Genomic DNA, 72,089 nt, shown 5'->3' with positions numbered 1-72,089 from the left:
AGACCTGCGAGCATCAACTTTGTCTGGCAGCTCATCGGTTGCCAAATGAATATTTTTAGGAAATCTTTTCTTGGCCTCTTTGTACATCACATCACCTTTATCCAAGACCAGATTAAGGTCAGCTGTAGTCATGTTTTCATTCTCATGAAGGAAAGCAAGAAATGTGAGTGAGTTACATGTGCACTGCTTGTTTCTGGAGTCTCCATATTTAGGATGAGCCTGGCTGCGAGATGCACAGACATGTATAACAGAGGGCTGGTTTTCAAGGTTCAGTCTTTCTGCATGAGATGGTCCTGCCACATCACTGTGACAGCCTCTTTTCAAAAAATCAGCATAACCCACCTGTGGGTCACATGACACCTCATGTTGTTCATTAAATTCATGCTGCAGTCCACTCTTTACAGCATCAGCATAAGATACCTGTTGTACATGTGCAGGAACATGTTGACCTGCCTGTTTGACACTGTCAGAATTGGTCTTTGTAGACACACTGTCTTCTGCAGAGCTCTGAGGAAAATCAAACTCAGCTTGTTCACATGTTGGTACTTTGTGAAACTCAAACTTTTTCCAGCGTTGTTTTGCAGCTTGTGACTTTGTCTGCTTCCTTGGCATTTTCACACACTGCAAGTGTTTCTTAGTCTTTAGAAAATATGTTCACAAGATAAGAGTGGCACACACCAGGAGATGTTGTCTTTGTTTTTATATTTCAGTTTTTATTTGTCTTAAACAGTTGTCTTTCGTTTGACAGTTTGTTCTTCAGTTGAGAGAATATTATGCACTCTCTTTATTGGCTTGGCACAACTTAGCAGCAAGCCAAGAGTGAAAAACAGGTAGAGAGAAAATTTAGAAGAGAGAACAGGCAGAGCAGGAGAGACACGGCTGGGAAATCACAATCAAACCGTGAATTAGTTTTCTTTGTTTGTTCAGTTTGTTCTCAGGTAGAGGCAATATATGCACTCTTTATTGCTTTAATGGCTTGGCGTTTTTCAGCAGCAAGCCAAGAGTGAAAAACAGGTAGAGAGAAAATTTAGCAGTGAGAACAGGCAGAGCAGGAGAGACACGGCTTTAAATCAAACCGCAGATTTTTCTTTGTTTGTTCAGTTTGTTCATAGGTTGAGGCAAAATATGCACTCTTTATTGCTTTGTTGGCTTGGCGTTTTTCAGCAGCAAGCCAAGAGTGAAAAACAGGTAGAGAGAAAATTTAGCAGAGAGAACAGACAGAGCAGGAGAGACACGGCTTTAAATCAAACCGCAATAAGATTCTTGGTTTGGCAAAATTTCTCACAAACCACAGAGTGAAATACAGATGGAAAGAAGGCAGAGACAACAGGTGGAGCAGGACAGAGGATAGAGGGGTTGGGGGGTTGGGATGTGAGAGAGAAGACTGGAGATCTGGTCCTTGTTCTTCTTCTGCACACTGTGAACAAAAAACAAGAAAAAAATTATTTTATTAAAATTATATCACATGGTAATTGTATGAACTAATTGTGACTACTGAAAAAGGACAAAACAAATATTCAAGCTAAACTGTTGTCGGCTGCCATGTGCAAAAAGTTGCATAATTGGGCACTTTTTAAAAGAATAAATATTTAATTAAATTCAGCAATAATATTTTTAAATACAAATATGATTGAGTGAATCATTAACTAATCACATGTAGTGTGACTACAAAAATGTACGAAAAAAAATATTTTAGCCCAATTGTTAAGCTGCACTTGTGTGTATTTGTTATAAAATTGTGTTTAAAAGGTCTAGCACAAAGTTTGAACCCATCACTTTACATCTTATATTAGTCAGATTATTTTATTATTTTGGTCTACTTCTCTTACAGTATGTGCACACCTACCAGGCAAAGCACAGTGTCAGTCAGGTTCCTGAAAGTGTAACACGAGAAATAATACGTTAGTTGTCTGTACAGTGTTATCAGACTAACAGAAATACAAAGCCCACACGACATGATACACTGAACTTATAGTCAGCAGGGTAATTATAGAGTAATATAGCACACCAACTGATACAGCAGCCATTTTACAATTCAAACTAATTAACTGAAGTATTGCCACTTATGTAAGGCTACTGTTAGACTGTTACTAGCCTTAGCATTGCTGCTAGCGCTAGCATTCCGGCTAGCATTAGCACTTCAGTTAGTGTTAGCAATGCAGCTAGCGTTAGCATTGCAGCTAGCGTTAGCAATGCTGCTAGCGCTAGCACTCTTACTGTTAAAACTGAGCCACAATGGCAATAATAAAGCTAATTTCTTACTTTTGTCTCACTGACCGGCAAGAAATATCACAGGAATATTATTTTTGTCAGTTAACAAGTGCTAAGGCTAGTGTTAGCACTATAGCTAGCGTTAGCATTGTTGCTAGCATTAGCATTGTTGCTAGCATTAGCATTGTTGCTAGCATTAGCATCGAAGCTAGCGTTAGCACTGCTGCTAACAGCAAAACATCATAAACGTATATAAATGATAGCGAAGGTTATTCTTTTTTCTTTCTTCTTTGAATTCTTTTTAACTCTGTTGGACTTGATATGTGAGTTTAAATGTCAAACATGTATTTTTTCCATCATAAAAATAAAACACTGCAGTACTGAGTGTACTGTACTTACCACAGCAGAGAGCAAAGCGGAATGACGACAGTTGGTCCAGTGATAGGTTAAAAACAGATGAGGCGTTCAGGTGGTGCTTGGAAATTTGACCATCAGTTTGAACAGCAATAATGAGCATATACATGTCTGTGTGTTGGTCTCTGTGTGTGACAGACATAGAGAGATAGAGGGAAAAAAATACACTATACTAGTGTACAAATTGGTACTTTTTGCCCAAGTATAAGCGAATGAGTGACATACAGAAAAACAGGGCAACTGGCATTAAATGAGCAAATAAAAAGTATTAAATCTTGAACTGTTTTGTGGGTTTTATTTTAAGACTACTTTGAGTGTATTCGTGGGGAGATAAACTATACAGACTATAAACAGAAACATTAAATGAAATTAGATTAGTTAAACGTTAGTTAAAAGGTGGGGAAATTAACTACAGACCAATAGATGCTGAGAGCTTTAATTATCCAGTCAGAAAGGATGATTTTGAAGTCATCAACTGACTCCAACTGCCCAGATCTGAAAAACCTTTGTGCCAATCACAATGCTCTACTTAGTTGGCATATACTAACTAGTGACAAACTATTAATCTGTGGCAAAACCCTGTCAAATCTGTCTTATTGTACTATTGAAAAAGTTAATCTTACTACAATCTAACATTTTTAGGTTTAACCTTGGCAGAGTGAGAGAGAGCTCGTTAAGCAGGCAGGTGTGAGCCTGGTTGCTATAGTAACTGCACCCAATGGCTCCATACACACGACACAGACATGCGCCTCACTTTTGCTGCTTAAAATGAACAGAAAAGTCAGGCCGAAACAAATTCTTCCCAAATGAAAAGTACATGTCGTGTTGACAAAATTCTTTCACCGTGAGCGACAGCAATGTCTAGTCTACTGAATTCTCAGTTTTCATGTCTGTGGAGTTTATTATATGGACGTGGTGACAGTGGAAAGACACCATGCTCTTCTGATTTTCAAACGAACCTTCTGAGCCATTTTAACATTAGAGTCTATGGAAGAGTTGGAGGGAGGAGGCTGTGCATTGGTGACATTTATGAAAGAACCATAACACCTAGTACAATAGTAAACACATTGGATGAAAGAGGACAGCCATGGCTACGTTTTGAGGGTAAAATCATACCTGTAGAGCAAACGCTGTGGACACAGCAGCAGTTTTAAAAAAGATTTTAAGATTAATTTTTTTTGCTCCTCTCACTCTAGCAGTTGAGCTGCCTCACTCTAGCCCCAACATTCCGTCCCATACACACCCATTATAAACTCTGAAACGGGTGAAAAAACATCATGAAACTTAAACTGGAACTGAAGACAAAGCATAATAGATATTGAAAAGATAAATACAAGTTGAATAGTTGAATGTCTTGTCTTCGTTTTAAAGTTTGAATGGTGGCTTTATGTCAATGTATGTGGAAGTAGTAAGAGTTTGAAAATGAGTAAGTTGAATGAGGATTTGAAGGGTATCCCCATTGAAATACATGGGAAATTTTTGTTGAATAAAGTTGAATAAAATTAAAAATATAAATGTTAAAAATGAGAAAAATAGAAGCAATCATGTCCAAAAGAATAGGAATCTAATGGTGTTTGAATGGTTTTTCTAAGTTGAATGGTTTTGAAGGAGTAGGCTTTCAAAAAACGTACGGAATAGATAATAATAAAATAGAATATTAAAGATTAGAAGAACAATACTGTGAATGCTTTTCAAGCATTCACACTAATAATGGATACTTTATTGATCCCCATGGGGAAATTACTTGTTTTTCTCTGCATTTGACCCATTCACTCAGTGAAGCAGTGGGCAGCCCACTAAGCAGGCGCCCGGGGAGCAGTGTGTAGGGACGGTACCTTGCTCAGGGGTACCTCAGGGTAGCCGTTAAGTGGATTCAAACCGCCGACCTTCCGATCATGGGGCGACCACTTTACCTACTGAGCTATCCCTGCCCCATAAATAAAATAAAGCAACAAAACAACCTGAAGAGCCGGTTCGGAGCCGAAAGAGCCGGCTCTTTTTAGTGAGCCGAACCGAAAGAGCCGGTTCTCTAAAAAGAGCCGGAAATCCCATCACTAATATTGAGCCATTCTTTCTCTGTTATTTTTATGGTCAGTTCAACTTCCCATTTCTTTTTAATATGTTGAATCTTGTCTATTTTCTTCTAATGACCTATAGACGGTGGAAATAGTTTTAAATTGTTTATGTTCATAGCAATCTTTTACTTTTCCGACAACCCCCAGTGGTTTCCTAAGCCAGTCAGATTTTATTTGTTTTGCGCAGTAGTCCCTAACTTGCAAATATCTAAAGAAATCTCTATTTTCCAATTTGTATTTGTTTTTTAGTTGTTGGAAACTCATTAGTCTTCCGTTTTTCATAAGGGTACAAACTGCTGTAATCCCTTTTAGTTCCCACTGTTTGAATGTTTGGTCCAATTGTCCTGGCTTGAAATTTTTATCATGTCTAAACCATCTGAGTATAAATAATTGTTCTTTTAACTGACATTTTTCTATTACTGTGTGCTATATGTCTAATGTAAATTTCACAATTTGATTCATTCCACTTTTATTCTTTGTCATTAAATGTTTGTCAGAGATAAAAATTTGAATGTTGTTTCCCTCGATTTCTTTCTCAATTTCCTTCCATCTTGCCTCATATTCTGGTCTACACCAACCAACAAGTGGTCTGAATTGGGCTGCATAGAAGTATTCCCTTAGTTTCGGCAAGGCCATCCCTCCCTTGCGCTTCGGGAGTTGCAGTGTTGTTAGTCTTATTCTGGGCTTCTTCCCACCCCAAATAAACCTTGATATCATCTTGTCCCATATTTTGAATTTTTTTTGTGATATAGGAAGTGGGAGTGACTGAAACATGTATAACAGTCTTGGGAGAACATTCATCTTTATTATTTGGATTCTTGAGTAAAAGTTTGTAGGTGTTGCCGACCACCGTTCTAGATCTTTTCTAATGTTGCCCTTGTCGAGGAGGGAAATTATTTTACTGCTATTGTTAAATAATTGTCATTGCATTAATAATATAATTTGCAGCATGGATATTGCATTCCAAGGTTTAAACAGTGTCTCTTTCAGAAAGACTGAGTTGCAGGCTGACAGGAAGTTGTATGCAGAAGTGAAACCAGGAAGTTATTTTGAGCCGCAGGCTAAGACGAGACTTTAACAATGTAACAGATAGCTTTAAGAAGGCCTTAAGATCAGATCATTTTATATTAAGGTTTTAGTAGAGGTTCTTGATTAAAACATTTATTTAGTAGAAGACATACACATAGTCTCAGTGAGCTTCTGGTCTGGTAAAAGGTCAGAAGTGCAACAGGTGAATTGAGAAAGAGCATGTGAGGTCAACACACACACACACACACACTTTAAATTAGATTTATTTAGAGGAAGAGGTTAGTTATGTTTGGTTGTAACTACAAAATTGTCTCGGTAAAAGAGGAACCGTTTCTTGTTGTCTCGACAAGAAAGAGGAACAATTCATTTTAAGATAAGAACGGAAAGTACCAAGCCATGAAAATAGGAGATGATTTTCTGGGTGAAAAGTCATGATGATGTTGATCTGATCTATGTATAAAATGTGTCTGTGACGTATGAAGGGGCGTCAGTAAACAAACCCTGATGCTATAAAATATCTGTTCATGCTTTGATTAAGTTGAAGACTACTGGCTGTCTGCGTACAGAGTGTCTTCCCACGCGTGTATTCATTAAAATCATCGTTTGACTTCACCCGGCCGGATTGGTGTGGTTATTCTTCGATCACCTCTTGTACCCTTCCTCAATAATGAATCTTAACATTTGGGGGCTTCGTCCGGTTATTGGGGAAGGAGAGTTGGAGGTTTGGACGGAGAAATCCGGGGTCTTAGGTGGTCTGACGGGCAGACATGAATTCCAGTGGTCTAAGTGAGTGGGCATAAGCCGGCTTATCCAAAAGGTAAGGCACTACCTGTTGAATTATTTCCAAAGTGTGCCAAATTGGACATGATAAAATTTAAGTCTACTCACTGAAGTTACTGGTGGATGTCTGTTTTGATTTTGATGAAAATCTCATGAGTTGAAGCAGTTAGAGTTCTGCTAAGAAGAAATGAAAGTAGTTAAGAGTCTGATAAGAAAAGTTTAAATAATGGGTTGAAGTCCCAAAGAAATTGAGTTAGAGTCTCAAGTAGTTGGTAGGGAATTGGTTATTGTGTTGGTTAGAGTCCAAATTTGGTCATAAGAGTGGACCTGAGCGGTCAAATTGGCCACTAGGTTGCACCTGCCTCAGTTATACACTTGTTTCGGGTGTTGATTGTTGTTTCAAAGTATTATAAATTATTCTAGAACGGCAGTTCGAGTCTGCTAGGAAGCGCAGTGCTCAGAGGTAACGCTTGCCAATGTCAAGGACGCTTAGACATTGTCCTCGAAGAGGGATAGTCAGTTGGTCACTGTGGAGTTTGGGGCACTCCAGAATAACTAGGAGTTAGAATCTCCTTACCGTTTGCAACGGTATCTGCGCTTTTTTGGCCAGCAGAAGTGGACTTCGGGCGTGTAACTTTAACCTAAAACTTCAAAAAAGTTTGGGTTGGTTGACGCTTTTAAATTGAGTTAGGGATTTTAGAAATGAGGCCAGAAACAGTTAAAGTCTTGATACTGGTTAATTGGTGGGCGGTTATTTTAAATTTGTCGAAATTGGTTAGGCGCTAAAGCTGACAGATCTGACAGTAGTTGTAAATATAAGACGTCTTTGTAATAAGAGATCTCTGTGTGAAAGGAGTCTGAGGCAATGCTGCTGCTATTTTTAGACGGTGTGTGTGAGTGAAAATGCAAATGAGTAAGCAGTGAACTGTTTAAGCCACAGTTGGTTTTACAAATACTGCTGCAAACAGTGTTGAGTGTGTGTTTAAAATGCCATTTATGTTTAGTAAAGGACTATAAATAAAGTTTTGAGTTGCCGTAGGGGATGCATAGTAACTGACTGAGTTTGGATGTAGATATATAAATATATTGAGTGCACTGTATATACTTAAGACTAACACATCACTTTCAGTAGTAACTTTTCTCCAGCATTAGTTGCTGGTGGGTTTTATTTTTTCAATTTCTTGTGTGTGCGGTGAGAATTAATGGAGGTTTCAATTTTTTGTTTGTTTGTTTTTTACTTGCTTTTTTGATTATGACAAGCATGTCTAAAATACTCTTAGGAAATTGTGTTTTGAGTTATATTCTTCAACTCTAGTCACAGTTTAAGTGTGAATGCGGTGACTAGAAGGTTTTGAATGATGAATAAAGGTGTGAGAGGTATTTCTTTGGTGATGTAAAGTAGGATGTCTTAAAGTTTGGAAGTGTTTTTAACTTGAGAGAGGCATGAGTGATGTTATAAGAGTTTGAGTTTCTTTTTCTTTCAGTTTAAAACACATAAGTACATACACTTGGTACACCGGTTTACTCTTTGACTTTATTAAAACAAACGGTGTATTTGAGTTTGAATTTCAGTAATTGTATGTTGATATGGTAATTTAGTTTTATGTTAGGTGAAGGAGATGTCTATCTCTGCGTCTTGCAGGATCGAAAGTGAAAGTTGAAGGTTGTGATGTGAATGCTGTGAGTACTCGATTTGAATGATTCTGTGTGAGGTGTACAAAATACTAAATAATAATAACACTATGAAAGTTGATAGTAGAGTGAGTGCAAGGTGATGTGTGAACAGAGGAAGTCTGAGAGAGAAGTGTGTGCGTAGGCAAAATGCAGAGTGTGTGCGTGAAATAAGGGAGTATTGTTTTTTACATCAAGGTTTAGTAGAACTAAAGTAGAACGTTACAAACAAACAGATAAATAAAGTAAAATGAAGAGAGAAAATAACTGACAATTACATTAATGAATAGAAAACACACATACACAAAGTGCCATATGTGAAATTATTCTAGGAAGGAGTCAGAATTGAGATAGCTTATTATAGAGATAGTTTAACATAAGATGCAATGAAGGAAGCAGCTTACATTCCTTTAATTCCCAGAGCCAGTGTGTTCCCTCCCCTGCCCACTTGGGCCCCGTATCAGGCGAGTATGGAAGGCTGGATAGCCCATGACGGGTAAGATCCCACCTCGAAACCCTGGGACAACCTAAGGCAGGCACAGTCACGAATACTCTCGGACCTGACGGGTAAGACCGCTGGGCTAGGGTGGAGGTGGAAAGTGGCAAGTGGAGCCCTACCTTCTGGCTGAGGACAAGGAATGCTGCTATTTAACGTAGGAAATCAGAATTTGGGTTAGTAAAGTTGGGGAGGAGAAAATTGACTGTTTAAAGGCAAAATTATGAAGGAGTCTGACACACTGTAAAAGCACCATGTGCAAATTCACACACACAAACAGGAAATGCATTAAACTTATAAAGACAAGACAAGCTCATGGAGTTTAATGCATAGACACTGATTAAACCTGGCTAAGAACACAAACATAGGCAATGAAGAACAGCTTGCTATTTTGTATGAATGATACAATGGTGTGAATGTTTAATAAAATACATTTGAGTTTGTAATTGAGGAATAGAATAAGCCATATGACAAAGGGAGTTATGAAAACGAAAAAGGGATTAAAGTAGTTTTAAAAAAGAGTGACTTAGGAGTGCTCTCGTACTGAGTGATCAACACTAGTGATCACTGTTGGAAGAAATAAAATGATTTAATGAGTTGGGAATGTTTAAACATATGTTTCTGTTGTTACAGCTTCTTGAGAGATGATTCAGTATGCAAATTAGCTGGAGTGTGTGGTGACGAAAGAACTTCCTGAGTGTGTGTGTGACTGTGACTTTCAGGAAGAGGAAGCATAGCAGAGACGAGAAGTGCAGATTGGGGTAGGAAATTTATAGTTTAGTGATTATATGATGTCGTAAGGGGGTTTTATGCTGAATTGAAGTATGTTATAGAGCATAAGGGGGTGATTTTTGTGTGCAAATTGAGTGGTTTTAATGAGACTTTTGGTGTATTGAGGAGGTGAAATTATGTGGTGGCAAGATTTGTGTGTTTAAGGTTGTTGTGGTGATGGGTTGATTCTGTCAGGTAGGTTGTTGTTGTTGTTTTGTTTTTAATAGAGGGAGTTTTAGGAAACATGGACATGTCTAAAAAAATTGGGCCCATTATTTTGTAACAGTGCACTTAAAGAAAACCTGTCAGGTGATTTTGTTTTGTTTTTATGAGCTAACAATCAGCTCTATTTTTCATTTCTGTTTTAAGCAGGCCTGCAACAGTGAATAACGGCGCTGAAAATTCTCGGGAGGAGCAAATATAAGGGGGCTTTCCAGATTACAATTGGCTGAGGAGAGCTACCTGTGGGGACTGATCAAGGTCGTAAGTCCCTGTAAAAAGGATTTTATGCGAGTCAATCCAGTCCAAAAGCATGAAGAAATATTTTCCTATGGAAAATAAAAATGACGGAGCTCATTTTGCTGAGGGTGGAGAATCTGACGCGGGAAGCTCCACCATTAGCAAATACATGGTGTGACTGCATGTGAGTGAATGTGAGACTGTATGTGAGTGAGGATGAATTAATGTGGACAAACAATTTGCTTTTACCAGAAAAATTTCTGTTTTGCTTTGTTGACTGGGGTTAGATTATGAGATTATAGTATATTGTTGGGAGAATGCCAAATGCTAAAAGGGAAATATTTTTTGATGTAACTCAGTTACCATTACTTGTAGAAACACATGACTGATAACTGTTCTGTTTTAAGTTTATTTTTATGACATAGATTGGATCATGAGTGGGGAAAACTGAGCAGTTTTAAGTTTTGTATAGTATCTTGACACATGAAATGTATCAAGATAAAAGGGGGTTTAGGGTTTAATAATTTAATTGTTTAATAATTTAGGATCATTTTAGGACCTTTTGGGTTTTTGATCATTTGGATATGGTAAAACTGAAACTGGTATTTTTAAGTTAAGGTTAAAGGATTAAAAGTGAACTTGTCACGGTTTGCGAGGCAAGCCGTGTGGAGTTGTAGAAAAGGACCCAAAAGGCGGCAGCTCTGGTGCAGGTGAATATTTATTTACAACGGTGGGCACAAAACAGCACTGGTGGAAAAACAAGAAACCGGAAAACTGGGTAAGCTAATAACACAAACCAGAAACAAGGATGCAGGGAGGTCCGGGGAAATACACACAGAGAACACAGGGAGATTACACACAGGTGGAGAACACAGGTGACACTGATAAACATAACGAGACAGGGCAGGAGTGAACACAACATTACGCATACTGACGAGAGACTGTCAAAGTAAAACAGGAAGTACACAGAGGTTCAGACAGGAGGAGAAAAAGCACGGGGAGAACACAGACATAACAGGCTGGGGGAAACATGGAATAAACACAAAGAGAGACGAGAGCTCATAAATACACAGAGGGGCACAAGGGGGTAAGAGTCACAAAGGGAAAAACACTTAGGGAACACCACAACAGGACACCTCAGAAAACCTGGCCTAAATAAGGAGCGAAAATACAAGGAACCAAGAATACTGGGCCAACATGGCCCAGGACCATGACAGAACTGAATCTTGTTTAGAAGATACAATGCCGGTTTTTCAAAGCTGTGAATAATTCTTAGAGGGAAAATTAGTGAGGGTTGAAGGGGTAGAACAGCTTTGATTTCTTTTTGATTTCTAGAAGTAGTGGTTATAATGTAGGCTTACACATACAGATATTACATAGGAGGTATTTTTAGGATAAAAGGGGGAGCTTATAAATAGAAATGATTTTTATACATATTGCATTTTGTGCTTTTAAAGGAGTTGTGGCTCAAATTTGTCTCTGGAGGGTCACGAGCCTTTGGCTAGCGCTATGATTAGCCAATCTACTGTGAGGATAATATGAGTTCATGAAGGATTGCACACGCTTACAGACACAGAGTTAAGAAACACACATGACAGTATTGATTCCAGGCAAAAGGCCTTAAATTCATTTAGCTTTTAACTGAACTTAAAGAAGGACCAAAGAGGAAGGAAAGCATATATTTTGGTTAAGTCTGATAAACTAGAATTAGGAGGTATTGTTACATTAAAAGGAGCAAAATGAAATAAAAAGGCTATACCGAAACAGGTGATAACATAGGAAATGTGAGGTTTTAAAATGAAGTTAGTGTTAACACATAGGAGTTGTTTCAAGGCAGCATTTAGTTATGATGAAATGTATACAGGAGTAATTGCTTATATGCTTGAACTTAATTGATTAAAGTGGTTGTTTTCTTTTGGAGTAGATTAACTTGCAGCAGCGACAATTTGTGCACAGGATGTTGATGATCAGATAAGGGAAAATAGAGCGAGCAACCGGACGTGAAACCAGCGCTTAAAGGGATTTTAAAGTGATGAGTAACGTTGAAGAGTATACATAAATACAAGTCAATAAGTTAAGAGCATAATTAGGATCATGCTTTTAATTAAAGAGTCCCAGATAGGATAAGTTAGGGAGATGCAAGAAAAGGTGTTTTGTTTCCTTTGCAGAAGACTGATCTCGGCGACCACAGGAGGGGCGAGGATCCTGGAGATCTCGAGGTTCGAGACCACCAGAGAAGGGTCTGCGTGAGGACACAATGTATTGTGACCTCTGGTGTTCCAGAGGTCAAAAGGGGGAGTGTCGAGGAGGGAAATTATTTTACTGCTATTGTTAAATAATTGTCATTGCATTAATAATATAATTTGCAGCATGGATATTGCATTCCAAGGTTTAAACAGTGTCTCTTTCAGAAAGACTGAGTTGCAGGCTGACAGGAAGTTGTATGCAGAAGTGAAACCAGGAAGTTATTTTGAGCCGCAGGCTAAGACGAGACTTTAACAATGTAACAGATAGCTTTAAGAAGGCCTTAAGATCAGATCATTTTATATTAAGGTTTTAGTAGAGGTTCTTGATTAAAACATTTATTTAGTAGAAGACATACACATAGTCTCAGTGAGCTTCTGGTCTGGTAAAAGGTCAGAAGTGCAACAGGTGAATTGAGAAAGAGCATGTGAGGTCAACACACACACACACACACACTTTAAATTAGATTTATTTAGAGGAAGAGGTTAGTTATGTTTGGTTGTAACTACAAAATTGTCTCGGTAAAAGAGGAACCGTTTCTTGTTGTCTCGACAAGAAAGAGGAACAATTCATTTTAAGATAAGAACGGAAAGTACCAAGCCATGAAAATAGGAGATGATTTTCTGGGTGAAAAGTCATGATGATGTTGATCTGATCTATGTATAAAATGTGTCTGTGACGTATGAAGGGGCGTCAGTAAACAAACCCTGATGCTATAAAATATCTGTTCATGCTTTGATTAAGTTGAAGACTACTGGCTGTCTGCGTACAGAGTGTCTTCCCACGCGTGTATTCATTAAAATCATCGTTTGACTTCACCCGGCCGGATTGGTGTGGTTATTCTTCGATCACCTCTTGTACCCTTCCTCAATAATGAATCTTAACACCCTCCACCTGATTATAGTTTATGTCCGCCATATCTGATAATGATTTTGTCAAGGTTACGCCCAAATATTTCATGTTGTTCGAGTGCCAATTTAATTTGTATTCGTCTCTGATCTTTTGGGAGGGTATATAATTGAATGATAGAATTTGTGTTTTGGATACATTAATTTTATAGCCTGATAAGTAGTCAAAGGTATGGAATAATTGCATCAAAATTGGGAAGCACTTGTCAGGGTAACGTAAATAATAACGTCATCAGCAAACAATCCAATAAGGTGTTTTTGTCCAGCAAGGGATACCCCCTCCAACTTTGAATGTTGTCGCACTGCTTGTGCTAGTGGCTCAACGTATAAGGCAAAAAGAATTGGTGACAAGACACAGCCCTGTTTTGTACCTCTATATAGCCGAATTCTATCTGTCAGACTACCATTCAACTTGATTCTAGCTGTAGGTTGATTATAGATTGTCCTTATACATTGTATTGAGCTGTCCTTAAACCCGAATTTTTCCAATACTCCAAATAGGAAGAGCCAGCTTACGCTATCAAATGCCTTTTCTTGATCTAAGCTAATTAACACAGTACCGATATTAGTTTTTTCTGCATTGTCAATAATGTGAAAGACTCTCCTTATATTGTCCTGTGCCTGACGTCCCTTGATGAATCCAGTTTGATCCACTTCTATCAGATCTGGTACAAATTTTTGAAGTCTTTTGCTAATGATCGAAGCGTACAATTTATAGTCGTTATTTAGGAGGGAAATGGGTCTATAATTCTTGCAATATTCTTTGTTTTTTCCTTCTTTGGGTAAAATTATTATAATAGCTTCTCCCCATGATGGTGGAGCTATTCCCTGATTCAGAGTCCAGTTGAAGCAAGATAGAAGAAGTGGCTTGAGTTCTTCTTTGAAAACTTTGTAAAATTCAGCCTGAAAGCCATCGCTTCCTGGGGCTTTATTTGTTTTCTGTTCAGCAATAACTGTATCTAGTTCCTTATCTGTAATCTGTGAAATCAGTAACTTGTTTTGGGTATCTCCTATGGAGATTTTTAATTGTCTCAAGGTCTGCGGCTGCCGGTTGTGAATACAGTCTCGTGTAATATTTTTTAAATTCATTTTCTATCTCATTGGGCATATAATGTAATTTGTTACTATCCAAGTTTCTTACTTTATCAATAATCCTTAATGCCTGCTTTTTACGCAGTCTACTGGCAAGTATTTTAGTTGCTTTGGGTCCTGATTCATAATAGGTTTGTTGCATATACCTAACCTTTTTTTCTACTTCTTCTTTTAGTAATTCATCAATTTGGTTTCTGATGTCTGATATTTCTTCTAGAATTTCTGGATTTTTAAGTAGTTTATGTTCCCTCTCCAGATGTTTAAGTTTTTCTGTCAAATTTTTATATAGGGCCAGTTGCGCTTTTTTTTGTGCTGCTGTTAGGGCTATGAGTTTTCCCCTTAAGACTGCCTTTAATGCATCCCAAAGTATAGTTGGGCTCACATCTCCGGTATCATTGTCTTCTATATACATTTTTATATCTTCTTTAATTTTCTTAACATGTTCATCCCTATTTAAAATACCCAAATTAAGTCTCCATGCTGTATGTATTTTCCTATTATCGAGACTGATTTCTAGACTAATCAAACTATGGTCTGAGACATCTGCCACACCTATTTTACAATCTGTAACATTATGAAGTTCTTCAATATTAATTAGAAAATAATCAATTCTCGAATATGTGGCATTAGGTGCAGAGTAGTTGGTGTAGTCCCTGGTTTGAGGATTACGTGTTCTCCATACATCAATCAGTCCCACCTCTTGTAATATTGTATTCATAAAATTAGACAAACGATGTTTACATGTTGCAGCACTGGTAGTGTCAATATCCCGATTTAGCACAATATTGTAATCCCCTGCACATATCACCAGACCTTCAGATTCTTGTGTCACTAAATTGAATAAATCTTTATAATCACTTTTCTTACTTCCTGGTGGGGCGTAGATATTAACCAGGGTAACTAGTTTATTTTCCAATTTCCCCTTAATTAGTAAGTATCTACCCTCTTTATCAGACACTTCTTTGTGGCATTCAAATTGTACAGAGTTTGCTATTAAAATAGCTACTCCTCTTTTCTGACTTTGTCTGTAGGAATTGTAATAGGTGTTTTTATAACCAAATCTTTTCAATTTTTCATGTTCCTGTTGGGGCAGGTGAGTCTCCTGCAAAAATATTACCTGTGCCTTTTCTTTTTTGAGTTTTGTTACCACTTTACTTCTTTTGATTGGGTTATTCAGACCATTCACATTCAGTGACACCAGTTTTATATTATTAAAAGGCATATAATCCACACGATTGTAGATCGTAATTCTCCAGACAACAAAAAATTGTGGCCTTGACATTTGGCCAACCACCATATACCATTACAACAGTGCAAAATAAGTAAAAGAAAAAACAAACAAACCCTATAACACCCGACTTCCACGTTGGGGTGAACGCTTCCCACCCCGAATCCCCGTTGGAAGGCTGAGGAGAAAGTCTCTTCACAGAGGGCCCCTCCTTGGCGGTGATACATAATGTTTCACACATCCAAAAGTCCAACGATCTCTGGCAGCGATATTTAGAGTCACAGCGAAGTCTATTTTGTATTTAACTATTCAGTAAGGTGCTCTTTTTTGATTGTTGTTCTCACACTTAGGAATAGATTGTCACTCTCGGAAGAGGAAGGAAAAAAAAAAAGTTAAACTCCTGGATGTTAAACTCAATTGTTACACCTGGTAGAGCAGAACGCTGATCATTTTATTAAAGATGAAAGACTTTAGACAGTTTTTCAACTCTCAGTAATGCCATAGTGATCGTTTGATATATGGACCTGCAGCGGAGTTTAGGTCCAGACACGGCTAGTGATGTCAGACTGAACAGCTGGATAGCTGTCCTCAATGTTTGAAATGGTTACTTTCTGGTAATGCAATCAGACTACAATTCTCCGGTAGGAATGACAGTCCAGTGTCATTGCTGGTTGCTGCATTCAACAACAGAAGCTTGGCATGTTGTAACATCTATAAGGACAATTTGTTTGTCAGTCCAGGCATGATTTAGGTGATCCAAATGCAATTACCTGAACAAAGTCTTTAATGTTGTCCTAACTTCTTTTAAGTACAGTAGCAGTGGATGTGGGTTGGAGTTGCAATGACCTTCAACCTGCAGGTGACCACACCATTTGTGACGGAGAACTCATCTCCATTTGTCATGCAAGGAAACAATCATATTCTTTAAAGCACAGTTATATATTTGCTCTACTTAAAAAAAAAAAAAATGTCTGCTCTCGCAGAACAGAAAAGATTGACAGGGGAAGTTTATTTCTGCTGCTTGTATCCGTGATCTCATTCTTTCAATCTTTAAATCAAGCTTATGACCATAGGTGAAGATAAGGACGTAGCTCAGACAGTAAATTGAGATCTTTGCTTTTACACTCAGCTCTGTCTTCACTTCAAACTGGGAGTTTAAGATCTTCTGAACCAGGGCCTCTGTCAGATGTCTCCAGTTCAGCTCCTCTCCTCACCTGAGTGTCCAGACCATACAGCCGCAGATCCTCAAGCTGTTTGAGGTCAGTATCTCTCAACCCAAGACACTAACTCAGGCTCCCTCCCCAGTGTCCCGAGAGGTGACATTTCATGTCCCACTCATCAGCCACTGATAACTCTGACCACTGTCCGACAAACAAGAATGTCATGAGAGCATATTTTAATAAAGGGCTTTGCAAATGTAGCTAATAACTTTTCAACAGTCCCGCCAGGCACACGACCTGGCCACCCGTGTATCCGGCAGGGAAAGTACCTCCAGGACACTCAGGCCCACCCGAGCCCAGGCTTCTCGTTGAGAAGAGGGTGTCTATTGCATTCAGGGAACAGATGATGATCAAATTCATTATTGATGAGATAGCAGAGTAAAGTTACAGCAAATGGATAGTGCTCTGTACAAAACCTGGAGCTGTACTCAACTACAATACTTTAGACTTTTTTTTTCAAAAGGCATCAACAGCACAGACACAGTGGATATCATTCACAGAACAATGTTTTCAACCAGGATGTAAACATTTTTATTTCTGCTGTTAGGTTGTTATAATTGGACATTTTCACATGCTTTAAATGAGACAAAATGTTCACACTTCAGATGTTTTGTTAAATCCAATTGTTTATTTGATTGGTTGATCGTAGTTTTTCATGGGTAAGATGTTCCTGTAAAATAGTCAGATGTCTATTCATATTAATGTACAGAATTCACCTGCTTGCTGCTACTACTGCACATTCACCCAGTGTATATACTATATGTATGTATATATATATATATATAATGTTCTTCCTCTACACCCCCCCCCCCCCCCCCCCCCCCCCCCCCCCCCAATTTTTGCACATGTCGAGGAGCGTGTCAGGCTACATTTCACTGTGTGTTATACTTGTATAACTATGCATGTGACAAATAAAGAACCTTGAACCTTGTTATAATACCCTGGTTCACTCAGTGATTACGCTGTCTCCTAAAAATCTTCTTTAATTCAGTTCAATTCAATCCAACAGTATTTACATACAAATGAACTGAATTGAACTGAACTAAAGAAAAAACCCAACAATCCCCTATGAGCAAGCACTTGGTGACAGTGGGGAGGAAAAACTACCTTTCAAAAGGTAGAAACCTCCGGCAGAACCAGGCTCAGGGAGGGGTGGCCATCTGCCGCGACCGGTTGGGGGGTGTAGCCGTTGACAAAGTTATACACAACTAAATATTAAAGCAAATATGCTTTGAAATGGTTGTTTTGGCACTGGAAGTGACTGATAATATTTAGTTGTATATTACTGTGATTTTATAGGAGACGGAGTGGAAGTCACTTAAGTGAATAGTCTCCAAAACCAGTTGCGCTTCTTTTTCTTTTTTGGTTTTTCTTTTGGCACTTGGTCATCTCGGGCCTCTGGACTTTCTGGTTTGGTAGCGCTGGCCTCCTCTTTTTCTGGCTGTTTCTCCTGGAGTGTCTCGTTTCGGGCTGGAGAATTTTCAGGATTGGCTACGTTGGACTGGTCTTCTTGCTTTTTTTTCTTGTCTCTTGCAGAGACAGCAAAGACTCCTGAAATGAGATCTTTTCTTACTCTGTTTGCCTGAGTTGGTTTCGGACTGTTGTGTTCTCCTGGTTTTGCTTCTCCATGATTTTCTGGTGGGAAGCTTTGGTTTTCTCCAGCTCTTCTTTTAAGTTTTGCGCCTTCAAATCATTTTTTTCACAAAGAGCCTCACTGGTGCTGAGTTTGTCTTTCAGCTCAGTGAGCTCACAGTTGGCTCTTTGTTCCTGATCTTTGCGCTTTGCAACTTCCTCTTCAAGATTCTTTTGAGTTTTGAGGAGCTGCTCATGGAGTTGTTCGATCTCTTTTTACTGTTTTTTGCACTGGACCTCCAACTCAGCTTCTCGAACAGTTTTTACATCTGTAGAGTCTGTGTGTGGAGCTTCTGCAGTTCGTGTTGAAGCGTCCACACTCAGCTCTGCAGCTGTGTTGCTGTCTTCAACAGGAGTCTCACTCTCCTCAGGGGTGAAGTTCTCCTCGGGTGTCTTTCTACGAGCCTCTTCCAGCTGTTTTTGGAGCTCAAGGATGGTTTTTTGAGCGTTTTGGCTACAGCACTGTAGCTGCAGGCAAACCCAATCATTCTGAGTTTTAGCTGCAGCAGCTTTGTGGTTTGCAGCTGTCATTTTATAAAGATTGGTTTCGCACATGTGCTGAGCCTCCTGCAGGTGGAATCTCAGCGCACACAGTTCATCAGTCTCATTGTATGGACGACTGCCATCATTTGGTGTTAAGTGAGGCTGTGGCTGAGGTGGCCCAGGTGGTTTTATGGTCAGGATGGGGCTGATGTGGCACAGGCCCTCGTTTTGGCAAAAACTGTGGATTTTGCCAATGTTGCCCAGGCCCATTATTGGGTTTAAAGTGGGCATTGGGCTGATGTGGCACAGGCCCTCGATTGGGTCCAGGGTTTCTGGCTCTGGGGTTTGGGTTTGCATTTTTCTGCATCTTCTTCTTGTTTGCACCCTTTGGTTTGGCAGCATCAGATGGAGTCCCCTCATTTGGTGTCTTGTTTTTCCCTCTTGGGTTTGGGTTTTGCTGCTTAGGGTGAACAGCGGCCGATGAGGTCCCTTCCTGGGGATCAAGGTTTTGCTGCATATGTTGCATTTTTCTTGTCTTTTGTCTTACAATGTCGAATGATATTTTCTCTATTCGATTGGGGTTTGGGTTTGTTTCATACACTTAACGTGTCAAATCTTTGACTAAAGGTTGGCTCGTGGTGTGTTCCTATACAGTTGCACAGTTCTGAGACATACTGAGAGCACGCTGGTGTCCTACTTAATGTTATTGCTCAATTTCCCTTTGATCCTTTGATCTGGAGTGTCATGTCAGGGAGTGCAAATGGAGTGTGATGTCATCCACTTAGAATGCAAAATGTGATTTCATCAACTTAGCAGAGAGTCTTGCTTTTCTTTGAAATAGAATTCTACCAAACTTAAATAAAAGTCTTTAACTTTGTACAAGATGGTAAATTCCCAATCGAAAGGCCAAATCTACCTGAGAACTTCAGGAGAAGATTACACAAATAGCTCAGAAGCTTCAATAAATGCTTCAGGATCAACATGTTTTCTATATATACCTTTAGGATGTTTTATCTTCAAAAAATAAAAATGAAATGACTGAGCCTCACACAGGAATATTGCTGCTACTTGTTTACTGAACCTTCTCTTAGCCACATGTTCATAACATCAGTGTCCGTTCACTGCCTCCTGCAGGACGCTCTCTTCTTCCACTTTCTTACAGAACCGATACTGCCTCTCCTGGCATTACCAGTGTAACAACACTATGTCCTTTATCACAGAATCTTCTCTTCTTTTTTCTTGTATTGCTGGTAAGTAACTTTCTTGCACTGAGGTCTGTTTGTTGCAAATATCTTTGCCTCTTTTTTATGTCTTATAATGTTTATGTCTGTATGTATGTCTTCAATTGCTGTTAAGTAACTTTCTTGCACTGAGGTCTGTTTGTTGCAAATATCTTTGACTTGTTTTTATGTCTTTTAATGTTTATGTCTGTATGTATGTCTTCCAATTGTCTTAAGTAACTTTCTTGCACTGAGGTCTGCTTGTTGCAAATAGTCTTTGACCTTTTTATGTCTTTTAAATGTTTAGTGTGTATGTATGTCTTCAATTGCTGGTAAGTAACTTTCTTGCACTGAGGTCTGTTTGTTGCAAATATCTTTGACTTGTTTTTTATGTCTTATAATGTCTATGTGTGTATTTATGTCTTGTATTGCTGGTAAGTAACTTTCTTGCACTGAGGTCTGTTTGTTGCAAATATCTTTGATTTGTTTTTATGTCTTATAATGTTTTATGTCTGTATGTATGTCTTCAATTGCTGTTAAGTAACTTTCTTGCACTGAGGTCTGTTTGTTGCAAATATCTTTGACCTTTTTTTATGTCTTTTAATGTTTATGTGTGTATGTATGTCTTCAATTGCTGGTAAGTAACTTTCTTGCACTGAGGTCTGTTTGTTGCAAATATCTTTGACTTGTTTTTATGTCTTATAATGTTTATGTGTGTATTTATGTCTTGTATTGCTGGTAAGTAACTTTCTTGCACTGAGGTCTTGTTGTTGCAAATATCTTTGACTTGTTTTTATGTCTTATAATGTTTATGTGTGTATTTATGTCTTGTATTGCTGGTAAGTAACTTTCTTGCACTGAGGTCTGTTTGTTGCAAATATCTTTGACTTGTTTTTATGTCTTATAATGTTTATGTGTGTATTTATGTCTTGTATTGCTGGTAAGTAACTTTCTTGCACTGAGGTCTGTTTGTTGCAAATATCTTTGATTTGTTTTTATGTCTTATAATGTTTATGTCTGTATGTATGTCTTCAATTGCTGTTAAGTAACTTTCTTGCACTGAGGTCTGTTTATTGCAAATATCTTTGACCTGTTTTTATGTCTTTTAATGTTTATGTGTGTATGTATGTCTTCAATTGCTGGTAAGTAACTTTCTTGCACTGAGGTCTGTTTGTTGCAAATATCTTTGACTTGTTTTTATGTCTTATAATGTTTATGTGTGTATTTATGTCTTGTATTGCTGGTAAGTAACTTTCTTGCACTGAGGTCTGTTTGTTGCAAATATCTTTGACCTGTTTTTATGTCTTATAATGTTTATATTTGTATTTATGTCTTGTATTGCTGGTAAGTAACTTTCTTGCACTGAGGTCTGTTTGTTGCAAATATCTTTGACTTGTTTTTATGTCTTGTAATGTTTATGTGTGTATTTATGTCTTGTATTGCTGGTAAGTAACTTTCTTGCACTGAGGTCTGTTTGTTGCAAATATCTTTGACCTGTTTTTATGTCTTATAATGTTTATATTTGTACTTATGTCTTGTATTGCTGGTAAGTAACTTTCTTGCACTGAGGTCTGTTTATTGCAAATATCTTTGACCTGTTTTTATGTCTTATAATGTTTATATTTGTATTTATGTCTTATATTGCTGGTAAGTAACTTTCTTGCACTGAGGTCTGTTTGTTGCAAATATCTTTGACCTGTTTTTATGTCTTATAATGTTTATATTTGTATTTATGTCTTATATTGCTGGTAAGTAACTTTCTTGCACTGAGGTCTGTTTATTGCAAATATCTTTGACTTGTTTTTATGTCTTATAATGTTTATGTCTGTATGTATGTCTTCAATTGCTGTTAAGTAACTTTCTTGCACTGAGGTCTGTTTGTTGCAAATATCTTTGACCTGTTTTTATGTCTTATAATGTTTATATTTGTATTTATGTCTTGTATTGCTGCTAAGTAACTTTCTTGCACTGAGGTCTGTTTATTGCAAATATCTTTGACCTGTTTTTATGTCTTATAATGTTTATATTTGTACTTATGTGTTGCATTGCTGGTAAGTAACTTTCTTGCACTGAGGTCTGTTTGTTGCAAATATCTTTGACTTGTTTTTATGTCTTGTAATGTTTATGTGTGTATTTATGTCTTGTATCTGGTAAGTAACTTTCTTGCACTGAGGTCTGTTTATTGCAAATATCTTTGACCTGTTTTTATGTCTTGTAATGTTTATGTGTGTATTTATGTCTTATATTGCTGGTAAGTAACTTTCTTGCACTGAGGTCTGTTTATTGCAAATATCTTTGACTTGTTTTTATGTCTTATAATGTTTATGTCTGTATGTATGTCTTCAATTGCTGTTAAGTAACTTTCTTGCACTGAGGTCTGTTTATTGCAAATATCTTTGAGTTGTTTTTATGTCTTATAATGTTTATGTGTGTATGTATGTCTTCAATTGCTGTTAAGTAACTTTCTTGCACTGAGGTCTGTTTGTTGCAAATATCTTTGACCTGTTTTTATGTCTTATAATGTTTATATTTGTACTTATGTGTTGCATTGCTGGTAAGTAACTTTCTTGCACTGAGGTCTGTTTGTTGCAAATATCTTTGACTTGTTTTTATGTCTTATAATGTTTATGTGTGTATGTATGTCTTCAATTGCTGTTAAGTAACTTTCTTGCACTGAGGTCTGTTTGTTGCAAATATCTTTGACCTGTTTTTATGTCTTGTAATTTTTTATCTGTGTATTTATGTCTTGTATTGCTGGTAAGTAACTTTCTTGCACTGAGGTCTGTTTGTTGCAAATATCTTTGACTTTTTTTTATGTCTTGTAATGTTTATGGGTGTGTATATTTTTGTCTTATATTGCTGGTAAGTAACTTTCTTGAACTGAGGTCTGTTCATTGCAAATATCTTTGACCTGTTTTTATGTCTTATAATGTTTATATTTGTACTTATGTGTTGCATTGCTGGTAAGTAACTTTCTTGCACTGAGGTCTGTTTGTTGCAAATATCTTTGACTTGTTTTTATGTCTTGTAATGTTTATGTGTGTATGTATGTCTTCAATTGCTGTTAAGTAACTTTCTTGCACTGAGGTCTGTTTGTTGCAAATATCTTTGACCTGTTTTTATGTCTTATAATGTTTATATTTGTACTTATGTGTTGCATTGCTGGTAAGTAACTTTCTTGCACTGAGGTCTGTTTGTTGCAAATATCTTTGACCTGTTTTTATGTCTTATAATGTTTATATTTGTACTTATGTGTTGCATTGCTGGTAAGTAACTTTCTTGCACTGAGGTCTGTTTGTTGCAAATATCTTTGACTTGTTTTTATGTCTTTTAATGTTTATGTGTGTATGTATGTCTTCAATTGCTGTTAAGTAACTTTCTTGCACTGAGGTCTGTTTGTTGCAAATATCTTTGACCTGTTTTTATTTCTTATAATGTTTATATTTGTACTTATGTGTTGCATTGCTGGTAAGTAACTTTCTTGCACTGAGGTCTGTTTATTGCAAATATCTTTGACCTGTTTTTATGTCTTGTAATTTTTTATCTGTGTATTTATGTCTTCAATTGCTGGTAAGTAACTTTCTTGCACTTAGGTCTGTTTGTTGCAAATATCTTTGACCTGTTTTTATGTCTTATAATGTTTATATTTGTACTTATGTGTTGCATTGCTGGTAAGTAACTTTCTTGCACTGAGGTCTGTTTGTTGCAAATATCTTTGACTTGCTTTTATGTTTTATAATGTTTATGTGTGTATTTATGTCTTGTATTGCTGGTAAGTAACTTTCTTGCACTGAGGTCTGTTTATTGCAAATATCTTTGACTTGTTTTTATGTCTTATAATGTTTATGTCTGTATGTATGTCTTCAATTGCTGTTAAGTAACTTTCTTGCACTGAGGTCTGTTTATTGCAAATATCTTTGACCTGTTTTTATGTCTTATAATGTTTATATTTGTACTTATGTCTTGTATTGCTGGTAAGTAACTTTCTTGCACTGAGGTCTGTTTGTTGCAAATATCTTTGACTTGTTTTTATGTCTTGTAATGTTTATGTGTGTATTTATGTCTTGTATTGCTGGTAAGTAACTTTCTTGCACTGAGGTCTGTTTGTTGCAAATATCTTTGACTTGTTTTTATGTCTTGTAATGTTTATGTGTGTATTTATGTCTTGTATTGCTGGTAAGTAACTTTCTTGCACTGAGGTCTGTTTGTTGCAAATATCTTTGACTTGTTTTTATGTCTTGTAATGTTTATGTGTGTATTTATGTCTTGTATTGCTGGTAAGTAACTTTCTTGCACTGAGTTTTTTTTGTTGCAAATATCTTTGATTTGTTTTTATGTCTTATCATGTTTATATGTGTATTTATGTCTTGTATTGCTGGTAAGTAACTTTATTGCACTGAGTTTTGTTTGTTGCAAATATCTTTGACTTGTTTTTATGTCTTGTAATGTTTATGTGTGTATTTATGTCTTGTATTGCTGGTAAGTAACTTTCTTGCACTGAGTTTTTTTTGTTGCAAATATCTTTGATTTGTTTTTATGTCTTATCATGTTTATATGTGTATTTATGTCTTGTATTGCTGGTAAGTAACTTTATTGCACTGAGTTTTGTTTGTTGCAAATATCTTTGACTTGTTTTTACGTCTTGTAATGTTTATGTGTGTATGTATGTCTTGTATTGCTAATTGTTAGGAACCCTAACTTTATTTATTTTTTTAATAGTAGGATGTATGTATGTATGTGTGTGTGTGTGTGTGTGTGTGTGTGTGTGTGTGTGTGTGTGTGTGTGTGTGTGTGTGTGTATATATGTGTGTGTGTGTGTGTGTGTGTGTGTGTGTGTGTGTGTGTGTGTGTGTGTGTGTGTGTGTGTGTGTGTGTGTGTGTGTGTATATGTGTGTATATGTGTGTCTGTCTGTCTGTCTGTGTGTGTCTGTTTATTGTCCACAGATCAGGTTTGAAGTGTCTGTGTGGTGCAGCTGGTCTGGTCTGTCTCTGTACAGTCGAGGCTGCACCCACCCATAAAACGGTGGAGGCTCACCAGGACATGCACACCTCACAAGTTCCCGGCTCTCTCGGCTCGGTTGAAGACGGGTTTCTTGGAGAAGGGGAGGGCAGTGAGGCACAGTCCCCCGTCCCCCGACGCCCCTCGCGATGCCCCTCCTTCTTCGACTAACCCTCTGCAGAGGAGCCGTGAGAGCCAGGAACTTGTGAGTTTTGTATATCCACTCAGGCATCCTTCATACCTGGTCTGTAGGAAGTTCCTGTCAGAAGGAGGATGGACAGTGAACATTTTAAGCCCACTCGGCAGCGACAGATGGCCACCCCTTCCTGAGCCTGGTTCTGTCGGAGGTTTCTCCCTGTTAAAAGGGAGTTTTTCCTCCCCACCGTCGCCAAGTGCTTGCTCATAGGGGATTTTTTGGGCTTTTTTTCTTAAAACCAACCGCTGATAAGTTCACTGGCATCAAGTTTAGGACTCTGCAAATATTTAAATGGATAATTCGTCATCAAGTGAGGAATGATCCATTTAAATCATATTTGAGAGTGACATATATTTGTATATAAATATGATTTGTTGGACAATAAGGCAAATCACAGACTAATTTGGACAATTGGGAAAAATTAAATAAATAAAAAAATTGGATAAAATGCATGTGTCATTGTTTCATATTGATTTCAAATAACATACCATTTGATTTCAACATATTTTTCTTACACTTGCAGTGGTGTTATTTTGTTATGATCCTGTTCCTTTTAAATATAAATATAAACCATCTAAATAGAAATGGAAAACTAGAAAGATTAAAAATATAGCTTTACTAATCTGAAAGTTATTTGTCATTGGATCCATCATTCCCACAGTGGAAACACATTATCTCATATTATGTTCAATTCTGTAGTTAAAAGTATAAAGTTTAATAATGTCTATTTTTAGTTTACTTTGTTAATAAACACATTTTTTAGTATTTTAGAAACACTAACATCATACATATCCAAATATGAAGCAATGTTTTAACTCCCATTTACATACAGACCTGTGGCCAACTTTACAAACCATTTTGAATTTTTCCAGCTGAGGCGTTCAAAATAGATATACTTTTGATTGTCACAGTGTTATTTGGGCAGCTGCCTGCCTAATATAACATAACATCACCACAATATTTTACATTAAATGAGGAAATGTATCTTTGTTTCCTCAGCTAAGACTGCTTGGCTGCTGTAGCTTGTGTTTATGTTGAGAGTGACATCTGATTTAAAAGCAAGAAGCAAAAGCCACTGAGCACCATCAGTCAGCACAGAGGCAATGCTACAAATTTAAGGAACGAAGGTCAATTCTTTGTGTGTGTACATGCACAGAGCACATGTGCACACGGTTGTGCAGATTAACTCACAGATGTATATGACAACTCACGTTTGTGGCATTAACATTGTTTTCCAATCTTAAACAGAAACAGGAAGCTCCAACCCGGAGGGCGGTGCACTGTTGGACGGACCAATCGGAGTCTGCGCTGCGGGACTGTTTTGATCACGCGGACTGGGAAATGTTTCACGTGGCCGCCAGAGACATTGATGAATACACAGACTCAGTCTGTGGATTTATCAGGAAATGCGTGGAAGATGTCGTCCCATCCAGAACAGTCAAATCCTTCCCAAATCAAAAACCCTGGATTAACGGAGATGTTCGCGAGGCACTGGCGGCACGGAACACCGCCTTTGCCTCCGCGAACACATCGGACTACAAACACGCACATTACCAACTCCGGAAGACGATCAAAGCAGCCAAACGTGAGTACAGGGACAGGGTGGAACAACAGTTTGACAACCCTCGGAGTATGTGGCAGGGACTAAACACGATCACAGACTTTAGAGGGAAAACCAGCACACCGCAGACCACGGCCTCTCTGTGTGAGGATCTAAACGTATTCTACGCTAGATTCGACACAGCGAACACCATGAGACCGGACAGTGTGCGCACCGCGGATGACGTCAGTGCGCACACTGTGTCTGAGGAGGATGTGCGGAAGTGCTTCAGGAAGGTGAACGCACGCAAAGCTACTGGTCCGGACGGGATTCCCGGCCGCGTCCTCAGGTCATGCGCGGCTCAGCTGGCTGGAGTGTTCACGCACATCTTCAACCTTTCCCTCTCTCTGTCTGTAGTCCCAGCCTGCTTCAAAATGGCCACCATCGTCCCTGTACCCAAATCCTCCACCATCTCCTCATTGAACGACTGGCGACCTGTAGCCCTGACCCCCATCGTAAGCAAATGCTTCGAGAAGCTGGTCAGGGACTTCATCTGCTCTGCACTACCCGACTCACTGGACCCTCTACAGTTTGCATACCGCCACAACAGGTCCACTGATGATGCCATAGCCCTGACACTACACACTGCCCTGTCACACCTGGAGAAGAGAGACACGTATGTGAGGATGCTGTTTGTAGATTACAGCTCAGCATTCAATACCATCGTTCCCTCGAAGCTGGACAGGAAACTGCAGGATCTAGGACTGAGCAGCTCCCTCTGCAGCTGGATCCTTAGCTTCCTGTCTGACAGACGCCAGGTGGTCAGACTGGGCAGCATCACCTCATCCCCCATCACACTGAACACTGGTGCTCCACAGGGGTGTGTACTGAGCCCTCTCCTGTACTCACTCTACACCTACGACTGCACAGCCACTAACAACTCCAACATCATTGTGAAGTTTGCGGACGACACTACAGTGGTGGGTCTTATCACCAACGGTGATGAGACGGCTTACAGGGAGGAGGTCAGCGCCCTGACCCACTGGTGTCAAGACAACCATCTCACCCTCAACATCGCAAAGACAAAGGAGTTGATAGTGGACTTCCGGAGGTGCAGAGAAGTACACACCCCCATCACCATCAACGGCGCTGCTGTGGAGAGAGTGAGCAGCTTCCGGTTCCTTGGCGTACACCTGGCTGAGGATCTTACGTGGTCAGTACACACAAACAAAACAGTGAAGAAGGCGCAGCAGCGCCTCTTCTTTCTCAGGAGACTGAAAAGATTCGGCATGAGCCCCCGCATCCTCAGGACCTTCTATCACTGTGCCATTGAGAGCATCCTCACTGGATGCATCACCACCTGGTATGGCAACAGCACCGCCTACAACTGCAAAGCTCTCCAGCGAGTAGTGCGGTGCTCTGAACGGATAATTGGAGGTGAGCTTCCCTCCCTCCAAGACATCTACAGGAAGCGGTGCCTGAGGAAAGCGGGGAGGATCATCAAGGACTCTAGTCACCCCAGCCATAAACTGTTCAGACTGCTTCCATCAGGAAGGAGGTTCTGCAGCATCCGGTCCCGTACCAGCAGACTGAGAGACAGCTTCTTCCATCAGGCCATCAGACTGCTGAACACGTCATAGACACCTCAGCTTCACTACTGGAACTTCAACATTATGCACTCCACACTGTATATAAATGCCACTTGTTTTGCACATATTCAACTCTGTATATTTTATATATTTTATTATTATTATTATTATTATTTTATTTTATTTTTTTACTATTTAATTTGTAAAAATGTGTATACACACACACACACACACGTAGGAAAATATTTAGTATACACATCCAGAAATGCATACACTATTATATATTGTACATATATTTATTAGTTTCAGGTTGGCCATTCTTGTATTTTGCTCGTTTGTGTTGTTGTGTTTGCACATCTCTGTTGCTTGTGGGGCTCGCACACAAGAATTTCACTCGCATGTGCTGTGCCAGTGTGCCTGCACATGTGATGTGACAATAAAAAGTGATTTGATTTGATTTAAATGTAATACATACATTTCCGTCATTGGCCATAATTCTTGCAAGGAAGGGACTCAAAGGTCACAAGTTATTAAATAAAATTAATTAAACACACCATTAAAAGAAGTTCACTATTCACTCCTTAAATGTCATAGCTAGCAGCAGTTATTTATATCTATGAAAGAGAGAGCTTAATTGTTTGATTAAGCTTGATTGGAATGTCAGCTCCACACTGTGGCTGGTTGATTAAATAAGTTGGGGGAGCAAAAGTAAAATGAGCTACTTGTGGGATACTATTTAACTTGGCTTGGGTAAGCTGCTCATTTTATGCTCATTTTACTTTTCAGATGGTGTCAAGCCTGGCAGTTTGGTGTAATTGTTAGCCTTGTAATTCATAGTAATATATTTCTCACACACAACCTCAACCTCTGCCTCTCCATGTGAGCAGAGACGCAGCAGCATCTTGTTTCTACAGGAAGCCTGATTAAAATGTTAGGCATTTATACGGTGTACAAGATTAAAGAATATAAAACTGATATTACTAAACCTGATTTCCTTCCATCTATTTTCTGCTGCTTATCTGAGTCCGGTCATGATGCCCAGACGTCCCCCTCCCCAGCCACCTACTCCTGCTCTTCCTGGAGAACAGTGAGCCGCCACTCTGGTGCCTTTCGGTGTAAACGAGTAGCTTTCCAAATAACTCAGCTCTTCATCGTGTTTCTAAGGCAGAGGTCAGACATCCTTCAGAAGATGCTCATTTGTGTCAGATTTTAGTCATAGGTAAAGGTATGACTGTAGACTGACGGGTAAATCAACAGGGATCAATACCCTGCTCCTCTTTTTTCCAATACAAGTTCCTCTATCAAATCATTTTTTGACACTTGAGTCAGCAGTCCAAGCAGAGATGTCCAGAAGTTCCTTTTCCCACTTAAGTGGTATTTATGGTCACACAAATGCGTCTGACAACAGACAGGCAGCGAATACTGGGATACCACGGCGAGCCGGCCGAGATACATAATGTGTCCAGTGTGTGTTTGGTCTGCCCTTACCAGCTCGTCTAGGAGACATTCTGGAGGCCTCCTATTTCAGATGCCAGTCAAACCACCTACACTGGCTCCTTTCCTTTCTGTGAATGATCGCAGTTGAGGAGGAGAAGCTATGCTGTCCCCTGGTATGGTCTCCCCAAGGCAACTGGTTCTTGATGAGGGGCCAAACTTAAGTACAATTCAAAAGACCAAAGTTACTAGCCTGGGACCAGTACTGGGGAGGTTTCTTTGTTTTCCAGAACAGCTAATAGCTGTGCCCCATGAGTTCAGCTTAAAATATCCACACAGGTACTTCGTCCTCCCTCGGGTGGGCAGAGAGCTTTGTGGTCCAGGTTGTGGTCCAGTCCCCGGCTGCTTTAGCTGGCTTTAGAAAAAACCTGAAATTAGAATTAAAACTGTTTGTACCTTCACCTGTGTTACTTACAGTGATATGTTATGTAATTTGTTAACTGTCTCTTTAAGCTTTCAGCAGCTGGAGAGTTAAAAATAGTCTGTGTGAAAATAGGCAGGCGGTGAACTCGAGCCTGTGATACGTTTTTAATGTCAGGCTGTGACCACAAACACCAGAGTGGTCATCAGCATTCAGATCAGCTGATAGTAACCAGAAACGGCTTTATGGTCATTCTCTTAATTGTTATTGGCGTTTTCTTTTATTTGACTTGTTTAAAATAATAAAAAGCTGATTTGGGTTCATTTTATAAGCAAATCACATAACTTAATACAACAGAAATAAACTGACAGAGTAATGGAAAATAAAAAATTATAAATGTGGCCCAAAGCTACACGGATCACTGGCCACAATTCATTCAGCTGGAGGTCTTTTTTTTTTTTTCAAAGTTAATTTTAAATAGAAATAAATGTGGGCAAGAAATTAAAACTAAATAGGGAGCAAGCCTGAACCCTAAAGGCTTTACTAAGTGTTAATTATGCAGGTTTAGACATGGGCTGATTTGTAAGCTTGTGATAAACCTTAAATAAGTATATATGTATATTTTTGTCTGTTCCCTTGAAACGCATGCAGGTTCTGCAGGAGTTTCACCAGCAGCTGTTTGTGCAGAAGAACATGGCGTTCCAGCAAGCACCAGACTTCATGTTCCAGCCTGTCGACTCAGATACGGTAAATACTGATGTTTTTCTCTTTTTATTCATTATTAAATGCATAAAATATCACATGCGATTGCTTTTAGTGATTATTGGGGAAAATAAACTCATATTTATTATGCATGGAATGAAATCCCCAACCTTAAAAATTTAGAACTTAACATGATTTCTCTAAAATGTTCAAGTAAAACTTGAAGAATAATTTTTGAAACTATTAAAATCCAAATCTCAAAGTGTTTGGGTTGCTTTTAATACAAATTTTGTAGCATAAAATAAGGTTCGTGTTTGACTAATTTAGTTGGCAGGAGGTGTTAATCAGTTTACCGGAAAATCAATTTCTACAGAAAAGTGAAGTGAAATGTGGATCCTTCAGGTTTGAACTGCACAGGTTGGAAACCACAGGTAAAATGCTGTAATGAACACAGATCAGAGGAGATTGTTGAGAAGTGGAACAAAGCTCAACAGATGACAGATTAATTTGTTTAGACAACAATCAATACAAAATCAGACGAGTGGAACAAGCAGCTCACGGGCATCCTGAAAGCTGAGCTGGCCGTGGCCACAAAAGCCCGGACTGGACTCGGCTCAGGACCTTGATGCTCAAAGCGGCTTTAGGCAGAGCAGATCCACCTTTTTGGTCCAGAGTTAAACATCTCAACAATACCAGATGCAGAAAAGTTTTTTTTTTTTTTAGACATTCATGATCACTGGAGTATGAAGCTTGAGAAGCTGGGTGATGACCTTTCCTCTAAATTGATACACAAGCAGGAAAAAATGTAAAGCTTTGGGTCTCTTATGCAAAGTAAAGAGGCTGAAATAAGGTGTCCATGAGTATCAGTTTTCAACATTCAGTATTAAGAGACAAAGACTGTACGGGTTGGGCCAGTCGTCAAGTCCTGGAGCAAAGTGAGCCTGCAAATCAATAAGATGCAAATCAGTTTATACCTTTCATATAATGTTTGAATTTGTTTATTCTGAGTTTTATTGTTCAGTTAGTTTCCACAGTTCATGTGTAATTTTTCATTAGTTTCAGTGTTTGTTTGTATTTTATTCTATTCATGATGGTTGTGTTGACAGATTTGTCCAAATTTAAAGCTATAGATGTGAACTTTTGGTTCCTTTATTATTACCTGTATAATTAGTTTCAGTGTTTGTGAAGTGGGGAAGGAGGACCCAAAAGCAGGACTCGTGCGATGGACAGTGCTCTTTATTTACAGTGGAGTAAATAAGACAACACAACAATCCAGTGAGCTCCCTCGACTCCTGTGTCATGTCTTCACCCAAAACTCCGTGCTCTCTGCTCCGTGGCTGCTGTCCACCTGTGCTCCACTCTCCTCCTCCTGGGAAAAAAAACAACAGAGGCAGCCGTCAGGACACCATGCCGCCTAATCAACAAAAAAACAGTCCCAGTCTAAATAATCTAAAAGACCAACCACGGCTCCAGTGATGGCAACACACAGTTCTAGTGACCAACCCAGTGGGCGGCACTCGAGACGAAGCAGTTCAGGTGGCCTGCATACATTTAGTATCAGGCTTTACAAAAAAAAGTATCAACTATGTTAGGATCCATGTTCATCATGTGTGATGTGTGTTTACATTTGAAGGTGTTTGTGGATTTGTCACCTCTCTTCAAGGTGTGGTTTGTGTTTGATGCTGAAAGAGATAAAGACTGCTGATTGGCTGAAGTAGGGTCCAATAAAAATTGTTTGGTTGTTGTTTTGGGCACTGCTCAGGTCCACATTAAATAAACTGCTGCTCATGTGTGTTTGTAGGTTCTCAGTCATCCAGGTCATGGTTGTCTAAGGAGCCTGGAAAGAAAGCGACTTTACTTCTTTAAGGTTCTGGATGATGTTTAACTTCTGATCCAAGAAGCTTCTTCAGTTGATGTGCTTCCTTTGCTCATTTTCCACCTCTGCACAGTTTCATTTGATGACAGTGCAGTGCAGTTCTCCCAAACATACAACAGAGGGCGCTATGCACATTCACTGAAGTGCAGAAAAATACAAGTGGAGGAGGAAACAAACAGCAGCATCAAGAGAGAAAACTGAAGTGTTCAAAGCGAGTTACTTTAGTCTCTTATTGTAATATTAATCGACATCTAAACATCACGTTGATGCTTCATGTTTGACTTCCGTGTCCTTTTACTGCTCAGTTGGAAAATATTGATGCAATTTAAAAGAAGAGGAGAAGAGTAATTTCTCTGTACTACTTCAAAAGTAATTTGAAAGCACTGCCTCATATGGAAAATGAATCATGATGAAATCCTGAAACAAATAGTGTTTGCGAATATGAAGAGTTTAGTTTTCATTTTGGTCTTAGAAGTATAAAAATGCAGGACTGAAAACAAGATGGAAATGATGTGTTATGAGAAATAAAACACATATGTCGCTATGTACTATAATTTTATTTTGTTTATTTTTTGTTCTTGTAGGTTTTTTGCTTTAGTGTAAATTTTGAAAGCACTGCTTTTAGTTTGAAAATTGGATTCAGTGTTCAGAGTTCGGACAAAACAATGGACGGTTTCAAGAAATGTATTTTATCAACAAAACTTATTTTGATGGTTACTGTATTTATTTTAATTTATTTTGAAAAAAAGTTCATCTGACACCAATGAGCCAACAGCCTCCACGTAAACATTTCTTTTTTTCTTTCTTTTTTTTTTAAACAGGGTTTAATCAGCGCTGACATACAGACATTTATGCGCTGGGTATAACAGACATGCTCACCGTGTGAAAGGACCGCGGATGTCTTGGAGCAGAGAAACATGCTGTATTGTTGTTTTTCTTTATTGCATAAGCAGCGCCCGACTGTCAGAAACGCTCTGTGCGGGTAGCAAAGTCGGCTCCAACGCACCTGCAGGCATCCATTTGAAAGAAAGGTGTCGCTGCGGCTAGGCTCTCGGGATAGTCAGACTTTTATTTATATTTGCGGCATTCTGGTGCGTTAAAACTAGCAGCCTCTGTGTCCCGCTTGGATCATCATTCTGAAAATTCAGATATTTAAATAAAATGATGAATCGGCGAGTGATGAGGAGCCACGTAGATCCTAAAATCAGGTTTGATTAAATTAAACTCTTATGAACAGTGATGACGCGTTCCAAACAAACGATGCTTTCTACATGGCCAAATTGTGTGCTAACTACCTCACAGCGCTGTGTCCGGGGTCCGAAAAAAAAAGTTAAAACGATATACCTTGCGAAAGTTGTGAAGTGCTGAGGAAAATACTGTGTGTCTGATGGGGTGTTTTTATATAGGTGGACTTGGTTTCAGTTGACCTCTGACATGGAGAGATGAAAAGAGCAGTTTGTAAAGAAAAAAGGTGGAAACTATGGAACTACAGTTGGGATGTGTGTGCTGGGATGCTCTTGATAAGTATGCAGCTTTTATTGTTTTATGACTTGTTTTGCTGACTGTTGGGGCCCTACCTGTAACCCCCTCTGTCTAATCATCAAGTCTTACTGTTGCAGTGCGTTTGTGTGGCTACTAGACAATTATAGGTTGTATTAAAGCAGGGGTGTCAAACTCAAATACACAGTGGGCCAAAATTCAAAACTGGAACAAAGTCGTGGGCTAACATTAATATTTATTGAAAAAAAAATCTTCCTCCAGATATAAGAATGAATATTTTCTTATGGACTCAAATAAGTTTTGCTGGAAACCTGAATATGGAACAAGCAAAGCTTAATACTAAACAATATATATATTAGCTGTATAATACCAGTAGGCCAGCTCTAATAGTAATTTGGTATGGCTTCGCGGGCCAAATGTAATTAGGCTGCGGGCCAGAGTTTGACACCTGTGTATTAAAGGAACATTGGGGGGTCGATACAGTGCTATTGTGGCTAGTTAAGAATGTGGTTTTTAGAAGTATCACAAGAAAAGTTTATTTCTAAAGGGATACATGTTGTTTGTGGTACTCTGTTTTAAAAACTATTAGCCTCTGTGTCTTTCAGAGCACAAAAGAAAAGTGAAATGCTCCTAAACTAGTTATATTACTACTGAGGTTGAGGCAGTAACAAAGTTCTTTAAATCATCAGGCAAGAAAATCCAGAAACCTTGGGTTAGCCGTGGCTATCCGGGTCATCTGAGCCCGAATAGCCTCCTTCTCCTCCTCCTGCACAGGAAATAATCCAAAGTCCGTTAAATTCAAAAGAGTCACTGAAATAAATGTCTGCTGGGTAAAACACGGTCAGGTTAAAAGCGAGCCGTTTAATGTGGCTGATAAACGAGTACAAAAACAAAAGGCAGATGCACACAAGAAAGAACCTAACTAGAAGTAAACTGGGAAAACTAAATGCAAAGAACAAAACCTTGAACGTTGCAAAAACATAAACATGGACACTCCTGGAGACATGGAACAACAGACAACCTGACAAAGAATGAACAGAAACACACAGAATAAATACACACAAGGGTGATTAGGGGGAAGTGGAAACACATGGGGAAACAGCTGACACTACTCTGACATAAGGAGACAAAGGAAGCAAAGCTGACTACACTGAAATAGGACACAGACCTTCAAAATAAAACAGGAAACATGAGACGCAGACAAGACAATATAAACTTGATAACATAAGAGGGCAAAGGGAGACTAAAACACAGGGGTAGAAGACACAAGAGGAATCTAAATAAACAAATGAGCTTAGATAACCTGATGAACTTAAAAATAAACCATAAACATCAAAAATAAACTAAAACTTAAAACGCTGGGTCAAAAGACCCAGGATCGTGACAGTGGGAGGTTGAAGCTGCCACAGGGCAAAAGCAGGACAGGCTGCCAGTTTATCACAGGGCTAACACAATATATGTGATAGAAAATCAACTGAAATGTTTGATATTTATTTATAATAATAAGAGAATAACTACTATTTATAATAATATTATAGTTGTTATTATAAATATGTGTATATTTTTTATAACACCCAACATAAAAGGCTTCTTTCCAAACCTGAGCTGTTTCAGACGCTTCTTGAAATTCTGACTTCTCTGAACTCAAATTCAAAAACAAATTCAAAATACAAATACAAATTCAAATTTTATTTGTCACGTACACAGTCATACACAGTACGATATGTAGTGAAATGCTTGGACAACTGCTCGTGACCTAAAGAAAACAAAAAAAGGAAAAGGCTATGAATAAGATAGGAAATAAATATGAAAAATTAAAAAGGGTAAATTTAACTAGGAAGGAATAGAATATAAATTAAGGTTAAAAATGAAATAACTGTACAACACAAATTAGAATGAAGGGTAAATTTAACTGGGAAGAATAAGATAAAGATAAATATATAAATTAAAGTTGAAAATAAAATAACTGTACAACAAAATACACAATATAGAACTATATAAGAATGTATGAAGAAATCTAAATATAAATAAATATATACACAATAACAGCAGCTGTACAAGTATTAACCGGAAATGAAGAATATAGTGACCAGTGTTGTGCAAAACCAAAGTCCAGAAAGTCCAGTGTGTGTGTAAGAACTGTATGTGTGGGTCAGTACTGTGTGGTGGTGTGATTGAGAGACCGTATCGCCTGCGGGAAGAAGCTCCTCCTCAGTCTCTCTGTGTTGGTCTTCAGGGAGCGGAATCGCTTTCCTGACCTCAACAGAGAGAACAGTCTGTTGTTGGGATGGCTGAGGTCCTTCACGATCTTCCTGGCCTTGGTCCAGCACCGAACTCAGTGTAAGGTGTCTGCTCCCTCACTGTGGCTGTGCCTGGAAGTACTTCTGCTTCTTGTCTTCCCCTAATGCAGCTTTAAAGTATTAAGTATGAAGCAACAGTGCTTCTCTTTGCGCCTCTGAAATCTGTGTTCTCTCTACTGATAAACAAAAGAAACAATGTAAAATGTATTAATAAATCAGTAACAAAAATATAGCGTAGAAGGTAAGTAGAGATTTTCATACCATCTTCAAGCCTAATGCTTTTAAGTCCCACACTCAATGCAGCCTGACTCAAAACCTGATTCTAAATGGTTCAGCACAGACACAGACTCGCTGACTTTTTATAGTCACTCTATAAATGCTGTCCATTTAAATCATCACTTGTAAACACTGCCGTATCCACCGGAGATCAGTGAGAATGGATTCTGGAGTCTTCCCATCCTCCTGTTAGTGATCCTCCATCTGAATGGATGATAACAACCTTCTGAACTGACTAGCAGGTGTAGAAAGCCCGACTAGCCCATATCTATGGGACTGATCACTGCTGATAAACCCACTAAATGGATGGATAAGAGCTCTGGTCACATTTGGAGTTGGGCCACAGCTCTGCACAGTGGCTGCCAAATGGTCGTCTTCTATTGTGAAATTCAGCACAGCAGACAAGAAATAGCACATTATGACACAGTATGATGGAAAGGCAAATAAGAAAAGTGTGTAAATTAATAGATTCAACTCATGTTTTACTTTACATTTTGACAGCATGACTGCTCTTCCCTTCCATCAAGTACATTTTTCCACTTCTAGAATCCCTAGAAGCCAGAAACACAAAACAAGGCTACGTCCACACGTACACGGGTGTTTTTGAAAACGGAGATTTTCCGTTTTCGGTTTTTTTAAAAATCCCGTCCACACGTAAAAGCCAAAGACGAAGGAAAACGCTGCTAGGAACATGCCAAAGCAGCAGATGGCGCTATATTCCTATCCATGTAGAAATGTTGGCCAATCAGAAGTCAGCCTGGGTGGGAAAGAGTAAACAAAGATGGCGCATAGAAGCAGAACTGAGTCCTATGTGTGGAGGGACAGTAACTGTGTAAGCATTTAAACACTGCAGAGAGTAAAATGAACAGTAATGGTATTTTGTGTAAGTCCGCCATTGTAGAAATTCATTTCACCGAAACAATAACCTGGCGCACAGTGTGACGTCAAAAAATGCGCACACCTTTGACGCTGCGTTTTCTCCGTTTTTCTCGTCCACACGTAAACGCAAAAACTGAGTTTTCAAAAATATCCACCCTGGCTGGAGTTTTTAAAAATCTCCGTTTTCAGTGACCGAAAACACCGTTTACGTGTGGACGAAAGGTGCGAACGCATAGAAAAATCTGCGTTTTCAAAAATACCCGGGTACGTGTGGACGTAGCCCAAGATACTGCTGTTATTATTAAATAGTTTCAATTTGTTTCTTAGTTTATTTGTGATTTAAATTTTCACCTTTCATCTTTATGCTTAGTTTGTTCTGGTTACTTTGAATTTTGTAGCCTCGAGCTTATTTCTCAGACTATCTCCTTTTGTAATTTGTAAAAATAGTTCAGTGAGTTTATTTTCCTCCATTGTCCTGCGTTCTGTGTCACGTCTGTGTTTCTGTTCTTGCACACCAAGTTACTTATTGTGTTAGTCTGTTGTCTCTTGTGGTTTTTATTTTGTTTTACGTCGCTTGTCTCGTTTTCTTATTTAGGTTCAGCTGCCCTCCCAGGTGTCTCCTGTTTGTCCTGAGCTCCTTGTGTATTTACTCCCTCAGTTTGTCTTAATTGGTTGCTGTGTCCTCCCTCTCTGTATTGTTTCCTTCCTCAGTGTTTCCCTGGTTTTGCTAGTATCCAGTTTCCCTGCTGCTGCCCTGCCACTGTGTTTTTGTATTTTTTGCTACTGCATTGAAGCTGATCTTTGAGTTCATCCTTTGTCTCCTGAGTTCTGCATTTGGGTCCATATTTGAAATATATTTGAAAAACTAACTCTGTAGGTGCTCACACGCCACTGCACGCTCATGCATGTGTGGGAAAGAAAGAGAAAGAGAGAAATACTGCTACAAGCTAGTTCAGAAATCAGAAAGGGTTTTATTGCCAAATGTTGAGCAGGTTTACAACATTAGGAAATTGCTGCGGTGCTTCAGTGCAAACATACTGTTATAAATTACGTTTAAATAGACATGAAAATAAAAATAAGAGTAAGAATTAAAAGTGCTAAGTAGATAGATATATACATGATATATACATGAGTGCAGGTGGTGATCAGTGCCAAACATGGAATGATGCAGTGAACACAGCGTAGGGTCATGTGTTAGTGGTGGGAACAGTCATACGGTTATTGTTCATGTGTCCGACAGCAGAGGGGAAGAAACTGTTCTTATGGCGAGAGGTTTTGGTGCGAATGGACCGGAGCCTCCTGCCTGAGGGGAGCAGGTCAAACAGACTGTGTCCAGGGTGAGAAGGGTCAGCTGTGATCCGAGCTGCACGCCCCAGTGTCCTGGAGGTGTACAGGTCCTGCAGAGATGGGAGTCTGCAGCCAATCACCTTCTCAGCAGAGCGCACAACACGCTGCAGTCTCTGTTTGTCCCTGATAGTGGCTCCAGCGTACCACACGGTGATGGAGGAGGTGAGGATGGACTCGATGATTGCAGTGTAGAATTGCGTCATCGTCCGTGTTGGCAGGTTGAATTTCTTCAGCTGCCTCAGGAAGTACATCCTCTGCTGGGCTTTCTTAATGACGGAGGTGATGGTGGGCTCCCACTTCAGGTCCTGGGTGATGGTGGTGGTAGTTGTGATAAATGGTAGTTTAAATTGTGTCCAGGTAATGAACCATTAAATCTCCTCTTGCACCATCTGAATCTCTCTGCAATCACATCACATAGTATGCATATTTTAATTTATACAGCCAAATATCACAAATCTGACCTTAAGGTCTTTGCCACCTGGACACACACACACCAACCGCTCTGAAGAAGCTTAGAGTGGATTTGGAAATAGACACCTGAGGTGAAAGAATTCAATTGATTAAAGTTGTGCTATTATTAAAAAGGTAACAATATCAAGATATGATCCAGGATGAAGTGAAACAACTTCTTAGGTTATGTACTTATTGATTATCAATAATTAACAATGAATATGTTTATTTTACAACCATGCAAACATGACTGATTAACCTGCATGGGGAAAAACTGAATATTGAGTATTAACAACTAAGAGTGCAATAAGTGACCACTGAAAGAGGCCCACACAAAAAGTTTTAAGGCTGTAAGACAGCTGTATGTCACAGAACAATGAACTTCATTTTGAGCTTACTCATAATCAAATAGCATTTCATATCTTTGTTCACTAAGGCAGGAAAACAGCCTCAAGGTTTTGTACTGAGTGAATGAGACATTGTGGATTCGTTTCTGTCAAACATCGGTGTTCAATGTTGTCACTTATGGAAGTGCAATAACGATATGTACAAGACAAATAAAAGAAAAGAAATTGTTATATCAAGTGAGCCAATATCACATTAACTGAACAACTGATGTTTCATGCTTTTTTTATACTGCTTTTATAAAAAGTTTGAGACAGACCCTAATGAGCTACTGAAGCAAATAAATAACTGTCACTGAGCTTTGCATCTATATCACTGAAAAAGGCAAAGAGTTTGTGAAACAGAACAATTGGGACTGCGAGTATAGTTGCTGCACAATATGTTGTTCAGGTGGTAAGCCAACCATCTGTAAGTATATTACTCTTCTCTCAGGTTTCACGGTGTGCACAGAGGTGGATTTGCACAAGAGAATCTTTCACGACCATAGCTGTGAGAAAAATGATCGTCTGTATCACGTGCACATAACTCTGACCCATGGAACACATTACCATCATCTATGTGGCGGCTCTCTGATCCACAGCCAGTGGGTTCTAACTGCAGCTCACTGCTGGAAAGATCAACCTGGATGGTGAGAAATGACTGTTTCACATATTTTAAAAAAAACCAGTCCAGAGACAAAAATCATTACTGGTATTTTGTTCTTTTACCATTTCCATTGTTTAGGACTATGTCTGCATATGTAGGAATTCATCCAGGTCCAGGAAGAATGGTGACAATTATTGATCACAAAATCTTTGAGGACCAAACAGGAAAACATGACATCATGCTTCTGAAAATCGACCCACCAGAGAATAAGATTAAGCCTGTTGTCTTCCCTAAATGTCGCAAAAAGTGAGTTTTGAGTAACCTTTTAAGTGTAAAGTTTGAATTCTGGAATATGTTGACATAATATGTATTTTTCTTGTTTAGTTGGTTGGTTTTTTAAACTTCCAGGAAGAGCAAAAAAATGTAGCAACATCTGTAGTCTATGAACAAAATGACATCATGCTTTTGAAGTTACAAACCCCCATTAGTGACTGCAGAGCTTCTTTATTAACAATAATGTAACTGAGACTTGAATATTGAGCAGAGGGTTCTGGTTTTGATTTTAGGTACCTGCTTAGGAGCTACATCCATGATCTATAATAACTGACAATAAAACACGAGCATGAGGAAATGGAAGGAAATGTAATGTTTTAATAAAATGTTTGAATCTGAAAAGATTAGCTGACTTAGAGTGAACTGGAAATACTCAGCCTGCAGACATGGAGATGGAATTTTATTTATTTTTTAATTTGTAGGATGGATGTCATTCAGATTGCAGGCCATGGTGGCTATACGGTTGATGTAAACTACAACAAACGTAAGACCAGTATTGTTTTGATTATTTCACAATTTTTTAGTTTATATTATACTTTGATTTTGTCTTGTGTGCCTGTTATAGTTACTTTTTCATTTTATTTGAAAACTGTGATGACATAAAGTATTTATTTCATTTTTTTGTGGATATACTGTCAATTTCCCTCCTTTTTAAATGCTGCTCAGCTTCTTTTAAAGAACACATTTTGTTCCAGAAATGAGGCAAAGCATGTTTCTTTCAATAGCTGATTTCCTTGCATTAAACATGCAGTAGCATTTGTTATTTTCCTTTTTTCTCTAGTCCCTGATGAACTGCCTCATCTCCAGTGTGCAAAGATGCATGTTGTTGAGTGTGAGCTTAACCTCCATCCATGTAATTCAGCATTCTTATGGCCAAATGGAAACACGATGTGTTACAAAGAACCTCGAGTGGACATATGTAAGGTGAGTTACCATGCTGCCAACATTTTATCTGTATCATTATCAGATGTTTTGGTACAAAATATTTATGTTTTCTCTCTCAGGGTGATTCTGGTGGTGGAGTGATGGCCAAAAACAACAAGATTCGTGGTGTGCATGTTGGTGGTTGTGAACCTGCCTGTACCGGACCAACTATTTCTCTGAAGGTCTGCTCTTACATTGGTTGGATAAATCAAGTCATTACACGGAGTAATGGAAAATAATAAAATTAAAATAACATTCAAAATAAACAGTCCGCTCTGCAAGAAGCTGCTTCGGTGTGAATTGTTTCTACATGTGAACTTTCGATTGTTAAAATATAAATATGTCATGTGTGTTTTCAATGTAGTTTCAGGCATCAAGTAGATCATTCAGTTGTTCAGAAACTGTGAAGTTTGCATGAAGGTTGTTGGGTCCTTTTTGCCAGATGATATTAAGTACAATTACTACAGTAAAGTACAAATGTAAGGAATTTGTACTTTATTTTATTTTATTTGGTCTTTCCATCACATTTGTGGCTTCTTCTCCGCTGCTTCTAAGTGGAAATTGGTACATTTAACTTCACTACAAATATCTGACATCTTTAGTTGTTATTTTACAGATGAAGATTTGTGCTCGTGAAACACATGAAGTACAATTTTGTTTCTGTAGTTGATCAATCAGTTATTTGACTTGCATGAATTTAGCAACTATTATTATATGTTTAATCTTTAAAAGTACTTACTGTTGATATTATTTACTGTAAATTGTTCAAAATCATAAATGTGTGAGAAGCACTCAATCAGGGGCGACTCCAGCATCAAACCTTTAGGAGGGCTCAGCTCAGTCTTAATGTCATGCTTTTAGTGTTGCCTTCAAAAGAAATGTAATTTTTGGATGACCTACAGCAGTGTCTAAGAATAACAGATTTTAATATAATACATCAGCTTTACGGTGGTCACTTTAGTTTAAAACCCGATGCAATGGCACAGTCATGTTGACCAGTAAATTTCAAAAACAGTTTAAGAAAAAGCAGATCAGAGGAGAAACCTGCACGGCATTGTTTCAGTCTCTTAACCACATAGAGGCCAGTCCACCAAATCATCAAGTATTTAAAGTACCATTATACAATACAGACAGTTCAAAATCCCCCTGCGACTCCACGTACCTGCACAAGAAGCAAACTGGTAATAGAGCTGATTTTAAATGACAGCTTTTGAATTCATGCAAACCCAAACACTTTGTTGTGCAGACTCAGCACAGAGACTCGTGTACACCAATTCAGAGAGTGGAGAACAGATTTGTAGTCTGTCACATCAGTATAGTGGCATTCATCCTGTTCAAGTTTACAGTGATGTGAATGTTGCTAAATGCTATTATTCACATTAATAGCAGAGTGCTACTGAAAAGCACACAACGCATCCATTTAATGCATGTAGATGTTGTGAAAAATCCACCTGATCTCTGTTAGTTCCAGTCTCTCTGTCCGCGCTTCCTCTTTGTACTGACAATCACACACAAACATTTTATATTCAACTAAAACAATAACGAAAAATATATTCTTGTAATAATTATTTTAAGAGCATCGTTTGATAAGAGCATAGCACCCTGCTTAGTTATGAGCGATCACCATAGATGAATGTGGGCATATGTAATATCAGTTTGCTGCTGCTGGCGAGGGTGTTGCTAGGATCTTGAAGCATACAGGACTTACAACAGCCCTGAAGTCTTTTGAATTTTCACTCAATAACAGCACCTTTTAAAGTTATTTGTTTTTATTCATTTAAACATATAGTAAAATTAATATAAAGTGGTAAATGTTATGCACTACCTAAAGTGTGAAGTCACAGAATGATACTATTTAGTGCAGTTTTTAATCATTACTAGTCTTCATCTTAGAGCTTGTGCTCTTATTGTGCCATGATGTCTCCTTTTAAACTGTGTGGATGTTCACCTCTTCTTCATCCTTCCTGTTCCTTTCACCAAACTGCTCACTCTTGTTCTCCTCTGATCTCACTTCCTGTTCTGGTTATAAGAAGAATGCAGTCAGCATGTGTCAAAGACACTCCCTCCAAATATATGATTTTTGATATGATGATTAGATATTTAACATTTTATTTATCAACTATTTTATGCACTAAATCAATTATTAAACAAATATCATATTGTAGAAAAGCAAATAATAATGCACTAAGCAGTTTCATGCCACAAGAGCTAAATGGTCACTTCACTGTATTTATTTCCCACAAACTACTATACCTAGGATCTTCAGGTTTCCACTATATTTCATTAATCTGCAGCGACTGTAGAACATAAAGTATATTGACCTCTATTGTTTTCTTTATGACTTGGCCTGAATACACACACATACACATCTTTGAATAGCACAACAAATGAGGTAATTTTCCATGTGTTTTAATAGGTTTAAGTGATTTATGGGTTTTATGTATGTGTGTGTATTTTGGTCTTCGGTGTAAATTTATACAAACTGTAATTTTTTCAGATGAAAGATCCGTTATTTAATGTTGCTTAATGTTGACTCTATGGAGAATAAAGCCTTACATGAGTGTTGCTATTTTTAATTGCGGAGTGGAAGACCTACTGTACTTGTTGTTTAGTCTGTGATCTGAATGATGAATTTAACCAAACTGAAAGCAAAGGTTACAGCTGGGATATTCCACACATTTGAAAGACTCATTGTGTAACTCAGATGTTTATGAGCTTTGATCACTCCAGCATAATAATTATCATGTAACTGCAAGAAGACTTAATGAAACTGAAACAATGCACCCTAACACAGGCATTTGAACTGTACGCTATTGAGTGCATGAAGTGTACCTCTACAGCTGAAAAGAGTTTGCCTCTATAATTTCTGGATCTACTGATTTGTTTCTGATGTATCTCTTCTTTTATTTAGCCTGTATTTATATAGCGCTTTACTAGTCCCTAAGGTCCCCAAAGCGCTTTACACAACCAGTCATCCACCCATTCACACACTGGTGATGGCAAGCTACATTGTAGCCACAGCCACCCAGGGGCGCACTGACAGAGGCGAGGCTGCCGGACACTGGCGCCACCAGTAGGCAACGGGGGAAGTATCTTGCCCAAGGACACAACGACCGAGACTGTACAAGCCGGGGCTCGAACCAGCAACCTTCCAGTTACAAGGCGAACTCCCAACTCTTGAGCCACGATCACCCCATTATGTACAGAAAGATGATGAAATCCTCTTTATTTGAGAAAGTGTCCTTAAACTATTTTTCCTCCTTCTTACTGAGTTTCCGAGCTACCTCTTTGTTAAGTGAATAAACTATTTGAACAAGAAAGATATCATGGCATTTATGATGATACTCTGTGTGTGTGTGTGCGTGTGTGTGTGTGTGTGTGTGTGTGTGTGTGTGTGTGTGTGTGTGTGTGTGTGTGCGCGCGCGCTCGGCAGAGGGGAGGTCAAGGCAGGAGCTGAGTTGACCTGGTACATCAAGTTTGGATTTCCCCAGTTGTTGATAAACAAAAAAGATTTAAACTTAAAAGATTTTGAGTTCATGCACACTGGAAAAAAAAAATTCTCTTCATCCCAATCATTTGTTTAAAAATATGGCTATTTTACTGATCTATGGTTATTATTAAAGAGGAAGGAAAGAAGAAGAGGAAGCCTGAGCCCAGGTTCTGTCCATTTTCATAACAAGTGACAGCACAGACATCTGAGCTTTTTCGTCATAAAGATTGTGATGTGAAGCATCAGCAGGTAAAGTGTCGTTAAAGTGTCACTTCAATAATGCTGCTGGCAGAAAGAAGTGTTGACACATACTAGCTTTGAATAAAAGGCTTAAAACACAAACAGTCTAATCCTGGGTGTTGCTTTTAAGCTTAAAGAATATAATAAGTTCTAAGACAATTCAGTTTACTTCTTACTGTCCATGTTGTGTTGTGGTATTTACTTTATCATGAATGTACGCTACTTTGTTCTAGCGACTGTAAAAAATAATTGTATTCATGAAATAAACTAGACTTTCACAGTCTGCATCTTCCACAGTTTTCATACTTTTGTTCACTCCAAGTTTGACACAAACCCACAGACAACCAGAGTTAACTATGTGAAGCAATCACAGACACTGTAATGGCTGATTTTTCTAATAAACACAATCAGGTTAACATTAAGGTTTAACATTGAAGGAGATTTGTTCCATAGTCACAGTTATGCTTGTATTTCCTTTACTTACATCCAACACTACTATGTTCTGTTTCAGTCCAGGTGCTGGCAGTTTATCCTTTGTTGTTTGGACAAATAAGCTTAAAGCTAAACCTTCATGTTTTTGATGGGAAAGTTTGTTAAACCATTGCTCAACTTATGTCTGCACAGAGCAGATAATTATGATGTACTTGTAAAAAGACTTGATAAGCAGGTCACAGCTGAATCAAGGGGTAATAAAAGTAAGACCACGCGGTCTCAGCACGACTACACATGCAGTGGGTTATCGCACACATTTGAAAGACTCATTGTGTAACTCAGGATGTGACCCCTTATAAAGGAGACAGAGAAGTTCTGTTGTTCAGTCAAGTAAAACCTGGTGAAAGCGCAATTCTAAGACTCTGGTCGTTGCTTAAGTGTATAGATAAAAAATCTTTTTTTCATGCATTATTTTCTTACTATATTAGTATAATCACCAAATCGATCATTTCATATTTATCTCCTGAAACGATCTACATTAACTTTTCTATCCCTAGAAATGTGTTTCCAGAGTCCCAGGTTTAGTGACTTCCTGTCCACCATCACATTAGCTGAGTAGTTGTCAAATTTGAGGGGAGCAGAGAAGATCAGACACCAGTCAGCAGGTCAGAGGCCATCTCTCATTTCACAAATCAATCACTTGATTTATAAATGGAACAAACACCCCATCAGACCAGGTAATGACCCATTATGAGACAACAGCCGTCTGAGAGGAGATGTTCTGTATCACAAAACATGGGAAACAAACAAACTCTAGGCATTCTGAAATATATAAAGCTCAACAAAAAAACAAAACCATATCAGATCCTGATGTAATTCATTTTGTTGTTGTCTTTATTAGTCATTTAAAAAGGTCTAGAAAAAGTGTCCAGGAAGAGATTCTACTATTTATGCAGCACTGCCCCCGTGTGGCCACAAAGACACACAACAGCTTCATTTCTCAGCCTGTTGCCTTCTTTTTCCTTCATGATGTAAACAGTGAATGAACTGAAAGAAGTCAACCCATAAACTGTTAAACTGATACAACAGTCATGATGATTATGTAACAAGTTGTAGTTGACTTTCTGGTGGTGGTTTTGGTATACAATTTAAAAGCCATTTTCTTTTATAAATACACCATACACTTTGTTCTTGACCATTTCTTTTCCTCATATCCTTAATGGACAGTGGAGGAACACTACATCTAGCTTCTGTTTAACATTTATCCAGGCGCCCCCACACTGTACCTCTACAGAAACCAAGGGAGAGAGACAGACACACAAAGATTTCCACTTGAATCTTGATCTCAAAATAGAAAAAGTTTTATCACAAAATAATTACAAGAGCACAAATAAAAACCAAAGACAAATGAAATAAAAGGCAAGGCCCTGCGACTGAACACAGCACATCTTGCACCTTTAAAATTCACAAATTTCACTTTTCTTTGTCAGTCTGTGGTATTAAAAAAATCTCAACATGATGACCAATGTTTGACCTTTCACCTCTAGCATAGTTTTCTCTGGATTTCAATCTGGCCACTCCAGAAATGACATTTATCAGTGTATGTACAGCATCCATTTTTGGTTTAGACAGTCTGACACAGACCGTCTCCATGGCAACCTCCGAGACTCTTCTTTTCCTAAAAAAAAAAAAAAAGTCTATATGACCACCAACAAACCTGTTACACCATATTTTTTCACCAGCTCACCTTTGCTGAAGGTTCTCATACAAATCTAAACATCTTTTGAGAAAGTCCACATCACTCTGATCTGTAATGAAAACAGAAAAACAATGACAACACCAGCAGAGGCCTCCGACATAAACCTGGCAACATAAATCTAGATAACTTTGCTTATTTATCTCTTAAAACATTCAACAAAGATTACATTTCTAACAAATATACCAATATCAATATATATTCCAGAAACAGGACATTCCAGTTAGATCCTCTCCAAACTTACACTGGGCAGCTCAGCCCATCATCCACTTTTACAAAACAGAAAGCCGCCTGATACAACAGCCCCAAAAGTGACAAAAATCCACCTCCAAAAAGCAAAACTTCTCATAATGGAAAAACAAAAAAGATTGTCAATCCTATCAAACACTTTCTCTTAATCTAAAGAAATTATTCCAACATCAAACTGTGAAATTTACAAATAACTACCAAGTCTCTCATGAGAAAACTCTTGTTCACATTAGAGCTGTGTGGTACACAGTACGACTGATCTCTGTGAGTGATTCATTTCACAAAGTGTTTCGGCCTGGTGGCCAGTACCTTTGAAGGAAGTTAGTAATCTGTGCATAACAGAGCCACGTCTCCATTTCTAAGCAGAGACAAATCTCTGTTTTTTAGGGAGAAGAGAGAGCCCCACACGATGACTCGATGCCAGTAACAGTCTTTTACAGAAGTCTGCAGGCAGCCCACCCTGTGCAGGAGCCAGCTGACCAGCAGCAGCACTAATCTCCTCCAAAGAAAAGTTAGCATCCAGGACAGCTCTGTCCTCAGAGCTCAGCTGAGGAAGCCCCTGCAGCAGCTTCTCCACGCAAGCTTTGTTACTTTACTCCATCCCTAACATGGTGGTGTAAAAGTCCACGGCATACTGACCTGCTCTGCATCCAGGAAAAACCACTAACGCCACATAAACTACACTAACAACACCATACACAATTACACTAACTCATCATCAGCCTCACAACACGCCACACATAAAAAAAACACAACTTTCAGCCAGACAAACCACACAGTCCACCAAACTTCCATCATTCACCAGAGAGAGGGAGAGATATAAAACGAGAGAGTTTAGTGGATGTGTGTTTGTGTGTGTGATACACACAATTTATGAATGTACTCTCCAATAAAGGTTATGTAGTTGATGAAAAGTGGGTTAGATTAAATGTTTACATTTCTTGTGCATGAAGTAAACTATAATATTTATATGTAAAATTCCACACCTACACCTGTGCGCCCTCACACTGCAGCACATTTTACTCCCCTGGTTGCAGAAACCGTTCTATATTTAGTCACAGCTGCAAAAGAAGCTCCACTCAAAGAAACTCAAAGATGATGGAGAGGAAGAGATTTCAGAACATGAGGCAGGAAGGTGGGGAGAGAGTGAGGCGGTATGGCACACAGGAAACGGTCGAGGGCAGACTCAAACCCAAGCTCCTGCAGTGGGAACTCTAACCTTTAGTACATGTGTCCCCACTCAGCCAGGTGAGATATAGCAGAACCATCAATTCAGAGTCTGACAGTAAGGGTGAAGACGAGCCTGACTGTTGGTCTGCTCCAAAACAAGCCCATAAGCAAGCTTTGAAATAATATGTTACAAAATTGTGAAACTGCGACATGAAATTTGATTTGAAAATGAAATTCATCCTGATCAGGAGCTGTTATGATCTAAATGGTGTTCTAGATCCAGTAAGCATTCATTCAACTTGTCTGCAGCAAAATTAAAAAATAAGTTACCACAAGTTGTTTTTTAAATTGGTAAATAATTGATAAAGTGTTAAAAGTACTGGTTGTGTTTGACCTCATCACCAGGATGAGTTGGAAATACTTCAAATTCCCTCAGGTGGCCTTTTGCTGGTTGGATTGCCACTACAGTCTGTAAACTGTAGAGGTAATTTTGTGAGCTCATTGGATGAGCAGTTTCTGAAATACTCAGACCAGCCCATCTGGCACCCCCATTCTGATACTTGCTTTGACCTTCAGCAGGTCATCATGAACATGTCTGTATGCTTAAATACTTTAATTTGCTGACATCTGATTGGTTCACTAGACATTTGTGTTTAACGAGCAGGTGAACAGGTGTACCTGGCAAAGTGTGTGTAACCCTCAGTGTTACTGACATGTTCCACACTGATGCACAACAATACTCTGGGCCCCACACTGTTTTATTAAGTATGTCTAATCACTGTGGACATTACATGTACCTTCTTAAAGGAGAGGTCAAAGGTCAGTTACCTTTATAGGTTCCTGCTATATGTTGTGACATATACACAGCACAGTTGTAGGAATGATAGTTTCTAAGTTCTAAAGCTTTTTGTCAATTTTCAACCAATAAATCTTAAAGTTGACCTCGAAGACCACAAGTTTGAATGGATTGTTAACATGACCCCACTCTACAGCACTGCAACATTTTAACATGAGTTATTTAAGACTTTCCAGGTATCCTGGTTACAGAAAAAGATTGATGAGCAGAAAAAAAGAAACAAACTTTAATTGTTTCTGATTAGAAGCTGTACAATCCGGACTGACTTTAACAAATGTGCTATAGGCTCAGCTGGAAAATAGTGAGCTTTACAAGACTGATTTTGTTCCAAAGGCTTTCACAGACCTCAACCAATCCTAAGGCTAATTAGCACGGCTAGAATTTTAAAAACATTTGTTAAATGTTGTCATTGCTAACATATACCTGTTTTAGAGCATGCTGAGTAGCGAGAATGCAAAGTTATTGTTACCTCTAAAAAGAAAAATGTGAAGATGTGATGTTAGCATGAGCTATATAGTATCTCCAAAAGTTGATTCTGTTCATCTGGACTTTACGTTTTGTGGGAAAAACGTTTCGTCACTCATCCAATTGACTTCTTCAGTCTCAGCTGACTGCAGGTTTCCCCAATCTTACAGGGAGTGCAGAATTATTAGGCAAATGAGTATTTTGTCCACATCATCCTCTTCATGCATGTTGTCTTACTCCAAGCTGTATAGGCTCGAAAGCCTACTACCAATTAAGCATATTAGGTGATGTGAATCTCTGTAATGAGAAGGGGTGTGGTCTAATGACATCAACACCCTATATCAGGTGTGCATAATTATTAGGCAACGTCCCTTCCTTTGGCAAAATGGGTCAAAAGAAGGACTTGACAGGCTCAGAAAAGTCAAAAATGGTGAGATATCTTGCAGAGGGATGCAGCAGTCTCAAAATTGCAAAGCTTCTGAAGCGTGATCATCGAACAATCAAGCGTTTCATTCAAAATAGTCAACAGGGTCGCAAGAAGCGTGTGGAAAAACCAAGGCGCAAAATAACTGCCCATGAACTGAGAAAAGTCAAGCGTGCAGCTGCCAAGATGCCACTTGCCACCAGTTTGGCCATATTTCAGAGCTGCAACATCACTGGAGTGCCCAAAAGCACAAGGTGTGCAATACTCAGAGACATGGCCAAGGTAAGAAAGGCTGAAAGACGACCACCACTGAACAAGACACACAAGCTGAAACATCAAGACTGGGCCAAGAAATATCTCAAGACTGGTTTTTCTAAGGTTTTATGGACTGATGAAATGAGAGTGAGTCTTGATGGGCCAGATGGATGGGCCCGTGGCTGGATTGGTAAAGGGCAGAGAGCTCCAGTCCGACTCAAACGCCAGCAAGGTGGAGGTGGAGTACTGGTTTGGGCTGGTATCATCAAAGATGAGCTTGTGGGGCCTTTTCGGGTTGAGGATGGAGTCAAGCTCAACTCCCAGTCCTACTGCCAGTTTCTGGAAGACACCTTCTTCAAGCAGTGGTACAGGAAGAAGTCTGCATCCTTCAAGAAAAACATGATTTTCATGCAGGACAATGCTCCATCACACGCGTCCAAGTACTCCACAGCGTGGCTGGCAAGAAAGGGTATAAAAGAAGAAAAACTAATGACATGGCCACCTTGTTCACCTGATCTGAACCCCATTGAGAACCTGTGGTCCATCATCAAATGTGAGATTTACAAGGAGGGAAAACAGTGCACCTCTCTGAACAGTGTCTGGGAGGCTGTGGTTGCTGCTGCACGCAATGTTGATGGTGAACAGATCAAAACACTGACAGAATCCATGGATGGCAGGCTTTTGAGTGTCCTTGCAAAGAAAGGTGGCTATATTGGTCTCTGATTTGTTTTTGTTTTGTTTTTGAATGTCAGAAATGTATATTTGTGAATGTGGAGATGTTATATTGGCTTCACTGGTAAAAATAAATAATTGAAATGGGCATATATTTGTTTTTTGTTAAGTTGCCTAATAATTATGCACAGTAATAGTCACCTGCACACACAGATATCCCCCTAAAATAGCTAAAACTAAAAACAAACTAAAAACTACTTCCAAAAACATTCAGCTTTGATATTAATGAGTTTTTTGGGTTCATTGAGAACATGGTTGTTGTTCAATAATAAAATTATTCCTCAAAAATACAACTTGCCTAATAATTCTGCACTCCCTGTATGAACAGTGCATGTATATGGTTACCTGTCCCCTTGCAAAACTTTGCTAGACCCGTCCCTGCACAGTTACCAGCTGTCAGTAGAAAAGGATCCTGATGTTATTTGTCTCTTAGAAACAGTTCATAACTTCCCTTCAACTCATCCATGTCACCTAAAAGGTAAACCTGTTTCTCCATCACCTGTTCAGCTCTGATGATTCAGTAAGGACATCTGCTGGTTTCATCTTCACGTTTCCCTCTCACCACATATCCAAACCGATATCATGACCAGCAGCTGTTACAGCTGTGGCTCCAGCCAACATCAGCTGATACTAGAAAGCAATATTAAATTAATTCTAGCAGCAGCTGATCAAGCTTTAACCTGCTGTTGTTGTTTAGAGCGACCACCGCTGGTTTCCTCTTTCTGGCTCGAAATGTGTGGTAAACAAACAAGAGAGAAGCAGGCAGAGCTGTGTTCAGTTTAAGAGAGAGGTTTTTGATACCTGAGAAGGAGTGCAGCAGCTCCATGGTGTCTGTGGCACAAGCAAGGTAACCATCAAGCTCAACTGCACTTTGGAGCCTTCTGGAGATCGGTCTGGAGAAGAATTCATCTTCATCAGATGACTCTCTTTGCTGATCCTCACTCTCATGCTCTGTTGTTTAGTATTCAGGACAGACCATCAATAACTTACAATGTATTAGGTGAAATACTCACTTAAGCATCTGTTCAAATGTAAAAATACACAAAAATGGGATCACATGAATCCTTACCAGCCTCTGTTACATCTGCTCTGTCAGTCCAGGAAGTCTTGAACTTGGGTAAGAGGACTGCAGCTGCAGCCAACTCTGGATCCTCCATCATCGCTCCAAAACGCTTTTGAAGGCCATTTTGCAGGGCTCTGATGAGTGGCACGCATGTCTTGCTTGATGTCTCCAGCCTGCTAAGTTTGGACAGTAGTTGTTGGATTACTGGCAGGAGCCATCCCATAAAGGAAGTGGACTCAGACTGAAGAATGTTTGAAGCTTTCACCAGTGGCTTCATGGTGGTACAGTACTCCCTAAGGAATGCAACTTCTGCAGGACTCAACCTGTAAGACACAACAACAAAACCCACCATGACTATAATAGGGATATTCTGATTTAATATTAAGAGTCTGCTCACGTTTTTAACCATCCATTAAGGAAAATTCACAAAATTTGCAACCATATTGGTAGGTGTCCAATTTTACTCACACTTTCACCTTGAACTCCTCACAAATGCTCCTGATGGCATTTTCCCCCTTCTCATCAATGATGCGTATTATCCTTTCAATGGCAAGGTTGGCTGAATTCCACTTTGTTGCATTGGGACGAATGATCTGTAGTTCACACTTGTCCTCTACCACTTCATTAGCCAAATGAGTTTTGTTCCAAATGGCCTGGCATTTTGCAAAGCTTGCACGGGAGAGCCTCTTGTAGGTTTCATTCATGCTCTCTGCTAGGGCAGCATCAGATGTTGCCACAAGGTTTAGCAGGTGACATGCACATCGCTGATGAGGCGGGAGTTGATACTCCAAACCAGAGTCTTCATCAAGAATTGCACTTGCCTCATGGTAGTCAATATGGTCAGTCAGGTCAATAGTTTCTGGGTCTGCTTCATCTTCAGCTTCATCTGCATCATTTTGTGCCCCAAACATGTGGAAGGCCTTGACAAAGTTGGATCCACTATCAGTTGTGGTTCTTACAACTTTGCCTCTAATCTTGTATTGGCAATGGATATCATCAAGCGCACCAGCAAGCATGTCAAATGTGTGAGACCCTCTCAATCTTTTGCATGCTGGTGCTGCAGATCTTCTTTCCAGGGACTCTTCCTCCAATGGCATGTGACTCCAAGGTAATTTTTCTGATGAGCTGACCAACAATCAGTAGTGGTAGCAACCAATTTGACTTTATCCAATGCTGCAACCAAAGTCATCTTCATGTGATCAGCAGCTTCACAGATTCTGGCACGGACAGTGGGTCTGGAGATGACTTTGGCTTGAGGTTGTAATGTGGTAACCAATTCTTTGAAAGATGGCTGTTCTAGCACTGCAAATGGCTGTAGACCCTCACATGTGAAATTGATGACAAGCATGTCAACAGTTGCTTGTGGAACATGTTTGTTTGCAGCTCTCAACATCAGGTCTGGTAACTTGGCTTGTGTATTTGCTGAGAGCTTGTTTGGTGTGGCTGTGGTCTTTCGCTGACGAGATGTTGATGCCACAGTGATATTGTACTGCTCAATCTTCGATGGATGTTTCCTCTGTAGAGATAAATATTATCATACGTCAGGTTCATACATTACTTCATAACATCACTGTGATTAACACTACAGGAAAACACATTTTTAAAACATCATTCAACTAGACATGAGCTAATCTTTGATTGTTTAGCATAGTATAAAAGAGTGGTGAATTTGGTCAAATCTTGCAGATATATTGCTGTATTTATTTACAAATGTAAACCAATTTTGAACGATCATTGCAAAAAACATGAATTTCTGTATACATTCTAAGTTCTGTAATCTGTATACTATCTGTAAAAAGAGTATCGACCAATGTATCAGTATCTAAATTTTTAACTCCTTTTTATCAGTATCACCCTAAAGTTTTCAGTATTAGTCAGGTTCTAAAAATACTAAGAGAGCAAAATATGTGTATATAGCAAATGTAATTTAAGAAAAGGGATCACATACACAAAAATGCTGCCCATACAGCTAACAAATAAAATCAATCCACATTATGTTCTTTGAAAAATATATCATATTGGGAAACATATAACCCTACTGATTAAGAGCCATGTCACTATGATAGACCTATATCAGGCCAATGATCCTGATCAACTGATCCATTGGGCTCTGATACATGTCAGCTGAGAGCTGGAAGATTAATTTGAGATGCAGCTCAGCACTGTGTTCAAATTTTGTTTTTGTTTTTTATATAGGCCAGCTGATTGTAGGCCTGTGAGTTTTAAATGACTACAAATTTAATTTATTGTAATGACGGTGGTTATCCAAATAATAAGCTAAAACATTCCTACGAATTTAGCTGTTCAGTGGTGACGCACGAATCCTACTTCCGGGTCTAAAGTAGTCTGCGTTTAATATGGCTTTTGTATTGTTAACATGTTTAATGTTATGTATTTTCTTCTATTTGATCTCAAAAAGCTCCTAAAACAGTCAGTGATCACTGTTGACCTCCCTCGGCTTTTATTACCGCTAATCATTTATTTAAGCTCAGTTTTTAAAACCTTAGTATGTAACTACAGCCCAGCCCATGCAGCAGTATATGAATGACTAACCTCGTATTGTGGATGGATTATCTCAGCATCCTGCCATGCGATTACATTTGTTCCTGATCACCGAGAACACTCACATTAACGTTTATGGAGTGGAAAAAAGTTAGCTTGTTTATATTACGCTAACATAGCTGTGTCGCTAGCGGTCACGTAGCACATCATTATATACCAGCTAGCCCAACTTCAGTAACCCTACAAACGTCACTGCTGTTTAGTTTTCTGTCTTCATTTATGCTGGAAGTGATAGCAGAGCTGTACGTTTGAATTTGTTTCCAAAACCCTGCAGTCAGGACATGCTATATTGTATTTAGATAGAAGCTAGCGAGCTAATGCCCTGCTAACTTCTAACTCTGTTAAATGTCATAAATTCCGTTTTCATGGATGCCTGGATGTTAAACTCAATTGTTACACCTGGTAGAGCAGAACGCTGATCATTTTATTAAAGATGAAAGACTTTAGACAGTTTTTCAACTCTCAGTAATGCCATAGTGATCGTTTGATATATGGACCTGCAGCGGAGTTTAGACCCAGACACGGCTAGTGAGGTCAGACTGAACAACCGGATAGTTCTATCACGTGCACGTGTACACGTTGACAACCGTAACCATGGCCGCCGAGGGTATATAAATGCTTCACAAGGTTCCAAACGTCTGTTTACACTTGCTCGTGGACTTGTTTCGACCTGCTCCAACCTCAGCCTGTGGAAAGCTAAGTTTTGCAAAACATTTTACTGGAAGCGGATATAACTTGAACGCATAACAAGTACTTCATCTGTCGATCGTTTGTACTTGTTTTTGTTTTTCAAGTTTGAAGATGGCTCGCCGTGGACCCGGACTCCCCGACTGTCACCTGGACTTCGCTGCAGGTACCTTTGAAAATTTCTTTAAATGTAAATTACTGTAATAATTTAACAAGTTCCAGTGTGAATATCAAGTTCTAACGTGATCAAATATGTGTATTCAAGATTGTTTCCCGTAAATTGTTTGTATGTTTTAAATTTTCCGGGAGAGGTGTAGAAATTATTAACGACTGATGTATGAATATGAAAAAAGGTGTTACTTTGATTTGAAGGCTTCAAATTTGACACTTTTCTTTAAAATGAAATGGTTAAAAATAGCTTAATGGACTAAAATTTGTAAAATGCCCAAAAATCAGTTTCTGTGGTAACGGCATCTTCAAGATGTCACGGGTCAGAACACGCAGGCGTAAACACACAGATCCAGGTCCCCTCCTGACATCCTTTTCTTCTCCGGATCAAAGGCTTTATTGACATAAACTATATTTTTTCTCTGCTGCAAAACACAAAGATAAAAAAATACAAATAAAATAATATCAAAAGAATATGAAAACAGTAGTAATAATGGCATTAAGACCCATCTTCTGTTACGGTAATGCTTTTAACCTTATTAGATAGCAGAGAGAGATATTGTACACAGGGATATTTACACAGGGATAGCATGTTTACCACAGATTAGATGTATCTGTCCTCACGGCACATTTCTAAATATGTGGATTCTGAGTTAAGAGTTTCTGTTTGTTTGTTTGTTTGTTTGTTTGTTTTTGACTTGACCATCATTTTCAGACATACCTGCAGAGCTTTGTGTGTGCAATTCTTACTCTTGCCAAGGAGGTTGTGTTTTTATTTTAAAAAATAAATAAATAAATAAATTAATAAATATATATATATATATATATATTATAGCTTATGTATATATATATATTATAGCTTTGTGTATATATATATATATATATATATATATACATATATATTATAGCTTATGTATATATATATATATATGTATATATATATATATATATATATATATATATATATATATATATATATATATATATATATATATATATATATATATATATATTACATTCCTAATGTTATTTTAAAATTGTTTCCTCACAGGGCGTCTTGACTATGTGGTTGAACGCCCTGCAGAAGCTCAGGACACTGATACCCAGCGTATCAGCGAAGGTGAGTATGGTGAGTATTTTATCCCTCTCTCACCCTCACCTTCTTCTCATGAAGCATCAGATGCTGATGTCGGTGAACAGCAAGGTGAGTATGGTGAGTACCGCCCCTACTTACCTGTAGATGATGAAGAGGTGAGTGAACAGACTGACAGTTCATCTGACTGGAACGACTCAGAAGAGTGGGGGGATTGGCTTAGCGATGACTCTGGGTATGACACCATGGATGAGAGAGATGATTCCCCTCTCATCCGGGAGCACCCTCCAGAGCCGTTTTGGCACGATTGGCAACGTCCTATTGCTCCAGGTGCTGCCCCCATCGCCATGCCGCCTTTCGGCCAGGCCAATGCCCCACTCTTCCCTCGAGTTGTTGCCCCAGTTGGTGATCCGCCAGCTGCTCCTCCCTCAGCTGCTCCCTCTGCTGCTCCCTCTGCTGCTCCCTCTGCTGCTTCTTCCTCAGCTGCTCTCTCTGCTGCTCTCTCTGCTGCTCCCTCTGCTGCTTCTTCCTCTTCTGCTCCCTCTGCTGCTTCTTCCTCAGCTGCTCCCTCTGCTGCTCCTTCCTCTTCTGCTCCCTCTGCTGCTCCCTCTGCTGCTCCTTCCTCTTCTGCTCCCTCTGCTGCTTCTTCCTCAGCTGCTCCCTCTGCTGCTCCTTCCTCTTCTGCTCCCTCTGCTGCTCCTTCCTCAGAAAAGAGAAGCAGAGAAGACATCTGCACCGAAGAGGTAAGTGCAAAGAGGTGCAAGGTGAGTGACCAGTTTGATGCCCCTTCAACATCCTCAGGTAGTTTTGGAGTCAGATGTTTCTGGGAGAGGCTTTTTAACCTTTCCCTTGATGACAGTGACTCTGATTAGTTTATGTTAGAATGTGTTTTTAAACTTTGCCTTTGTGTTTTTACAGATATAAGAACATCTGACTTGCACATGTGAAATGTATTGTTTTTTTCTTGAATAATATATGTTTTTCCCAAGCCCTAATTCACCATGCAGGACAAAGGTAAGTCTGTACTTAATCTCAACACAAATAAGTAGAAAAGGTTTAAAAATGATGCAGTGAACTGACTGTAGTCTCTTGTTTTTACATAAGATATAGCCTGTGGCTAAGAATTCAACACTTCAGACACTCAACATCCAAGATGGAGCAAACACCCCACCCAGAAGACAGCCTTACCCCGACCAACCCGATGAGAAGGATGGATGACCAAGTGAAAAACGGGAGAGTGGTGCTGTGTTCCAACTATGTAAGTTATCACCTCACATTGACAACAAACTGTATTGAAGACAAAATTCTTCCAATAGTTGGTATAAATCATCATCCTATGTCAGCAGCACTGTAGGTTTAGCTTTATTTATATTTTTCATGTGTATACGTTGGGTTTAAAATTGCTTTTTAACAACATACTGCAGCTACCAACAATGAAAATGCTGTTTTGTGTTAAAATGACGTCTTTCTTGTGTTATTACTTTGCAGGGCAGCTGAGAGTGGACAGAGCTGCACAGAGGACCAAAGATCCACTCTCAGCACTTCATACCTGACTGGCCACAGCACCAACCCTCCTCACCCTAGGTGAGGAGGGTCCTGACCCCGCCTGCACAGAGGGAGTTGTGAACATGCACTTCTGTGTCGGTGGGTTTAGGATCCTCCTCACACTCACACTGATGAAGACTGTCACTGGAAGATGTCTCCATTGCATCAGCAGGACGTAAGCATTTGTAAAATATTACAGTTTGTGATGTTTTATACATATTTTTATTGCATCATTTAAAACTATGAGATATAAAATAAACCAATTTTCATAAAATTTTCTGTGTATTTAGTTGTTTTCTTAATAAGTTCTTTGGAACATCATTGCAACCTGTCAGCTTTTTATTGAGGATTTAGAAAGTTGCTGGTGGCCCGAGTGTGTAGAGTGGGGTGTTGTTTTTGTCACATGGTGAAAGTGACCTCATGGGGAGCAAAGAGAACAACTGAACAATTTGGGGATTCACAGACTTTCGTAATCGCTAAAAACAATTAATAAAAATTGTTCTGTGTGAACTAAAAGCTCAAATATAAACCATCCTGACACTGACACAAATGATCTGCTGTTTATAAGCAGGACAGTGTTTTCATGAGCCTGGATGAAGCTAATTTGCATGAGTTTAACCTGCTGGTCAAAAACTTGCATGACTCTGATATCACTCTAACTTTCTTCTGTTTATTTATTCATTTTTGCTAATTGTAGTAGATTAATATGTTCACCAACTGATTGTTGGCCTGAATGTTTGAATGTTTGCAGTTTCAGGTCCTACTGATCAGTTTTAAGTATTGTAGAAAGTGAGCAGCAATTGAATCAAGTCCTGGGATGAAATGGGACAAAAGGGTAATGTGACAGCCACATTAGTTCCCTTCCCTCGTTTAACAATGTGTAAGCAGACTGCTTTAACCTGCAATTTACTGCATGTTGTTAGGCTGCATGGTACAACCACAGTCTGCTAACCACCCGTGGTGATCGAAGGTTTTGAGGTCTTGCTTGAGCTACTGATGAAGTTTTATCAAAGCTTGTTAAGTTTCCCAACCACATTTTATCCTGATGGTCCAAGGCTTACATCTTTATGCTCACAGACGTACTTCTGTAATTAATCAGTGACCGATTTATTACTTTAAGTTACAGTGTGAGGGGCATTAATGAACATAAATCAGATTTAACTGGATTATGTGTTTAGGTCAAGAGACACAGACCTTCATTTTTAAGAGGCTCTTCTTGAATATCTAATCACGATGTTTGCCATGCAAGTACACTGGGCGGTTGTTTTTAACAGAATCATTTGATGATTCTGATGAAATGAAGTATTGTTTCAATGAGTTGTGGCACCATTCTTGCTTTAGCAGTGAAAGGAGTCAGGTAGGGCTCCATCAGGAAGAGGGCCCCAGAGGTCCTATCCCCCCGCCCACTTCCCTGGGGCTTGAACATCAGTGGATTTCCACTTAAGCAAAGCCTCATCAAGTTCCTGCAAACAGCACCATACACACACTATCATGTACAGAGTGTGGATGCTGTGTCTAAGACCACGATCATTGTGTTTCCACCATCTGGTGCAAGCTTCATCTGTCTCACTGTGTTCTCCTAAAGGCCAAGACAGCAGGACAGTGAACTCAATCTCACTTATAGGTGCCAGAAATCAGAGGATGTGAGATGGTGGTAATCAGGTTATGCATTTGTTGTCTTCTCAGCAGGTGGGAAACATCTCTCTTTATTTGTTTATGTACATGTGTATCAGAAATCTATTTTCCTGTACAGCTCAGGATTAAGGCACAATGTTGATCTAATCTAATGAAGATCAGTGCCTTTTTAGAGTCAGTGAAAATACTGACATTAGTGACGTTAACCCTTGACTAAGAGTTTCTTAGTCAATTGTTAATGGGAAACACATTTCCACACCACCATCTTCTAAGCTGTGATGCTACATGTGCAGCAGCAAACGTCCAATTAGTACCGATCAGAAGGTTGGAGGTTCGATCGCAGCCTGATCTGATCTGTATCTCAAAGTATCCTTGGACACGATACTGAACCCCAAACTGCTCTTTCATGTGTCCATCAGAGTATGAATGTTAGATAGAAAGAACTTAGGTACAGAAAAGTGCTTGTATGAATGGGTGAATGAGGTGTATAAAGTACTTTGAGTGCTTGAGTAGAAAAGTGCTATTTAAGAACAAGGATGTGCAAGAATTTGCTAGACACGCTCTTCTTTTTCCAAAACTAAAAATGTTATTTCAAATTTGGCAGCCTGTGTGTCAAAGAGACTGAAGAGTAACTAAAGGGCAAAGTCCAGGAATACAGCCAAACTCAGGAGATCAGTTAGGAGCACAACTGAGCAAAGGTGATTCAAAAAAATGGAGAGAAACTCTGCCATGCAGTGCCATGCTGAGCAGACTGGTTTACAGCCACAAGAGAGACTCAGCGTTCACAGATCATAAAATCTTCAGGGAGCAAAGCTCTCAGAGAAGCTATAATGCAATCCACAGATAGAATACAGTCAATAAGCTCCAAGTGAAATGTTAAACAGTGCATGGATAGCTTTTTGTTCAGCTTTTTCGTCGTATCCTTTTTCCCCCTTTCTAAAGTCTCTTCAGAGGCTTTGCAGTTTGTCAAACAGCAGCTGGTAAAAAGGCTTTTGCAGTGAGGCAGGGAGCCTGTTCAAACCAGATTATGCTTGATTTGATGACTGCAGAGAACTTGGGGCTGACAGCTCAGATTAGGATCGGTTCTCCCTTGAAAAGGCATTAGTGTGTTCTGTAATGGCAGGATTTCTGTTCAATGTGCAGGTAGATTGAAATCAAAGGGCACCAAAGACACCCAAACCTGAGGGATCATTACGTGACACCCAAAGCATCTGAGCAGTCTTATTCCTTCATCTGTACCAAATTACTCAGATTCACAGACGTCGTGCACAGCAGACCTGCAATACAACAATGAATAACAGGAGTTACGCCTGCGTTTGACAGGTCAAAATGTCACAGGGAGCAGTTCAGTTAAGTTTCATTCCCCTCCAGAAATCACTTCATGCATGATTATCAGGAACCTTTGAGTAATGACAGCACTTAAGTGAGTGTTTCCTTACCATATTCCACTTTGTCACCAAGTTTTAGGATGAGAACGTTTTTTTTCTACTTCTATTTTTTTTATATCGTTGTTATTATTTCTGTTGTAATTTGTGTTTGTTTTTTGTTTGTTTGTTCAGTTTTTCAGCCTTGTTGCATTTTTTTCTATTTCCGTTGTGTTTTATTCAACTTCTGTTACATTTTGCAGGATTTTGCAGCTTTTTCTATTGACGGGTGTTTTCTTCAGGGACACCATATTATCATTATCTTTAAAACTGCATTTGAAACTTAGTGCTGAGTTTTTACTTTCTGCAGTTGAAGTTATCTAAAGAAACTGTGTGTGGGTGCAGCTGAAAAAACGTCTTTTGGCAAATAACACAGAAATTCTGAAATCCTCTACTGCTTATATCAAACAGAATAAAAGAAACCAAAGCTAAACTCTAAAAGATTATTTATTTCAGCTTGTTTACAGTTATCCACACCTCACAGCTTTTTATGGGTTGATAGTTTTCCTGATCCAATCTGCATACTCAGGATCACAGAGGTCCATGAAGGCAGCCGGTGCTCTGCATACAAAGTCCGGATCTCCCACAAAAGAAGAGACCCCATAAATCCTGCCATTATGAACCACTCCTCCACCAGAGTCTCCCTGCAAGACAGAAATACAGTTTCCCAGTTTTATAAAATCTTTCTGTATTTTGAATGTTTAATAAATGCAGCTGTGAGCTGAGGGATCATGCAAACTCACTCGACATATATCTTTCCCAGGACTTTGTCCACAGAACCAGTGCTGATAGCTCCTGACTCGGTGGACCTCAGGGAATTATTTCAGTAAAATATCATTGAGCTCTGTACAGCTGACAACCTCAGTCTCTGCACAGTGAAGAGAGGGTGATTCACCAGGTTCTAGAAAAAAGGGACAATTAGTTCAGCTTAAAGCACTTTTTTAAAAAATGATGCAGATTTGTATTTTATGCAGAAATGCAGCAGAAAGAAATAAAATGGTCTGAGCTCACAGGAAAAGCTTGTTTTTGCTTTGAACACATTAGAAATGAAGAAAAATACAATTTCAGTACAAATATCTGCAACATCTCTTTACTAATAAAGTAACAGTTTGGATGGTTTGTTTTCTTTTTTCTTAATACAACAAATTTGTTAAAAATCATCTTCCTTCTTTTCTCATTAGCTAGTCCAGTGGTGGCACCATAACCTGCGACCTCAACTCTGGAATGACACAAGAAGTGTTTGGACACTTTTCTCTCCTTTTTTTGTCAGTTACATACAAATACATATATTGATTGTTTTGCACGTTAACTTTGAAATGTTGCCCTGAGGCCTGTACTATGAAGCAGGATCTCATCTCTCCAGGTAACTTCAGAGTTCTATATGAAGGATTTTGACTTCTTACCAGAGAAAATTGTAAGAGTAACCCTGACCTGCTGTTATATTAGTTATGTCCTTTATAGAGTTTTAGTCACCACTTTATCATCACGCACCACACCTGGCTAGCATGCTTGGACTGTGCTTGCTCAGCGCATTGGGACACCATTCAAGCTCACTGCAGCACATGCTACTTCCTGTTTTAAAGGGCCTTGTAGCAGCCCTTGTTACATGTGTGGGCACGGAGCGTGAAGCAGAAAGCACAGCTTAAAAGAGAAGTTGATATACCCGGCGGCGTGACACTGACTGGTGTTTTACACCTTTTTTGGCTCCTACCTCAAAGCACACTGTGCGCTGTCGATCTTACGTGCTGCACAGTAATGTTTAATATTTAGTATTTACAGTTATATTCCCATATATCATCGTGATGTTGTTTATTCTATTGCTCTCGTTTTCTTCTGCTTGTTTTCTTTTTTCTGCAAATGCAAGTATCCAGAGTCAAATGCTCCTATAGGCCATAGCAGTGAATACCACATGGCACCATTCCTACCTCTGCATAGGAACAGAGACTTCTTCATTTCCAGCAAAGACCTGGGATATGAATACACCCACCTGCTAGATGCTAGTCAAAAGCTAGCAGAATCATTGCACCCTTCCCTCGATGAGTTGCGGGACGTGTGGCCGTGGCTGCTTCTTGCAGGGCTTTGTGGAGGAATTTTGACAATAGCCATAGCTGCTGCGGTCCTAACTACAAAACGATGGTACAAAGGATCATCCTGGTTGCGTGCTAGAAGCTGGAAACATGCATTTGCTCTCCCTGAAAGACAACCACTTATCCAGAGCAATGAAATAGAGGAGGCCAACCAACATAACTACCAAACAACTATGTGAAGGCAAAGCCTGTCTAGCTTAGCCTTATCGATCTATGAATTTTAATATAAAAGCACAGTGAATTTTTACTTTGAACTATATGCTGACTAAAAACAACTTCTATGATATCTGATATTTCCAATATATTTAACCGTATTACAAGTGGGAATAAAAACCTGTGCATGCAGTAACTTTCAAAAATGGAAAAAAAAATGTTCAGACCGCAGAGATCAAATGTAATATTAGTGCATTCCATAGATTATCAGCCAACAGCCTTGAAGACACACTTAGTCTCTTTTGGTTTTCAGCCTAGAACGAGGAACCACCAGCAGGTTTCTGTCAGAAGACCTCAGTGACCTGCACCTTATAGATGGAAGCAAATGAAGTTTGATCTCAGCTTCATGCTCTTGTTCTGCTCGTGCTCTGATTTGAATTACATGTTCTACACACTTCACTGTATCTCACTGTCAGTTTGTCAATTTGTGACATTAATTCAGAGGAATGTGGTGTAAACCAATGATTTATAAACCTAAAACAGCTCATGATCACTAACCAATGCTAACTTTGAGAAGCAATGCAGAACATATTGTGCCCTCTGTGTGGCTAATGGAGCTCTTAAGAGTAGAAGAGCAAAACAAGAGAAAAAAACAACCTCACTCACGAGTCTGCGACTGCGTGCTGACAGAGAGCGAGTGGGTTACCTCTGTGTGACTTCAAGCTGCAGAGGGTAAGGCTCTGACTGTGGTCTGCATATATGTGCCGAGCAGCAATTCAGAATACCCAGCGTGCACAGTTTCTGTGAGGTTTGGCATAACTCGATGCATTGAATCATTTTTATATTATACAGACAGAATTATGCAGTAAGAACCAGCAGTTAAATATAGAAACTGTTGTTGAATACTCACTGATACACAGAGGCAAGAGAAGAGGCAGCAGACACAGTGTTCCTGCCATTCACCCTCTAACAACTGCCTTTCTGTCTGAATGGTGACCATTGTATAGTCACCAGTGTCATGATGAAGCCTTATCATGCTGCATGAAAAGCTGCAATACTCCACACATTGATGCAAAGTTACTCATCAGCAGTTTTTGCTTTTGCCTTTCATAAAGTGCTGGGAGGGAAATGAAGCTGAGAAATGAAACTTTGAGTATTGTGTAAACCGTCGATTTATTATAGAAGATCTACAGTATGAACTGACCATAAATGTATTTTGGTCAAGACCTGAATTAAATTTCATCCAAAGGCTTGTGGCTCAAATTTGAGCAGGGCCTGACAGCTTCAGTAGAAAGACGCTGAGGGTCCTGTCACTGTTGTTGATGTCTCTGTCCTGAAAGATCACAGACTGCCCTGTGATTTGTGGTGTTTCTTGTGGACTCGTAAAAGGATTTATTTATATGATATAGTCTTTACAGATGTCAGATCTCAGGCCAGCTTGAAAGAATTTTGTTTCATCATATAATTACAGTTCCTGATAGTTGGACCAATCACAGCCAAATGAAGTGAAGCTCTTCTGGTGATGGCCCAACACCATCATCTGTACTTCAGCAAACTGTCTCTGTTCTCTGCACATAAACTAAAAATATGACTATATTGTCATGAAAACGTACTAAAGGAATTAATAGTGCCCTATGTCTCCATGTGACTGTAATCTTATTAAACTATATTATTATATTATTTCAATTTCATTTTTATTTATACAGAAAACAAATCACAACAACAGTCGTCTCAAGGTGCTTTGTATTGTAAGGTAGACCCTGCAATAATACATACAGAGAAAAACCCAATAACCACATGACTCCCTGTGAGCAAACACTTTGGCGACAGTGGGAAGGAAAAACTCCTTTTTAACAGGAAGAAACCTCCAGGAGAACCAGGCTCAGGGAGGGGCGGGGCCATCTGCTGCGACCGGTTGGGGTGAGAGAAGGAAGACAGGATAAAGACATGCTGTGGAAGAGAGACAGATTAATAACAAGTATGATACAGTGCAGAGAGGTCTGTTAACACATAGTGAGTGAGAAAGGTGACTGAAGAAGAAATACTCAGTGCATCATGGGAATCCCCCAGCAGCCCACCGCATTGCAGCATAACTAAGGGAGGATTCAGGGTCACCTGGTCCAGCCCTAATTATATATTTTGGAAAGTTTTAAGCCTAATCTTAAAAGTAGAGATAGTGTCTGTCCAAACAGGAAGCTGGTTCCACAGAAGAGGGGCCTGAAAATTGAAGGCTGTCTCTCTATTCTACTTTTGAATACTCTAGGAACAACAAGTAAGCCTGCAGTGTGAGAGTGAAGTGCTCTAATAGGGTGATGGTACTACAAGGTCATTAAGTTAAGATGGGGCCTGATTATTTAAGGCCTTGTATGTGAGGAGCAGGATTTTGAATGTGTCCAAAGCCTCCCTCAGAATGCTGTCAAACTGGCAGTTAAAGGGTGTCCAGCATCCTCCCCCACCACCTGACCCAACTCACCATCAGGTGACCATCAGTTCATAGCTCAGCTCTGTTCTTCACCTAAGTGTCCATAAGATACAGTTGAAGAACCCAAGCTGTTTGTTGAGGTCAGTATCTCTCAAGTAAAGTAAAAGCAAGTGTCTTTAAACAAAAGCTAAACTCCAGATATTTTCTATTTTGAGCTTAAGATGATTCGATCGGTTAATTAAGTCCATTTGAGTTCATTTGTGGCACACTTGTGGATGCATGTAAAACCACACCCCCAAACACAGAGCCTCTTTCTTTGACATCATAGGAAAATCAACCAAGACATCAGGAAATGAATTGTAGCCTCCACAAGTGTGGCTCATCTTTAGGTGCAATTTTCAGATGCCTGAAGGTCCCACATTCATCCATTCAGACAATAATACGAGAGAATAAAAAGTACAGGAACGTACAACCATCATACCGCTCAGGAAGGAGACCTACAAACCTGACCCAGTTACACCAGTTCTGTCAAGAGCAGTGGGCCAAGATTCCAGCAAACTGTTGCAGAAAGCTTGTGGAAGGACACCTGAAGCGTGTGGCCCAAGTGAAACAGTTTTGGGGCAATTTTACCAAATAATAAGGAAGTGTATGCATACTTCTGACTTTGATGAAAGTTAAAGAAACAAAAAACAAACAATCAGAATCAGAATCAGAATCAGAATACTTTATTGATCCCTGGGGGAAATTAACAAACAAACTTCTCTCTCTTTATTTTGAATGTGTAAACAGAATCCACAAAAAGATGTAAACACAAAGCGCGGCTCATTCACCCGGACATGCCGTCAGGTGCTGAAAGCAGACGTCCAAAGCGAAATAGTCAATTCACTTTGAGCACGTCATTTTCAAGCAGGACGATTAACCCTAACCCTGTGAAATAGGACGTTATCTATAAGGTTATAATTAAATTGCTACGCATATAAGCTACACAAAAACACCACTATGTGTTGGAACAGGAAGTGATACTCTACCGCAGAGAGAGCGAACACCAACTGGATGGCGCTGTAGTCTGCACTATAGCTTTGTATTATTTTGAAAAAGCACACACATTGCAGCTCTTCCTGTTTGCTTACTGGATCTAGAACACCATTTAGATCATAACAGCTCCTGATCAGGATGAATTTCATTTTCAAATCAAATTTCATGTCCCAGTTTCACAATTTTGTGACATAATATTTCAAAGCTTGCTTATGGGCTTGTTTGGAGCAGACCAACAGTCAGGCTCGTCTTCACCCTTACTGTCAGACTCTGAATTGTTCTGCTATATCTCACCTGGCTGAGTGGGGACACACGTACTAAAGGTTAGAGTTCCCACTGCAGGAGCTTGGGTGTGAGTCTGCCGCACAGGTGTAGGTGCTTGAAAAGTAACAATGTTGGAACTGTGTGCTGGAATGACAGACAATAGAAGAACACACACATGCAGGCACACCTTCAGAGTACTCTCTAAGGAGACCCAAACTACTTATGCACCACTCAGCATATCTCACACTGTGAACATGACATTTGCTTCAGCCATGTTCATGAAGCCCATTTTCACTATGCCTTGGGTTGAACTGCATTTTTGCCTTAGTTATTGCTAAGGAGGAAGGTGAAATGCACTGGCTGACGGTCGTAAAGTGACTGCCTCGTTCAGTTAAAAAGTCTGGTCTGAACATGGACTGTTAGTCAATGGCCCCTCCATTTTTACTTACAGCTATTCACAGAGGCAGAAAGACGAGAGAGCAAAGCAAAGTGCCTGCTATGTTCGTATGAATCTCTATTTTTGAACACTTTGTTTGCATTTCTGAATCAGAATTAAATGTCTAAACAAACACAGCATTTTAAAATTGCTTTGTGTAAAATATGTGACACTGTGATTGCACTATCCCTGTACTTTGTTATACAGTACTTCTTACCGCCAATTTGTCTTGAGGACTCAAATTTAAGTGCACAAAAAGTAAAAAATGAACCTATGTTAATGGCACTTGTTTAAAAAGCATAAAGTGATGGTTTTCCAAAGCTGCTGCTATGAGTAATGGCTCCAGAGATTCAGGTGCTTAGCTGTTTGTTCATTTGTGCACTCCCCGCAAAGGTATTAACAACTGATTAGTGTAATGGGAAATTTTAAGACTGTGTGAAGCTGACCTGACTCAGTGAAAGGCTCCATGTTTTGTCATTCTGTCTTCATGCACTCAGAAAATATTTATGCTCAAAATGCTGATTTTAATTTAATTACATGTCAACTTTCTGTGTCTTTGTTTTTTTTTAAGTCCATGAAAAAAAGTTTAATGGAATCTGGCCAAAAGAAATGTACTTGATTGGTATGTATTCAATTTATTATGAGCATATCTTCCTAATAATTTGAATAAATAAACAGATTTTATTTATTGTTATGAGGGCAAAGAATAATCTTTCAGGTATACCACACGCTCATGCATCAGTTATCTTTCGCACACAGTGTTCTGACCGTATTGTAACGATGGTTAAGTGTTATTGTACATGTTGGTTATCTTTGCACACTGTTGTTGTTCTTTTAAGATTCATGTTTGGTTGTGCTGCAGGAAGTAGGGAGGGTGGTGTGGAGGAAGGGGAGGGGGGACCTGGGTTCTGTGGTGTGTGTGTGCCAGGCTGGAAAGAGGAGCTGTACGAGGGCGCTCTCCCCGGAGTTAGCAACCCGCTTGCTTATGTGCAAAATAAACGGACAAACTGAGACCCAACCGTCTGGTTCTTGTGAACGTTACATTGGTGTCAGAAGTGAAGACGGAAAAAAGAACCCCAGAACGCCCGACACCCTGTTGCTGGCGACGCTTGCCGTTACGAGACGAGGATGTTGCCGGGCAGGATTAAGAAGGAGACGGAGGAGAGGGAGGTTTGTCCGCGCTCGCCCGCCCATGGAGTGAGGGAAACGGCGCTGCGGCTGTCTGCCGAGGCTGGATTTTCTCCAGGTTTGACTAGGCTCGGGAACTGTTCGCACAGCGGCCGCGATTCCGGCGGGAAGGAGTCGACCTCGCTTGGCGCGCCGTCACGTGATGTAAACAAACATGGCGGCGCCCAGCAAGCTGCAGCGCATATAAAAACGCCTAAGTTCAGCGGCAAGACGCCATGGGAAGTGTTTATCGCACAGTTCGAGCTGTTAGCTGTTGCAGCTGGCTGGTCTGAGGAACATAAAGCTCTCCAGTTGGCTTTGTGCCTGTGTGAGGATGCAGCTGCATGCCTGCTGCTGCTAACCGAGGAGCAGAGGGGAGATTATAATGCTCTGGTCGGAGCACTTCAGAGGCGCTTCGGGCAGTACAACCAACCAGTGCTGCTGAGGTCGGAGTTCCACAACAGACGCAGATTGCCAGGTGAGCCCCTCCGCATTTTGGCCCATGAAGTCGAGTGCCTTTGCCGGAGGGCGTATGACAGCATGCCACCATCAGTGCAGGCGGAGTTAGCTCGGGACCAGTTCCTGCAGGCCCTGAGCCCTAAAGAGCTCCGTATGCAAACTCAGCTTGCTCGTCCGGCCACACTCAGTGCAGCCCTGGAGCTAGCGTTGGAGAGGGAGATGCTTGCGGGATCCTCTGGGGGCGCTGATGACGCACACGTGGTGAGGGCTGTGTCAGCACCGGTGGAACAGATGGAGACGCCAGCGGGCCTGTGCAGTTTGGTGCAGGCGGCTTTGCTGCAGTCGCCTCCCCCTCGAGCTGGCCCGCACCGCCGACCTCAGAGCTGCTAGGGATGTGGACAAGTCAGACACCTCATCAGGCAGTGCCCCAAGCTTGCAGCGGTTCAGGGAAACGCCCACGGGCCCGTGTAGGCGGGAGTACACGGGCCTGGGAGAACGACATCCCCACACCACCGCCACCTCCACCCGGCGCGGCCATCGCTGTGGGCTGGACCCAGGTTGGCGGCTTTTGCCATGTTCCAGTGACGATTGCGGGGGTGTCCTGTACGGCCCTGCTCGACACGGGGTCCAACGCAACGCTGGTCTGACCCGATGTTGTCCCAACCGGAGCCTCTGTGCAACCGACTAATGTGCAACTTAAGACTGTGACCGGTGATCTGGCCCCAATGAGAGGGAGGGGAGTGGTCCAGTTCAAGGTGGGGGACCTCGGTGTGTCTTATGCTGCCTGGGTGGCTGACGTGCAGGACGCCTGCATCCTTGGGCTGGATTTTTTACGAGCCATTGGTGGTGTACTGGACTTAGGCAAAGGCTTCCTCGCACTCCCTGATGGGAAGAAGGTGCCGCTTATTCCCCCCCCGGTCTGCACAACATCTGCCGCGGCGTCCACCTCCACCGCAGAGACCCCTGCAGACCCGCCAGCAGAACAGCGAGCGGAGGAGGAGGAGAGGCTCTCAGCAGTGAGGAGTATCTGGTCAAAGAACTGTGAGGGGCTGACTCCACAGCAGCAAGAGAGTCTATGGCAGGTACTAAAAGAGTTTAGTGACATTTTTGCCCTGAAAGAAAGTGATGTTGGCTTGACACACTTGGTAGAGCACGTCATTGAGACCGGGGATGCCCAGCCTATTAAAGTGCGCCCCCGCCGCCTGCCCCTGGCTCATCAGGAGGCTGCAGACAGAGAGTTGTGTGAAATGATGAAGGCGGGCATCATAGAGCCATCTGATAGCCCGTGGGCCTCCGCGGTGGTGATGGTGCCTAAGAAAAAAAGTCCTAGGATGCGTTTCTGTGTGGACTACAGACCACTCAACAAAGTGACGAAGAAAGACTCTTACCCCCTTCCCAGGATTGATGAGTCCCTCGACTTAGTAGCCGGGTCCTCCTGGTTTTCCACCCTGGACCTGCGGAGTGGCTACTGGCAGGTGCCACTGTCCCCGGAATCCAGACCGAAGACAGCCTTCTGCACTAACAGGGGACTATGGCAGTTCAAAGTCCTGAGCTTTGGTCTTTGCAATGCTCCTGCGACCTTCGAGAGGCTTATGGACAGTGTGCTGGCTGGCGTCCCACGGCAACGGTGTCTGGTTTACCTGGATGACCTTCTAGTGCACGGGAGCTCCTTTGATGCTGCCCTGGATGCCCTGAGACAAGTGTTGGAGAGGGTGGCGGCTGCAGGCCTGAAGCTGCATCCCGACAAGTGCCACTTCATGAGGAGGGAGGTGGAGTTTCTGGGCCACAAGCTGGGTCGTGAGGGCATCAGCACGTTGGAGGAAAAAATTCACACCATTACCGAGTGGCCCACACCAGCAGACCAGAAACAGCTCAAAAGCTTCCTAGGGCTGGCGTCTTATTACAGGAGGTTTGTGAAGGGCTTTTCCTCCATAGCCGCACCACTCTTCCACCTGCTGCAGAAGGACCGTGACTTCATCTGGACCCGGGACTGTCAGCAGGCGTTCGACACCCTCCGCAGATCGCTGACAGAGTCTCCAGTCCTTGCCCCCCCTGACCCCACCCTGCCTTTTGTCCTGGACACTGACGCAAGTAATGTGGGGCTGGGAGCTGTGTTGTCGCAGGTTGGGCC

The 72,089-nt window shown here is 39.9% G+C and overlaps 2 protein-coding genes across 3 annotated transcripts; one reads left to right on the top strand and one right to left on the bottom strand.

Moving 5' to 3' along the window:
- The first annotated feature begins 34,161 nt into the window (after nt 1-34,161).
- On the top strand, nt 34,162-41,928 carry LOC113024603 (cationic trypsin-like). The gene is made up of 6 exons (XM_026171783.1): nt 34,162-34,214; nt 40,280-40,475; nt 40,571-40,738; nt 41,188-41,249; nt 41,547-41,689; nt 41,770-41,928. Exons 1-6 carry the CDS (start codon nt 34,202-34,204, stop codon nt 41,926-41,928), a joined length of 741 nt encoding a protein of 246 aa, XP_026027568.1. The 5' UTR covers nt 34,162-34,201.
- Nucleotides 41,929-43,442: 1,514 nt separating this feature from the next.
- On the bottom strand, nt 43,443-53,138 carry LOC113024604 (uncharacterized). Of its 2 annotated transcripts, XM_026171784.1 has the most exons (4): nt 52,828-53,138; nt 52,560-52,709; nt 47,599-47,659; nt 47,309-47,529 (listed from the first exon to the last, which is right to left on the bottom strand). In XM_026171784.1, exons 1-4 carry the CDS (start codon nt 53,096-53,098, stop codon nt 47,325-47,327), a joined length of 687 nt encoding a protein of 228 aa, XP_026027569.1. In that variant the 5' UTR covers nt 53,099-53,138; the 3' UTR covers nt 47,309-47,324. The 2 variants fall into 2 exon arrangements, with proteins under 2 accessions (XP_026027570.1, XP_026027569.1); XM_026171785.1 differs by lacking the exons at nt 47,309-47,529; nt 47,599-47,659 and adding an exon at nt 43,443-43,708.
- Between the last annotated feature and the right edge of the window lie 18,951 nt (nt 53,139-72,089).

The sequence above is a fragment of the Astatotilapia calliptera genome, chromosome 6 (genome assembly GCF_900246225.1).
Source record: "Astatotilapia calliptera chromosome 6, fAstCal1.2, whole genome shotgun sequence".
NCBI lineage: Eukaryota > Metazoa > Chordata > Actinopteri > Cichliformes > Cichlidae > Astatotilapia > Astatotilapia calliptera.
The sequence above is the reverse complement of the archived record's forward strand: the minus strand, read 5'-3'. Positions and strand labels throughout refer to the sequence as shown.

Excerpts from the sequence above, each read along its gene's own strand:
- LOC113024603 (XM_026171783.1), top strand. Across the intron at positions 40,739-41,187 it reads TTCCCTAAATGTCGCAAAAA|GATGGATGTCATTCAGATTG; the intron begins GTGAGTTTTGAG and ends TTTAATTTGTAG. Across the intron at positions 41,250-41,546 it reads TGATGTAAACTACAACAAAC|TCCCTGATGAACTGCCTCAT; the intron begins GTAAGACCAGTA and ends TTTTTTCTCTAG.
- LOC113024604 (XM_026171784.1), bottom strand. The coding sequence starts at position 53,098 with ATGAAGCCACTGGTGAAAGCTTCAAACATTCTTCAGTCTGAGTCCACT. Across the intron at positions 52,710-52,827 it reads AGCAGATGTAACAGAGGCTG|AGCATGAGAGTGAGGATCAG; the intron begins GTAAGGATTCAT and ends ACTAAACAACAG. Across the intron at positions 47,660-52,559 it reads GCTGCTGCACTCCTTCTCAG|ATCAGAGTGATGTGGACTTT; the intron begins GTATCAAAAACC and ends TTTTCATTACAG.